Below are 72,089 nucleotides of genomic sequence, written 5' to 3' on the forward strand. Positions count from 1 at the left end.
TGTACAAAATGAATGTTCTGATTGATGTCTTACCCGTGGAGAAGGAAGCAGACACGCCGTTTGTTGAGTTCTGTAGATAGTAGATAAGATAAATGTTGTATCACAAAAACCATCGAAGATTTTCTTTGATGTTTCATGTCATTAAACTTGAGGCTACTATATGAATAAAAGTCAAGGCAAAATGTTGCATCACTTATCATCAACAAAAATACTAATAATGTCTCGTCTGATTATTCTTGTGGCTAAGAAAAGGAATGCAGGTAGCGCAATAGTGACATTTTATGAAGTACAGCCGCCGACGAGGTTGCTGTCCATATTGTACTGATCCCACAGATGAGCCATGCTGACGAATATGAAAAAATGGCAGGCTTAGGTGCAGCCAGTAAGACAACTGAATGTCGAACACTACAGCCAGTAAACCAATTGAATGTCCATCGCTGACTACACTCTGAAGATTGGCAGTAAATGTAGAATCAAATATGAGCAGTTTCAGGGAAGCAGTTTTCCACTGACAGTTCATATGTCCAGTTGATATCTTGGGGATAAACTCAGTTCTCCTCTTTCCTTTAAGTGTGTGCAAAACTTAATTAAATCTCTCACACCTTCATTGAATTTGTGATTTTCATTACGAATAGGCTATGTGAACTGCACATGCAGATCTGTTTCTCTAAGAAATGACCTCATTCCTAACAAATTTATGAAATAGTACAAAAGCATGGGATGAAAATGTAAGATGAAGTTATGCAGAACACATATCTGTAGATTACAATAATCAGTGTGATCAGAAAACATCTACATATGGAAAGGATTATGCAGTATTCTGTGCCAATACAAAGTAAAGTTAAAAGGAGGAACAAATGAAAAATGTTATTAAATTCCAATGGTGACAAATGACCATGAAAATGTACGCGAATATGTAGTGTGTAGAGGATCTTATATTACAGAATTAACAGCTAACATGTAAAAAACAGGAACAGCGACCATAAAAATGCATACATAAAAACATTCACACAATAGAAGAGAAGAAGATTTACAACAGAAATAAAGGACAAACGAACGAATGTATCATGGTTCATGTAAAGGAAAAGGAAAGGGAATTAGGTCATATTTAATCTCAGTCAGTTTGTGTGATGTCTTATCCTAGTGATACACTGTAATATTCTTATCAGTGTTCTAACTACTGTATGTACCATATGCATACTGTATGTTGTCTGAAACCTCACACTTTTTTCATAATATCCTTAACTCAATAAACCTGCCAAAATATCAGGTCGTTGCCTGCATTTCATTATCATATCATCACCATAGCCACATAATATAATTATTATTCAACGTGCCTATACTCATGCTTCCACATTACAGTCACAATTCTTTCTCATTTCTAGAGGCATCTGTTATATTTTCTACATAATCTCTTCCTATACCCATTTTTCATAATTCTGTTGTATCGTAACATTTACGTTATTTGCAGCTTCTAACAGTAAATGCTTATCCTAAGTGACCTCTCCTAAAACTACAGGCGCAGCAACATACATATATACACAAACATAGTTCATCAGAAAGGCAATGCAGACAATTTCATTATCATGCATACATAAAATTGACAATAATTTCATCAGAAGTCAGTGCAGCAGAGTATCATATCCTACGAAAATGCAGCAGAAAACGTTTTGTAGTAAGTAAAGAAAATGAACAAATTCATTGCTAAGACAAATCACGCCCGGAAGTTTCATCATAAAAGTGATGCAGCAACTAAAGCCAAGTAGGTCATCACGAAAGACAGAGATATAAGTGTCATAAAATTCTAATAACATAGCTGTGTCAGAAGTCTGTTGGTGCACCAATAATTGTGTAATGAATGAAATCACAAGAGGCAATAGTATGTTAAAAACCAGTCATATTATGCAACAATATTATGAACGTTTCACAACACTAACCTAAGCCAGGGAAAAAGATCTATTGATAAGTGCTAAAATGCAAAAGAAAGAAAACATGTATTAGTTCATTAAAACACTCATTTTACCCATAAAATACATCTATATTTTGATTAATGGTCTTTTCATTTAATTTTTTGTCTCTTCTTAGTGTCGTCATCAAAACATGTCATACAACAGTGCACCCTACGTGAAATTTTGCTCATAAATGTGTAATATATTCATAGGTGCAAAATTAGTTGGAATATATATGCATATCATCATGTCTGTCATAATCTGATCCAAACACAAAAAGGTATGTAGATAGTTACAAAAGAAAAGGGTACATACTTCAGCAAGAAATGCTCTCATATGTCACGTGCTCTCATACGTCATGCAACAAAATTAAAAGGAAAATGATCACAAAATATAGAACATAAATATGTCAGGAATGAGTGCTACACCAGTAACAATTCAAGGTAGTTTTCAACACGTTGAGATCGGGGTAAAATGCAAAAAATCACTATTCTATAAATTTTTTTATATGTGTTATGTGTCGGAAGCCCTTGCACCTTTTAGTACATTTAATTTCCACATGTACTGCGTTGTCATGTGCTATTCGACGAATTAGGTAAGGTACGTTGCGCTCCAGGAAAAATTTATGACATAGATGCTTATTTTTGTGAGACAAAGGGCAGGATTTCACAAATACTTTCTGGACAATTAACAGATTTTTGACATTTGCCTTATTAAGTTGCGACATACTTCTACGCTCTGCAGCTTTCTTGATTTTACTTATTGCTGGGTCTATTATCTCTTTGTGACGTAATTTGCGTGACTTAGGAAATGGTACAAGCTCTCTGATAGGAGTCTGGTGGCTGTTCTTTTTTCAGTTCAAGTCAGGGAGGCAATGACGTAGAATGATGTGACAATTCGTTTAAAATACTCCTGTACTTGTGTATGTGCTTATCCAGATTCCGATGTCGCTGACAGTAAAGTCTACAAGGTTTATTCATTTCTCACGTAAGGCCTTTACAAGCATTAGTTTGTGGCCTTTAGAGTGAGATAATCGTAGGTTTATTTTTGTGATTACTTGAAGTTCTAGCCCAATAGTCATGTAATCTGGGGGCCATTGTCCGACATTACCCTGTCTGCATGTCAACATGTCCTACTTTTAAAATACTTTCCAAGTTCATGAGATACAGTTCTGCTAGTGGCTTTCCATAAAGGGATGAGAGAGAAATTCAGAAGTTAGTTCTACACCAACAAAATCATAAGAAAATTCAATGTGAGGTCTTATGAGAGGGCCTAGAATATCTACCGCAGCTAATTCCTTTAACTTAGTAGGAATGATAGGAAATAGCGGAACACGATGTGTAACAGCTTTTTGACACCATTTGCATATAGATAAAACTTTTCTGTGTCTCTTTTCCATGTTACTGAAGTAACAGATTGTGTTAAGTTTGTTGAAACACATGGTTCTAAATGATCGTAACTGGCACGTGTGTATCAAGTGAGTCGTTACAGTACAGCGCTTGAAAAGAACGTTCTTGCGCACATGGTAATATTGCCTTATCTTTGTGTTAGTTTTGTCATGCCACTTACTTTTCAGGTCTTTCGAGACGATCTCCTTATCCTGTTCCTGTGCATGTCTTTTAAAGAAAACGCAATAAAATTCCTAAGGCAAGTTCCTGAATATACGGTATACTGAAGTTTTTCTTAAGATTCGTTTCTAAACTACTTTTTTCTAAGCCAGTAGGTTCACGAGATAAAGCGTCAGCAAAAACCTTTTTTGAGCTAGGAATATGAATTACATTGAAACGGAATTCTTAAAGATATAATGCCCAGCGTTTTAATCTGTCATGGTTCAGTTTTGAAGCATTAAAAACTGTAATGCATGATGAGCTGCATAGACTTTAATGTGTTTGCAGAGATGAAGAAAAGAAATATGGAAAATGTCCGAATGATTGTTAAAGCTTATAGTTAGACACTGACTGCCCAAGAATGCACGATGAGATCTTCCAAGAAATAAAAGTGGCTTACCTCTGGTTCAGGATGCTGTTTTTGTATCCGGAGCACTGCTATTCTCTAAAACAAATACACATCACCAGATGCAGCACCTAAAGATAAATAATCTACTCTAAATTCTTTTTGTCAGAGATAATCTTTTACTCCATGTGGCGTAAGCTGCAATGCACACACGATAAAAATTGAAAACTTTGCTGTGAATCATTCAGGTGGGTTTTACGTTAAAGAATATCGTGTTTGAAAAATAAAACTCTGTTTATAGGCAAAAGACTGCACAATATAAGGAGACTCTAACACTTACAAAATTCTCTCATTACAAAAATTAAAAACATACCTTTAAAACTCTTCCACAGATGTGTTCATCTCGTAATAATATATTCCAGATTATTCTCCAAGATTCACACACAATCGGCCTATTTCTTTGAAAATCGCAACTGCACGCCACCATGCGACGAAGGAAAATGTCCCAGCTCTGCATAACAGACTGACTAACAAGTCAACCGCAGATAGAACTAAACACAGAGTCAAGGATTTTATTCACTACTCCTACAGTGCGCCCATTCATCTTTGTCCCAGTACAGCAAACGTGAATTATTTACAATAGACGAAAACATATGAGAACATTACAAACGGAATATCTTTGGGATGACTTGGAGTAGAATGTCGACTTCACTGCTTACCCAGCGTCGAACATCAATACTTTCTCTCGTTTCAGCTCTATCCTTCAAAGACATTCAGGTAATTTATAGAAGGTGTCCCCAGCAGAGTGAAAGCCATCAAAAGGCAGTGGGTGGACATACCTCATGTTAACGCCCACTAGGAGGTGTCCGTATATTGTTGATCAGAACGTGTATGTCTTTAACAGGGTAAAGCAGTAAGCCTAAATGTAGAAGTAAGACAATCGAGTGAATTAAGTTACAACTTAATGAAAACATAGGTAGGCTTTGTAACACCAGTGGCCTTTGTTCAGATGACAGGGGATTTTAAATTGGTTCCAGGTTCCCATTAGTCTTTTGGCGGCATTCATGACTAGCAGCTTCTAATCAAAAAGCATGACTCTGGAGAATCGGCTCAGCTGTGTGACAGGATGTATGACTTCCTTCCCGAAAGGCCGTACTCCGTAGCTGATGGAAAGTCGTGTAGTGAATCAGAAGCTATACAGGGCAATTTTTTCCACCGTGTACAAGCTCTAGGGATTGATTGATACGAGGATACGGAACAAAAAAGGTCTAATGAGCTTATAGCCGGAAATGCATAGTTTCCATACTATACACCATTTATTCATTCATATTTTGTTACAAATACTGTAGTCTAATATGCGCTTTACCATGCTGCCACATTTATAGTATGTGATGAAAATGGTTTCCATGTGCCTCAACGCACGCGCGGCGTAGCATGTTCTGTCTCACACGCATCGAACAGTGTCAAAGCCGTCATGAATACGCTGCTCCAGTCTCTCCACGGCTGAAATGGGTTCTCCATATACAATACTTTTGAAATGGCCCTACAACCAGAACTCGCACTGATTGAGATGCCTTGGAAGAGCAGGCCATGCAACTGGAATCCCTCGTCCAAGGGAAGACACGATTGAGAGGCGTCTGGACGATAACGGCGAAGTGGGCTGGAGCACCATCATGTAGCAGCCACATAACACTTCGAATCATCAACGGCGCTTCGTCCAGCGCGGGAGGCAATGTCACCCGCAATAAACGCCGATAATTCCGGCCTGTTAGGCAACGGGGAAGGAAGACTGGTCCGAAAATGTGATCGCCTATTATCCCGGCCAAAACATTCCGGCTGCACTGATACTGATGATTCGCTGTCACCATCCCGTGGGGGTTCTACGTACTATCCCACAGATGACTTATGAAAGTTGAGTACACCGGGTAAACGTGACCTCATTTGTGTATAGGATGGATGATGATAATCCCAGGATCGTGGTTGCCTGGTGAAGAAACCACTGACAAAACTGCTCCCGATGTGGAGCTAATAAGCCTTGCACACGTTTTAAGTGGTAAGGATAGTAACAATTACCATGGAGAATGTTCCACACGGTCGTCTGGCTTAGCCCGTACTGGCGGGCTGACTGCCTGGTACTGACGCGGTGATCGCCTTCCACAGTGTTGATCACATTTTCCTCCAAGTCTGGTCTCCGAACATTTCGCGTACGTCCCTCATGATTTCCTGCTTCCTGAAACAGCCCGGTCTCAGACAAGCGGCGTAACTCTGTTGCAAACGTTGAATGCTGTGGATTTTGTCGGCTGGTATAGGTCTCCTCATTGTCCGCCGCCTACTGCCGTTTGACTTTCCAAGAGTAAACACCATGTCAGCAAGCTCTCGATTCGAATATGGAATCATTGCGTCCAACGCTGTATCATTCACTACAAGGTGAGTCATGAAGAGACATGAATCGGACACAGCATTACCAATTATTATGGAAGAAAAGGGCGCTAGGCCGGCCAGAGTGGCCGAGCGATTCTAGGCGCCTCACTCTGGAACCGCGCGACCGCTACGGTCGCAGGTTCGAGATCCTGCCTCGAGCATGGATGTGTGTGATGTCCTTAGGTTGGTTAGGTTTAAGTAATTCTAAGTTCTAGGGGACTGATGACCTCAGCTGTTAAGTTCCATAGTGCTCAGAACCATTTGACCAATTTGAAAAGGGTGCTAGGGCATGACATGGGAACAGTACCATCCTCTAGGAGGAAACCATGCATATTCTAGCTGAGTCTGCATGTATCAGACCGCAGTGTCTGTAACAAAGTATGATTGAATAAATGGTCTCTAGTACGGAAACGGTGCATTTCCGCACGTAAGTTCATTAGACCTTCCGTATCCTCTTATCGATCAATCCCTAGAGTTTGTAACGGTGGAGAAAGTCACCCTGTACGTGGCGTCTTCAAGGAAATGTTGTACACGCTCTGCTGTTCTGTTGGTGCATAGGTTCGTAACGGTTTGCCGTAATTTTAATAAACACAACAGATACGCATAACGGAGACTTTAGTCATCAGTAATTTATTCTTCTTCAATATTTAGAACAGTTCGACAGCGCTGAGGTATCTTTTAGAATCCGCTACTGTAGAAATCACAAGATTTTTTGGCGAAGATCTCTTCGAGCCATGTTCAGAGCGCATTTTCATCCGGAAAGCAGGTACCATGAAGACTGTTTGACAGAGAGTGGTAAAGATGAAAATCTGATGCACAAGATCAGGATAGGAAAGGTCAGTGTTGTTCACGAGACAATTGATGACGAGCAAAATGGTTCAAATGGCTCTGAGCACTATGGGACTTGACTGCTGAGGTCAACAGTCAGCTAAAACTTAGAACTACTTTAACCTAACTAACTTAAGGACATCACACACGTCCATAACCGAGGCAGGATTCGAACCTGTGACCGTAGCGGTAGCGCGGTTCCAGACTGTAACGCCTAAAACCGCTCGGCCACTCCGGCCGGCGATGACGAGCAAGCAGAGGGACACATGCCGCCCGCAGATTTTTGTGATTTTGGTTTTGAGCGTGCGGTACCCATACACCCGGTTTTTGAACCTTCCTCATTGAATGCAAATGTCGCTTGATGGTGGAATGATCACAGATCATCACATTTGTCAGTTCTAGCGTACACTGACGTGGCTCATTGCGGGCCAATGTGTTTAAACGACCTTCTTCTAACCCAGAAGGTCTTCTTGAACGTGGAGAGTCACTAGTGTCAAAATGATCCTCCTTGGAACGAGGAAACCATTTTCTCTCCGTGCTATGACCAGTGGCATTATCCATGTCCGCCCCGAGAGTTGAGCGTGCCGGCACGGTAGCTCGGCGTGTTCGGTCAGAGAGGCGGTGGCCCTCTGTAATACAAAAACTGAGTAAAGGAATCAACGATCAACTTGAACGGATGTCATGTGACGTCCGCCCAGACCAAACGCAATGAACAACACCTAACACATTAAAATTAAGTGCTCAGCGTGACGGATTACCGTTTTCGATTCCCGGCTGGGTCGGGGACTTCCTCCGCTCAGGGACTGGGTGTTTTGCTATCTTCATCATCATTTCATCCTCATCCAGAGCGCAGGTCGCCCAATGTGGCGTCGAATGTAATAAGACCTGCACCAAGGCGGCCGGACCTGCCCCGCAACGGGCCTCCCGGCCAATGACACCAAACGCTCATTTCCATTTCCATTATATCCATACACGACTCAAATGTTTCTAGCTGCTTTCACTGCTATTATCCCTTTACCGAACTCAAACAGGAGAATGTCAGAAGTGTTCCGATTTCTCCATCCCGCAGTCCATTTTCAACGTTCACAGATAGACCCACTATTTCCACATGACGAAATGGCAATATGTAAACTCAAATAACAACAATGAACTGCAAATAACAATGATAATCGATAAATAAACTAATACCAACCGGAATACCAACATGCAAAAGAAAACCGCCACAAAATTTGCACCATCCTTCATAAACTATTTTGGGGACGATCTTAGCAGCCTCTTAGACTGAAACTTCCTAGCAGATTAAAACTGTGTGCCGCACCGAAACTCAAACTCGGGACCTTTGCCTTTCGCGGGCAAGTTCAAAATGGTTAAAATGGCTCTGAGCACTATGCGACTTAACTTCTGAAGTCATCAGTCGCCTAGAACTTAGAACTAATTAAACCTAACTAACCTAATGACATCACACACATCCATGCCCGAGGCAGGATTCGAACCTGCTACCGTAGCGGCCGCTCGGTTCCAGACTGTAGCGCCCATAACCGCACAGCCACTCCGGCCGGCCGCGGGCAAGTACTCTAAGCTAAAGCTGTGAGGACGCAGCGTGAGTCGTGCTTGAGTAGCTCAGTCGGTAGAGCACTTGCCCGCGAAAGGCAAAAGTCCCGATTTCGAGTCTCGGTCCGGCACACTGTTTGAATCTGCCAGGAAGTTTCATATCAGCGCACACTTCGCTGTAGAGTGAAAATTTCATTCTAGCTTCTTAGACTGTTTACTGATGGTGCTGTCGTTTACCGTCTAGTAAAGTCATCCCAAGATGAATTACTTGGCTATTTAGACAAGTTACCTGCCTGGTGCGAAAAGTGACAATTGACCCTTAAAAATAAAATGTGCGGACTCCTCTACACGAATACTAAAAAAAAAATCCGATAGATAATGGGTACATCATATATCACACAAACGTCAAATACTTAGGCATTAAAATCGCGAATAAATTACACTGGAACTTTCCTGATGAAAATGCCTGTTAAACTTATTCTTTCGTTTCCTCTTATTTTGTTTATGGAGGAAAACTGATTTATGTATCCTATGGTCTGTGCGACTCTCTTATAATCCGCTATGTGCATAGTTATTGTATCATTTCTGTATTGTCAGTTTTGCTTTCGACCGATAGGATTCGTTCGCAGACCACAAGGTTCTGCTCGTCTGGAAGGTAATTTGTCATTCTAGTCTCTGGTTTCGGATGGCTAGCCGAGTCTGTGCTGTGTTCTGACGTTGAGAAGGAGACTGCCTTTGTCTGGTAGACATCTGTCTGCTGTCCTGCAGTTTCCACAGTGACTGAAGAATTGGGTAAGACTATTTCAACTTATGATGAAAGAAACAACTACTCATAACTAGCAACACTTGGTTTTATTTGCCCACACTTCAAGTACAACAAAATTATTACATTAATATGTCATTGGGTTCATCTGTTATACATTAATGTAATAATTTTGTGGCACTTGAAAATGCGATTGTAAGCCGTGAAACCAGTAGTGCGGTCAATCGTCAGCGGTGTTTTCATTCATCATGAGCTTCAGAAGCACTGGATACACTGTATATAAAATACAGTAGTTTGTATTGCATTTTATCTACCATGATGAGACTTAATGAGAGTGGCTAGGTTAGACTGGCAGCGCTAGCTCCGCTTAGAGATGAGGAAGTGTGCTTGCGCATCGTAAAATACACTCCTGGAAATTGAAATAAGAACACCGTGAATTCATTGTCCCAGGAAGGGGAAACTTTATTGACACATTCCTGGGGTCAGATACATCACATGATCACACTGACAGAACCACAGGCACGTAGACACAGGCAACAGAGCATGCACAATGTCGGCACTAGTACAGTGTATATCCACCTTTCGCAGCAATGCAGGCTGCTATTCTCCCATGGAGACGATCGTAGAGATGCTGGATGTAGTCCTGTGGAACGGCTTGCCATGCCATTTCCACCTGGCGCCTCAGTTGGACCAGCGTTCGTGCTGGACGTGCAGACCGCGTGAGACGACGCTTCATCCAGTCCCAAACATGCTCAATGGGGGACAGATCCGGAGATCTTGCTGGCCAGGGTAGTTGACTTACACCTTCTAGAGCACGTTGGGTGGCACGGGATACATGCGGACGTGCATTGTCCTGTTGGAACAGCAAGTTCCCTTGCCGGTCTAGGAATGGTAGAACGATGGGTTCGATGACGGTTTGGATGTACCGTGCACTATTCAGTGTCCCCTCGACGATCACCAGTGGTGTATGGCCAGTGTAGGAGATCGCTCCCCACACCATGATGCCGGGTGTTGGCCCTGTGTGCCTCGGTCGTATGCAGTCCTGATTGTGGCGCTCACCTGCACGGCGCCAAACACGCATACGACCATCATTGGCACCAAGGCAGAAGCGACTCTCATCGCTGAAGACGACACGTCTCCATTCGTCCCTCCATTCACGCCTGTCGCGACACCACTGGAGGCGGGCTGCACGATGTTGGGGCGTGAGCGGAAGACGGCCTAACGGTGTGCAGGACCGTAGCCCAGCTTCATGGAGACGGTTGCGAATGGTCCTCGCCGATACCCCAGGAGCAACAGTGTCCCTAATTTGCTGGGAAGTGGCGGTGCGGTCCCCTACGGCACTGCGTAGGATCCTACGGTCTTGGCGTGCATCCGTGCGTCGCTGCGGTCCGGTCCCAGGTCGACTGGCACGTGCACCTTCCGCCGACCACTGGCGACAATATCGATGTACTGTGGAGACCTCACGCCCCACGTGTTGAGCAATTCGGCGGTACGTCCACCCGGCCTCCCGCATGCCCACTATACGCCCTCGCTCAAAGTCCGTCAACTGCACATACGGTTCACGTCCACGCTGTCGCGGCATGCTACCAGTGTTAAAGACTGCGATGGAGCTCCGTATGCCACGGCAAACTGGCTGACACTGACGGCGGCGGTGCACAAATGCTGCGCAGCTAGCGCCATTCGACGGCCAACACCGCGGTTCCTGGTGTGTCCGCTGTGCCGTGCGTATGATCATTGCATGTACAGCCCTCTCGCAGTGTCCGGAGCAAGTATGGTGGGTCTGACACACCGGTGTCAATGTGTTCTTTTTTCCATTTCCAGGAGTGTATGTTGTCATAGCCTGCTCATATTTACTTGACTGGAAGCTGGTTATAGCGTCATAAATTATGTTTTTTCTTCGTCTTATAGTATGTTCAAGGTTGTTACCGTGTCATGAGGTATGAAACAGACTTTTGCTGTTAAAGATTCATGTGATGTGAACTTGATAACCGGTTTGTTGGTCGTGAATGCGAATATTACACTTGTAGGATGGAATATCCGTGCTGGTTTCTAAGATTGCTTATTTGTGTGCTACGAAAATACAAGTTCGTATTGCTCTAATTGTTTCAGATTTGTTTCAAAAACACATTTTAATTCTGTGCTATTTAATGCTGCACATTGTGCTACGTCACATGGTAGCCACCATGTTACTGATGTGAGTTTACTTCACGAATTATACACATTCATATGTATAGTCAATCACCTGCTGAGCTGCCACTAAGTTATGCTAGTAATAATCATTTCTTCTTTGCATATCGTTAGGTTTCAGGCGCTAAAAAAGGTAGGTCATTTAGACTAGTATTCATGATTGCTGGGCCGGCCGAAGTTGCCGTGCGGTTCTAGGCGCAGCAGTCTGGAACCGCGAGACCGCTACGGTCGCAGGTTCGAATCCTGCCTCGGACATGGATGTGTGTGATGTCCTTAGGTTAGTTAGGTTTAACTAGTTCTAAGTTCTAGGGGACTAATGACCTCAGACGTTGAGTCCCACAGTGCTCAGAGCCATTTGAATCATGATTGCTGTTTGTCAAACATTCTCCGACATAATCTCTTACGCTGTCAGGGTGCTACGCAGGAATGAGGAACAGATGTTCACTCAGCAGATTTAATCAGTTTTGTACATCAAATTGGTGGTCTCAAAACCGGTTAAGTACCCTTACTGCATAGCTTGTCGCTATAATCAGGAGGCTAACTCGTCTCTTGTTTAGTTCACTGTCTTTAGGAACCACTATTCACAATGCAATATACAAGTACGAGATATGCACAGCCTATTTCTTCTCGTTGCGCGGAATTTAGGGATGTATGTATGCCTGTAGTTACTTTCATTTGACTTTACGGATTAGATAAGTTACCACTTTGTTTTTTGGGCACCAAAATCAGTTTTCCTGTCTTGAAATCATTAGTGTTGAATTATCATTACTTATATGAGTACTTGCTATTGTAAACAAAGCTCAAAGACAGGAAGCTAGTTTTGCATTATCAAGAAATATGGTTCGGGTGCCACAGACGTGAAATGGAGGTGGGAATAATTAAAATAAGAGCGTTTTTCGTTGCGACATGATCTTTTTACTAAGTTATCGTAATGCCAAACAGCTTTGATGACTCCCATCTCATAGGGAGAAATACTCATGTTATAAAATAAAAAAAATCATGGGTCGCAAGATTAATTACTCATTTTCCCCACGTGCGATCCGTGTAATAGTCTGGAATGCAACGATATGGGATTGTTTGTCCGCCTTGATTCAATACACTTTTGTTATTTATTTATTACCCAAACTAGTTTCAGCGACCAATATCGCCGTCATCAGTGGGTTTTTTGATTGTGAAACACGTTTGTGGAATTAAAATAAATAAATAAGAAAAGTGAAACTTCCTGGCAGATTAAAACTGTGTGCCAGACCGAGACTCGAACTCGGGGCCTTTGCCTTTCACGGGCAAGTGCTCTACCAACTGAGCTACCCAAGTACGACTCACGCCCCGTTCTCACAGCTTTACTTCTGCCAGTACCTCGTCTCCTACCTTCCAAATTTTACAGAAGCTCTCCTGCAAACCCTGCAGAACTAGCACTCCTGAAAGAAAGGACATTGCGGATACATGGCTTAGCCACAGCCTGGGGGATGTCTCCATAATGAGATTTTCACTCTGCAGCGGAGTGTGCGCTGATATGAAACTTCCTGGCAGATTAAAACTGTGTGCCGGACCGAGACTCGAACTCGGGACCTTTGCCTTTCGCGGGCAAGTGCTTCGCCAGGAAGTTTCATATCAGGGGGCGGAATGTGGCTCATTGATCTGATCTTGGTGTAGAACTGATAATTCTCATTGAGTTATCAGATATGCGCCGAGCACTTAGGTGTGTGCGCTATTGAGCCATATAGGAACACTACATTCCGCACGAGAGTAGAATAATGTAAGTAAGGAAGTGCGCAAAATTTCGGCTGCGGAACCACAGGATGATCCGCACAGCTTATGTAGGATGTTGTTCCTAGTTCGTATATTCGCTGCTGTGTTTTAGTGGTGCTTGTTGTAGGACAATATCGGGTCCAACGTTACCGCCAGGTATTTTGATGCTGATTATGGTGAAGTAGCTTGTTATCAAAATGTACCTGGACCTCATATCCGCCGCACTATTGCACAAATCAAAGACAACTGTCAGTGTTTTTGTGAGGTTCGGTTTCAGTCTCCGTCCCCGGAAGCACGTTTTCATTATCGCCATATCAGATGTTAAGGTGGCTTCTGTTTCATGGACATTCCGTTGTCCCACTGTTGGTGCCTTGTCATCGGCATATCCAAACTTACGACATCTAGTTTCAGGCAAATTTGAGATACACAGATTCAACAGGAGTTTGGCGAAGACAGATCTTTGAGGTAGCCCATTGTTTAGCATCTTTGAAGAGCTTATCCTGTTGCCTAGTATGACCCGGAAAGATATGTCAGCAAGCATGCGATTAATAATGTTCAAATGTGTGTGAATTCCTAAGTGACTAAGTTGCTGAAGTCATCAATCCCTAGTCTTACACACAATTTAAACTAACTTTAACTTATGCAAAGAACGACACACAAACCCATGCCCGAGGGAGGACTCGAACCTCCGGCGGGCGGGGCCGCGCAGTCCGTGACACCACGCCCCGAACCACGCCGCTTGCGATTAATAAATTGGGAAACTGCAAACAAGTATCAAGTAGTACTACCTAGCTGATGCAGGTACGCAGTGAGAGAAACGAGGTTACTCCGGCGGAGCTAAATGACGTCTCTCCTACATAGTGAGACGAAGAACGGCTTCCTGTGTGAGAACATAGATAGCACATAGAATATACGTAAAGATGAGGTGTGCACGGTAGCAAGGCCGGCATCCAGCTGTTGTTAATCTTCCCTTTAATTTTCCTTGGGCATCAAATTGTGACGTGGAACGGCTGTGGCTGGAGGGCGGTGCTTGCGACTGCAAGGCGGTGGCAGCTCCTTCTGGTAGGCGTGTCCATGGAATGGGGCGTAGCCCGACGAAATTTCCATTGAGGTGGCGGTGTATCACTTACACCCACACAACAATAATTACGTCAATGTACTCACGATGCACTTTACTACAGACACGTGAACAGATCACAAAATTCACAGTTTCCGAAGAAACATGTCCCTTTCCCAAAATCTGATTTGATATATTGCTTATCTTTAGCCATTACAGCCATGATCGAAGTGTGAACTAAGCAGTGCGTATATGTGTGTAAAGTCTGACTGTGCTGCGATAGACACAACAGTGGCTGACAAAAAGTCGGTGGCTGTGTTGCTGCCATAGCATTTGAGTGAAGGGTTGTTTCAGTCTTGATAGCAGTGTGCTTTACGCAAGTAAATTATCTTTGATGGTTAACTTGTAGTTAATGGTAGAGGGCGTTTTAGTATCCATTTCCAAAGTTCGGTAGTGTCCGCATCATCAAGCATGCAGAGTCGCATACTGCTATGGGCTTGTATAGAATCGCACAGAAACCAGACTCACTTTGTTCTTTTTGTTGTTTGCAATGGGTAACACTGCAGTATAATTAGAACTGTTGCAATTTTCAAATTCGTGAATGGAAAAATCTAGGATTGCCCCTGTTGTAACTTGGGCATTGCACAGTGTACGAGATGGAGAAAACAATGTGCGTTAACGCGTTAGTGGCTTAAGGACTCTCCTATTCAAGAGCGTGGCTTTTTGATACAGTGTTTTATCTTCACGCCACTGTTGTAACTTATATTTTTGTCGCACATCAGTACCACCAGCTACAGAAAAAAAGAGGACTGGGTTGTTCTGGGGAAGGAGACCAGACAGCGAGGTCATCGGCCTTATCGGGAAAGGGAAGGAAGTCGGCCATGCCCTTTGAAAGGAACCATCCCGGCATTTCCCTGGAGCGATTCGGGGAAATCACGGAAAACCTCAATCAGGATGGCCATACGTGGGATTGAACCGTCGTCCTCCCGAATGCGAATCCAGTGTGCTAACCACTGCGCCACCTCACTCGGTCGTAAAAGAGGAAGCGGAGGGAAGGGAAGACGCCACGAATAGAGTTATGCAATGAATACTGCGCTAGCCTTTGTGGCTAGAGCCATGATGTGGATCATCCATCACACAAAGAATCGTGGATAAGTTCTTTATCTGCTGTATCTATGTGACAGGAATCCGTTCGCTGGAATCCGCTGTGTCAGTTTCCACATCACTGACATCGTCATGTGTTGTACAGTCTTCTTCACTGTCCAGACCAACATCGATCGCTAAGTTCTCTACGGATTCTACCATAACCCATCTCTGTGCCAGCGTTCACTTTCAATTCCTTTTACGCACGTGTTCGGAAGATTTGAACCAATCATGCCGGATAGTCTTGCATGGACACTCTTTGGTTATTTATTTTAGGCGGTCAGATCAGTGGAAAAAACTTTTATTTATTTAAATTTGTTATTTTCCTTTTCACTGTATTCCTGGTTAGCTCTATAGGGCTCAAAGCTCAATAGCGTGGTAGTATCCTAAGAACAGTATATCCCTTATGCTTTAAAGGTGCGTCTGCTTTAAAAACAAGCTTTATCCGGTAAAACATTTTTGTTAAGCTTAGTTCAAAACTGATTTTGTTCTGAACCAGCCACTTAATTATGACCGTTTTGCGAGTTGGAGGATTGGGGACTGTTTTTCTGACCAGTATGATACGGTGCGTTATCAAGAAAACAATACTACCAACTAGGATGTTAGGAAATAGTTTCTCTTATCATTTACAACCCACCCAGTTCATATTATCGTAATAACATTAGGATGTAAATGTAGTGGTTCAAATGGCTCTGAGCACTATGTGACTTAATATTTGAGGTCATCAGTCCCCTAGAACTTAGAACTACTTAAACCTAACTAACCTAAGGACATCACACACATCCATGCCTGAGGCAGGATTCGAACCTGCGACCGTAGCAGTAGCGCGGTTCCGGACTGAAGCGCCTAGAACCGCTCGGACACCGCGGCTGGCTATTACAGATCATATCGTACACCCCCAAAAAGGTAATATCCAACTCGTAGTCAACAGGAAGTACAATGTGTAATGCATTAGATGTGGTGGGACAGTTATAATTGATTGCCAGATAAACCATACAAAAGTTAGTTAGGTAGTTACCTGATAATTCTAAAAACGATTTCATTGTAAATATAGCTACTTTACTGCTTCTGTTGTAAGATCTGCTGCTAGATTGTCCGTAACTGATCGTGATTATTTCTCACGTAATACACTGCTTGATAAATGCTAAGGAAAAGAGACATCGTTGGACTGGAGGAATCACAGTCTATAATGGACGACTTGAAACACAGCAGATACGTAATGCCGATAGTGTGCTATATTTAGGAAACAAACCTGTACATATTGCACCAAATGGGAAAGCAAAATGACGGACATAAATAACGTTCGTTTGACACAGGTTATACTCAAACGTAAAAAAAAAAAAAAAAAAAAAAAAAAATGGCTCTGAGCACTATGGGACTTAACATCTGAGGTCATCAGGCAATTTTCAGAGGTGGTAGTATCGACCATAACAAGGAAAAATACCTAGTAAACATTGGCCCTACAATCATACGTCAAGAACTATGAGCACTGGTTCAATAGACGTGTGTTTCACACTAGCTCCTTAGATACACATACTACCTAATCCGAAAGTTGCATACCCTACATTCTTAGCAACAACAGTACCGGTACATATATTCCACAATCAGACGTTTTTGGTGTGGTTCAGTCCGAAGACTGGTTTGATGCAGCTCTCCATCGTGCTGTATCCTGTGCGAGCCTCCTCACCTCCGAAAACCTACTGCAAGCTACATCTTTCTTAACCTGCTTACTGTATTCATCTCCTGGTCTCCCCCTACGGCTTTTACCCCTCCAGTATCAAACTGCTGTTATCGCAATATCTCAGAATGTGTCCTGTCAACTGATCCCTTTTTTTGGTCAAGTCCTGCTACAAATTTCTTCTCTACCCAATTGTATTTAGTACTTCCTCATTAGTTACGTGATCGACTTCTCTAAACTTCAACATTCTTCTGTAGCAGCACATTTCGAAAATTTCTATTCTCTTTTTGTCGCAAGTATTTTTCGTCCATGTTTCACTTCCACACACGGCTACGCTCCAGGCAAATACCTTCAGAAAAAAAAAATGGTTCAAATGGCTCTGAGCACTATGGGACTCAACTGCTGAGGTCATTAGTCCCCTAGAACTTAGAACTAGTTAAACCTAAGTAACCTAAGGACATCACAAACATCCATGCCCGAGGCAGGATTCGAACCTGCGACCGGAGCGGTCTTGCGGTTCCAGACTGCAGCGCCTTTAACCACACGGCCACTTCGGCCGGCCCTTCAGAAAAAACTTCCTAACATTTAAATCTATATTCGACGTTAAATGTCTCTTCTTCAGAAATGCTTTTCATACCATTCCCAGTCAACATTTTATATCCTCTCCACTTCAGACAGCATCATCTACTACTCATCTACTACTCATCTACTCATCTACTACTTTAAGAATCTCTTTTCCTGACCATATTCCCTTAGCGTCACCAGGTTTAATTCAACTGCATTCCATTATTCTTGTTTTGCTTTTGCTGCTGTTCATCGTATTTCCTCCATTCAAGACACTGTCCATTCCGTTCCACTGCGCTTCCAGTTCCTTTGCTGTCTCTGAGGGAGCTAAAATGACATCAGAAAACCTCAATGTTTTTATTTTTTCTTCCTGAAAATTAATTCCTACTCCAATTTCTTTCTTTGGTTTCCTTTACTGACTGTTCAATGTACATATTGAATAACATCGGGGATAGGCTCCCTTGTCAACCACTGCTTCCCTTTCGTGCCGCTCGGCTATTATTACTGCCACCTGGTTTCTGTACGCGTTGTAAATAGTCTTTCATTTCCTGTATTTTACCCCTGCTACCTTCAGAATTTAAATGGGAATATTCCAGCCAACACTGCCGAAAACTAAGTCTACAAATGCAATATATGTAGGTTTGCCTTTCATTAACTTATGTTCTTAGATAAGTCGTAGGTTTAGTATTGCCTCGCATTTTCCTACATTTCTCCGGAAATTCAAACTGATCTTCTCCGAGGTCTGCTTCTTCCAGTTTCCGTTCTTCTGTAAAGAACTCGTCGTTAGTATTTTGGTAACATGAGTTGTTAAACTGACAATTTTGTAATTTCCACACCAATTTGCAACTGCTTTCTTAATTGGGATTACTCCGTTCTTCTTGAAGTCTGAGGGTATTTCGCCTGTCTCATACATCTTGCACACCAGATGGAAGAATGTTGTCATGGCTGGTTCTTCCTACGCTGTCAGTAGTCCTGACGGAGTTTCGTCTAACCCTGGGGCGTTTCGACTTAGCTATTACATAGCTCTGTTAAATTCTTCTCGCAGAATCGTATCTCCCACCCCATCTTCAGTTATGTAGATTTCGCTTTCTGTAATATTGATTTCAAAGTCATCTCTCTCGTATAGACTCTCTATATACTACTTCCACCTTCCAGCGTTCCCTTCTTTGCTTTGAACTGGTTCCCCATCTGAGCTCTTGATATTCATACAGATGCTTCTCTTTTCCCCAAATGCCTCTTTTATTTTTCTATAGGCGGTATCTATCTTTCCCTAGTGAAATATGCTTCTAAATCTTTACATTTGTCTTCTAGCCACTCTCGCTTAGCAATTTTTCACTTCCTGACAATATTTTTTTAAACGTTTGTATCCGCGTTCATCTGCTTCTTTTGCTGCAATTTTAAATTATCTCCTTTCATTAATTAAATTTAATGTCTCTTGTGTTCGCCAAGGATTTCTGCTAGGTTTCAGAGTGATCTTCGCTTGTAACTTCCGTGTCGTCACATTCAAAAAGAGGGAACCTTACTCAGACTGATACCTTTCTTTCATCTCCATCATCCTTGAAAACTTGTAACGTCATCACGGAATCACCCTGTAAATACATACAATTGAAGGCGCCGGTATCTGTACTTAGACGCTCTGTATCGTCGTTGGATGCAGATTTCGAGCATGGGTTCCTCTTCAAAATATTCTGTACCCACCCCCCTCTACGAGTCCTAGAAGTTTGTAATAGGCATTTCCGAACACCCTGTATAATAACGGAAAAACCGCAGCATACATAACACAAGATCCTTTACGGCTGGTCCCGGCGGAGGTTCGAGTCCTCCCGCGGGCATGGGTGTGTTTGTTTGTCCTTAGGATAATTTAGGTTAAGTACTGTGTAAGCTTAGAGACTAATGACCTTAGTTGTTAAGTCCCGTAAGATCTCACACACATTTGAGCATTTTTGAACAAGATCCTTTAGATAAAGTTGATAACAAAAACAAAATACATTGGCCTTAATTTTCGTTTCAGTGATTATTGCTTGAGCTGTGTGTGTTTTTCACATACTGGACTGAAACTACCTGCTGATAACGCGTAAAATGCGCCGTAATGTTTTTGAGCTCTAAAGAGATTGATTTTCTGCATAATGGATTTGGATGTTTTGGTTTTACAATTTGTTTCTTCTTTCTGTCATCAATCTTGACTGTTTTGATACGACAAGGCATGAATTCCTTTCCTGAGCCAACTTATTCACCTCGGACTAGCGCTTACGGCGTCCTCAGCTGTTTGTGGGATAAAGTCCAATCTCTGCTTTCCTCTACAATTTTCATCCTCTTCTTCCCTCTAGCGCCCAGAAAGCTATTCCTTCACACATGTGCTATAATCCTGTCACTTCTTTCAGTATTTTTCTCGTTTTTCTCTCCTCGTCGATTCTGCGAAGAACTTCATGTCTTAAATTTTTAGCTCACCTAATTTTCAACATCCTATAGCATCATGTGTCTAACGCTTCAACTTTCTTCCCTTCCGATTGTCCCATAGCCCACTATTCACTTCCAAACAACGCTATGTTCCAAACACGCATTTCGGAAATTTCTTCCTTAAATTAAGGTCGATGACTTATGTTAGTGTAACTTCTTTGTCTTTGATAGTCCATTTTTACGTCATCTCTTGTTCAGCAATCGTGCATTACTTTGCTTCCAAGGTACGGTACATCTACATTTACGTCTACGTGATTACTCTGCTATTCACAATAAAGTGCCTGGAAGAGGGTTCAATGAACCGCCTTCAAGCTGTCACTCTACCGTTCCATTCTCTAACTGAGACCGGTAAAAACTAGCACTTACATTTTTCTATGCGAGCCTTCATTTCTCTTATTTTATCGTGATGATCATTTCTCACTATGTAGGTGGGTGCCAAAAGAATGTTTCCGCAGTCGGAGGAGAAAACTGGTGACTGAAATTTCATGAGAAGATCCAAAATGGTTCAAATGGCTCTGATCACTATGGGACTTAACATCTGAGGTCATCAGTCCCCTAGACTTAGAACTACTTAAACCTAACTAACCTAAGGACATCATACACATTCATGCCCGAGGCAGGATTCGAACCTGTGACCGTAGCAGTCGCGCGGTACCAGAATGAAGCGTCTAGAACCGCTCGGCCACCGAGACCGGCTGAGAAGATCCAGTCGCAACTAGAAACGCCTTTGTTTTAATGACTGCCACTCTAATTCACCTATCATGGCTGTGGCACTATGTCCCCTACTTCGCTATAATACAAAACGGACTGCCCTTCTTTGCACTTTTTCGATGTCATCCGTCAGTCCCATTTGACGTGGATCCCACACCGCACAGCAATACTCCAGAGTAGCAGAATGTCTTCACGTATTATGATATGCGGGTGACAATTTTTATTTGTTTAGCACTGATTTTTCTTTGATTTTCAAGGTTACAGTAGTATAAATATGCGGAGCTTCCACACGTGCATGATGGAAGACTGTGAGTTGTGATGAAAGGAGAGAAGCTGAAACGGGGTCCACTGAGGTGCAAGAGGTTGACAAAACTGTCTGCTGCGTTGCTGTATATTACTAGCCCATCAGGCGTCTCGTATACCGACTTCAACAGTCCACACGTCGTGAGCTACACACTGTAAATATCGCACGTGAGAGGCTGTCGCAGCAGTGTAAATCGATAGTGTACTTCGTCCGTCACGTAATATAATGCCAAGGGATATTGGATCTCCGTGCTGCTGCCGGTGCTCGACGGCACACACCGCCCTCACTCAAGTGTCACGTCGATAGTGAGCGGGAACACTGCACGGGCCTTGCCCGCAAGAGGCCGCTGGAAATGTCCAGCCAGCGGCGGCGCGCTTTGTCACGCAGACGGCGGCAGTGGCGGCTGCGGGTGATAAAGCTAGTGTACCTGCCGGTAGCCGGCGGCGGCTGCTGAATAATGCAGGCTCGCAGCTGGCGACGCGCCGGCCGCCCACGCAGGGACAGGGACAGCAGCTCTGCCTGCAGCTGAAGGCAGCCCGGTCGGCCGCAGCTGTTGCGGAACAGTCGCGCCACCGGCGGAAATTAACAGCGCCAGTAGCCGCAGCCAGCGAGGCGTTCTTATTTTTTTGTTGCTTCCGTAACCTCTCACACCACCCCAGCACGTCCCATCAGCTGATCGTGCAGAACTGTAAACTTCGTTTGGCGTGACCTACTCTTCAGATTGGGCTTTCATACAAGTGAAACGCAGTGAATTCTTGATGACTTTTCCTTGCTTGGAGCACACACTCATATTGTTCTTGAATGAAGTCATTGGTGGCATTTGACTAAGTTTTTTTACTACACTGCTGGGAAAACGAAGTTGATTTTCATCCGATGGGATATGCTACCTGGTGGTTAGTGAATGTACTGTCAGTGGTTTCAGTTTCGTATGTCAAGAGATAGCGTAGTGACATAGCTACCAGGGCTCCTTCTGTGTTTACTCTTCAGTATGGAATGATCAGTGTGGTGTAGACGTGTGAAGCAAGGAGACAATCACGAAGAAGCATTCGTGCTTCCTACAGCCAACTCACCGAGTCTGGAGCGGGTACTAAGTGTGGCGTTCCGAGTGGCGGGGTGGTCCGTTCGGACAACTGCCACGTAAGTTGGACATTCAGTGTCAGCTGCGCAACGATGCTGGTGTCAATGTTTCCGTGAAGATTCTCAGACTTATAGACGAGGTTCTGGAAGTCCACAGCCCACCGGATCGTCGTATTGTAAGGAGAGAAGTGACAGACCGTACAGCTACCACAGGGACACGAACAATTGCAAAATGTTTATTCAAATCAAATGTTCAAATGTGTGTGAAATCTTATGGGACTTAACTGCTAATGTCATCACTCCCTAAGCTTACACACTACTTAACCTAAATCATCCTAAGGACAAACACACACACTCATGCCCGAGGGAGGACTCGAACGTCCGCCGGGACCAGCCGCACTGTCCATGACTGCAGCCCCTCAGACCGTTCGGCTAATCCCGCGCGGCAAACGTTTATTAGCAGTGGGACAGCGGACACGCACACCTCTAGCCCGTCTTCCACTCACGCCAGAGCATCGACGTACACGGCTCGACTGGTTCCATCTGAGGATCACTTGCAAAATGGAATGGCGCGCCCTGTTCTTCAGCGATGAAAGTAGATTCTGCCCTCACGCAAGTGATAGTCGTTTGCGTGTTCGATGTGAACGTAGCGAGCACTGTCTCGTAGAGTGGATTCCAACGGGAGACACTGGCTTCACCCCAGGTCTTATGTTCTGAGGTGCGATAAGCTACAACTGTCCGTTCGCCTACGGTGTTTCTGGTAGGAATGCTACCCAGCGCTCTGTACGTACAGAATATTTTTAAACCAGTTCTTTTACCGTTTTGCAATGTGAAGCTGATAAGTTGTTTCCACAGGATAATGCTGCCCCACACACTGCTCGTAAAAGTGAACGTGCTCTGCAAGACATGCGGTAACTTCGTTGGTCAGCACGTATAACGTTTCCGTTAAGTAGGAGAACGGGGAAAAGCTTTTCTTTAACTAATGTTTGAATTTGTATTTAACACATAGGACAGTAGAAACGTTATAATTAGCAGTCCCGTTACGTAAGTTCAAAGTACCTAATTTGGCAACAGTTACACACAGAACTGCTAAAATTTTTAAATGACTCCTCAACTGATTATTTTCATTGAAATTTAGAATTAAAGTTTTACTTTTTATCCAGCTGCGCGTGCCCGGGTGTGAAATACAACATTAGCAGTATGGCAATAATGGACTAAGAGCAGGAAAAATAAACTGCCGCGCTGTATGAACACTGACTTAGATCTGCATAAAAGTAACGTTACACTATTGGCCATTAGAATTCAAAATATGGTTCAAATGGCTCTGGGCACTATCGCACTTACCTTCTGAGGTCATCAGTCCCCTAGAACTTAGAACTACTTGAACCTAACTAACCTACGGACATCACACACATCCATGCCCGAGGCAGGATTCGAACCTGCGACCGTAGCGATCGTGCGGTTCCAGACTGTAGCGCCTAGAACCGCTCATCCACAAAGGCCGGCAGCCATTAAAATTGCTACACCAAGAAGAAATGCAGATTATAAACTGGTATTCACTGGGCAAATATATTATACTAGAACTGACATGTGATTACATTTTCACGCAATTAGGTTGCATAGATCCTGAGAAATCAGTACCCACAACAACCACCTCTGGCCGTAATAACGCCCTTGATACGACTGGGCATTGAGTCAAACAGAGCTTGGATGGCGTGTACAGGTACAGCTGCCATGCAGTTTCAACACGAGACCACAGTTCATCAACAGTAGTGACTGGTGTATTGTGACGAGCCAGTTGCTCGGCCACCATTGCCCAGACGTTTTCAATTGGTGAGAGATCTGGAGAATGTGCTGGCCAGGGCAACAGTCGAACATTTTCTGTATCCAGAAAGGCCTGTACAGGACCTTAAACATGCCGTCGTGCATTATCCTGCTGAAATGTAGGGTTTCGCAGGGATCTAATGAGGGGTTGAGCCACGGGACGTAACACATCTGAAATGTAACATCCACTGTTCAAAGTGCCGTCAATGCGAACAAGAGGTGACCGAGACGTATAACCAATGGCACCTTATACCATCACGTCGGGTGGTACGCCAGTATGGCGATGACGAATACACGCTTCCAATGTGCGTTCACCGCAATGTCGCCAAACACGGATGCGACCATCATGACGCTGTAAACAGAACCTGCATTCATCCAAAAAAATGACGTTTTGCCATTTGTGCACCCAGGTTCGTCGTTGAGTACACCATCACAGGGGCTCCTGTCTGTGATACTGCGTCAAGGGTAACCGCAGCCATGGTCTCCGAGCTGATAGTCCACGCTGCTGCAAACGTCGTCGAACTGTTCGTGCAGATGGTTGTTGTCTTGCAAACGTCCCCATTTGTTGACTCAGGGATCGAGACGAGGCTGCACGATCCGTTACAGCCATGCAGATAAGATGCCTGTCATCTCGACTGGTAGTGCTACGAGGCCATTGGGATCCAGCACGGCGTTCCGTATTACCCTCCTGAACCCACCGATTCCATATTCTGCTAACAGTCACTGGATCTCGACCAACGCGAACAGCAATGTCGTAATATGATAAACCACAATCGCGGTAGGCTACTCCGCAGCTCGTGGTCGTGCGGTAGCGTTCTCGCTTCCCACGCCCTCTTCCTCGTGATGACTGGGTGTTGTGTGCTGTATTTAGGTTAGTAAGGTTTAAGTAGTTCTACGTTCTAGGGGACTGATGACCATAGACGTTAAGTCCCAGAGTGCTCAGCCATTTTTTTTTTTTTTTGAACGCCTGAGGCTACAATCCGACCTTCATCAAAGTCGGAAACGAAATGGTACGCATGTCTCCTCCTTACACGAGGCATAACAACAACGTTTCACCAGGCAACGCCGGTCAACTGCTGTTTGTGTATGAGAAATCGGTTGGAAACTTTCTTCATGTCAGCTCGTTGTAGGTGTCGCCACCGGCGCCAACTTTGGAGGAATGCTCTGAAAAGCTAATCATTTGCGTCGGTTAAATTTCTCGTCTGTAGCACGTCATATTCGTGGTGTAGCAATTTTAATGGCCAGTAGTGTACTTTTTGAACAAGATTTATACTTTTAGAAGATTCGACATAGAGCTGTTGCCGTCTGGCCGAATGTTCTAGTCAACTTAGTGCTAACAAATGCTGATTATCTACAAAGGGATTTTTGTTAAATTTACCAACAGTACACAATGTCGTTCCTTGAATAATGTAAGTTATGAAAGGTGGCTACACTGAGCCACGGCGCCAGAGATTGCGCCAAAGAGTATTATTCAGCCGCCTCCTCAGTGCTTGTCGAGAGCTCGTAGTAGTCAGTGCCTGTCGAGGACTCGTGGTAGTCAGTTCTTGGGGAGAGCTCGTAGTAGAGTGTTTGTTGAGATGTGCTAGTAGGCAGTGCTTGCTGAGATGTGATATTGGAGAGTTCTGGTTGAGATGTGGTAGTAGCGAGTCGGTGTGGAGAGATTGTAATGTTTAGAGTGCTTTTCATCAATATAAATTAAGGTAACAAACTACTTTTCTTTTTTTTCTCATAATTTCAATGTCCTGAATAATGCGTCATTACAGGTTCAGTCAACAAAGCATCTGGCTTGTGTTCTTGTATTAGAGTGTAATTCTGCTTTCCTTACGCAATTATAGTATTTCTGTTTTTTAGTTACTTCAGTATAAATGGTATTTAAAATTTCTTGTCTTGTTGAAGAAGAACCGTGCCAGATGTGTACGTTGAGTCACACTCACACACACAGAACAATTACACTTGTGCTTTGGTTTAGTAGGTTTTATAGTTGCTGGGGACTTAATTAATTAACTGTGTTGACGAAAATTTTCTTTCATTGTTTGTTGTTATTCTATGCAGTCAGATTGCGTAATAATACTAGTCAGGGCCCACCGTTTACGAGACACAGCGTAATCGGACATACAGCTACTAAAAATATTTGCATTTTATAACAATTAAGCCCCCATGCACGTGGCGACCCTGCCAGGATCGTCCCTTGGAATTCTTCTGATTGTAAAAATAGTAGACAGTAGTATTGTTGTAGTAATCTGGAGTTTAGTAATTGTAGTCTATTTTGCATGTGTAGATTTGGTAATTGTCATTCTTCTAATGGTATTTTTTCTCAGAATTTGATTTGTTGTCTTGTATACGCGTTTGACAATTTAGTGCAATTATTTCAATTGTTCGATTAATCGTGTTTGAGGGAAACATTTCATGTGAATGGTATTGTTGGAGATAAAGAGTCATTGTGTGTAATTTTCGTACAGTGACGAATTTTTTTATGTTTTGTAAATGATTACGCAGTCGATGAAAAAGGCGAAAATGATGAATAGTGAGAATGACGAAATTGTTGACATGGCGAACTCGCCAACACAGGACAACAGTATGATGAATAATGGAGTTGAAAACAATTTAATAAGTCGGGAAGACAGTCCGGAACCATTTCAAAATTTTTCTCAATCAGAAAATTCACAGAATACAAGATTAACGATAGAAGATTCTGAAATAGTATCGAACACAGATAGCTTTACAGCTATGACGAAGGAAGCTGGTTTTGCGGGAAATGTTAGGGGCGAAAAGAATTTTGAAACAGTTAACATGGAGCAGTTGATGAGTGCAATATTAAATTTGGGATCACAAATGGGAACAATGGAAAAACAGTTAGACTCACTGGGATCACAAATGGGAACAATGGAAACACGGTTTGGATCTGAATTAAAAACAGAGATAGGAACAATTAAAACCGAGATGGGAACTTTGGGATCTGAATTAAAAACTGATATGGGAACAATGGAAACACGGTTGGACTCACAAATAGTAACAATCAGAACTGAGATGGGAACACCGGAAACACGGTTAGACTCACGAATAGGGACATGTTTCAAAAATATGAAAGATGAGTTAAAGAAAGAAATCAGAGAAGAAGTACAACCGATTTTGAATTCTCACAATAATAGATTAATTGCAGTAGAGATTAGACAAAGGGGACAGGATAGAGAACAGGAAGAAAGAGATCGCGTGATAGTACAAAAATTTTCAGAGTTAAATTTACAGCGTGCACACGGTAAGAAAGAAATATTTGAGAGAATCGAGGAATCCGTACCAAATGACAGAATAAATAATCTAACACAACAATATGAACAGTTAACTACCAAATGTGTCAATACTGAAACCCGAGTCGCGACACTTACGGAAGACGTAAATAAACAGAAAGAAAAAAATAGGTGATTTAGCGGAAAGAGTTGAGGAGATATCAGATAAATTGACAAATCTTAGTTTACATGGGGACAGAGATTCGGATGATACAGCTCCATTACCATTCGCAGAAACCGAAGAGTACCAGAACATAAATAAACATGTTGAAAATCAGGGAAAATTTAATGAACGCGTTAAAAGGGAAGTTGAGGCATTACGAAAGCAAGTCAAACAGATCGAAGGCGAAATTGTAGGAAAAGACAGCAAAAGAAATTTGGAATCACAGATAGCAGAGGGGTTTGAAGAAAATAATTTGTTTCATTTACGGGATGCGACAAGAGAGCGCCAGGCGCGCGAACTTGACAATAATCGTCATTGGGGCTGGGACAGACGCGGTAGGTCTTTGTCGCCACGAGGCGAAAACTTTGACTATAAACACTTTTTGACTGTTCGGAAATATAAGATCTTCCGCAACTCTAAGAATGACATACATCCATGTGCATGGTTAGATCAATTTATCTACGCACTTCCACCAAATTGGCCACTAAGTCACAAACTGGAATTTATGTGCGGATATTTAGAAAACGAACCGGCGACGCGGATGCGCGCACTCATTAGAGATTGTAATAATCTGAATGATTTTTATCATGCATTTCTATCGGCATATTGGTCCGAAAACACGCAAGACAGAGTCAAGCATAGTCTGATTATGCAGCGTAATTTTAAACAGTCTGAGTTCCGCACGCCAGCAGAATATTTTGAAGACATGATTCGAAAGAATCAGTTCCTTTCCAACCCTTATAGCCCGACTGAATTAATTCGCATTTGTTTAACTAAGCTGCCACAATCCACAAGATAAATTGCTTTAGCCGGAAGATGTAAAGACGACATCGAGACCTTTAAGACTTTGTTGCAAGAACTTGAGTATGACAACGACGACGGGACTTCTTGTAACTTTTTCAGTAACAGTATTTACAATAGATTTTCAGAGAAAAGAGATAGTGATCGGAACGGGCGTTATATGGGTAACTTTGAGAATGACAGACGTAACAGACAGGACAATAGATACCAGCCTTATGACAATAACAGACGTTCTAACAGAAATTACACAGACAATTATAATAACGGTAATTCGTACCGGAATGATCAATCATACGGAAACAGTAATCGGTATCATCAAGACAGAAATTATTCAAACAGTAATAGAAATTCTTACTACAGAAATAATCAGGGTAGTAGATACAACAATAATTTCGGAAGTGACAGTCGAAATTATACAGGAAGTAGTTATGCAGACAGACAGGAAAATAGAAATTTTAATAACAGACACAACCCAGAATTTGCATCTAACAGACAGGAGGGACCTAATTGGCATCCTCCACGTGACAGAACTTCAGAGAGACAAGTGCAAATAGTAGAAATTGATCCGCGAAATGACGCGAATAATCAAAGACGTGACGCAAACAATCGACAATGACTTTCAGCTTCGGCTTCTGGCAGCAATATAGACGGTTCAGAAAGTAATGACACTACGACTTTACTCTACGTACGCCTGGAAGACATGAGAGACATTTTGTTAGACGAAAAGGAAAATAATGTAGACGCGTTTTTACATCCTGTTATTGAAGTATGTGTGGGTAAGAATAAGTTCACTGCAGTTTTAGATTCTGGGAGCCCACTGAATGTCATTAGTGAATCAGTTTTTCGTATATGTGTAAGAACTATTGCTTGTCCTGTGTTACCTATTTCTAAAACTACAATTCGAGGAGCGATTTCTGGAAAAAGTGTGGAAGTCAAACAACAGACCAATTTAAATTTCATTTGTCAAGGATACGAATTTTCTCCTAATTTTATTATTGTTCCATTACTCAGTACACAAATCATATTAGGTATGGAATTTCTTAACACACATAAGGCAATTTTGAACTTTAAAGAAGGAAGTGTGAATTTGACTGTTGCCGGAATGCCGATATGTTTGAAATTTTTCGAGTGTTTAGCAAGATCTGAATCAGATACAAAATGTTTAAGGTTTCTTACTTCTGATGTTTTCGTTGAGCATTATGACGACAGTGTGTTTATTCATGACAATGACAATTGATACAGAGACGCGATGGATGATATAATTAATAGCGAAGAATTAATTAATGAAAAGGTTAAGAAAGCTGAAGTGCCAGATGACGTTGCAAGAGAAGAGCTGCACCACATTTTGACTTCACATGCTACAGTATTTAGTCATCACACAGGAACTATACAAGGCTTACAATATTTATTTAAAGTAAAAGAACACACACCATTTCGCGGGAAAACGTACGCTATTCCTTTGGCTTACAGAGACAAGGTTGAGAATGAACTTCAGTACATGTTAGATCAGGGCATTATTGAGCCTGCAGTCAGTCCTTATACTAGCCCATTACACGTTGTTCTTAAAAAGGATGGGTCAATTCGTTTGGTTCTGGATTCCAGACAGATAAATAATATCATCATTCCTGAAACCGACCGTCCACAAAATTTAGATGAACTTCTTCAACATTTTCATGGAATTAAAGTTTTATCCACGATTGATATGCGCGCAAGTTTTTGGCAAATAGAACTCCACCCTGATTGTAGAAAATACACGGCCTTTTTAGCCTTTGGTAACTGTTACCAGTTTCGGAAATTACCGTTTGGACTTACTGTATCTTCAGCAGCATTCATTCGTAGCTTAAATGAAATTTTACCTGTTTATCTTCGTGACAATATTACTTCATATGTTGACGACATCCTTATTGCTAAACATTCTTGGAGTGCGCACAACAAAATTTTGGATTCATTATTACGTATCTTTGCAAGAGTTGGCGTTACAGTGAACTTAGAAAAATCTGAATTTGGTCGTTCTCAGGTGCAATTCCTCGGTCACATTATTTCTACAGAAGGTATTCTTCCTGATCCAGAAAAATTAGACGCTATTCGTAATTATGCTGTTCCTACTACTAAACGAGATGTTCGTAGTTTTCTTGGTGTCTGTAATTTTCTTGGACGATTTGTTAGATTGGACGATTTGGCCACACCTCGTTTATGTGAACTATCTGGAAAGAAATCTAATTGGTGTTGGGATGAGGAAGCTCAGTCAGAATTTGAACAACTTCGTGATGCTTTAGTTGCTGCTCCACTTCTTTCACATCCGGATTTATCTAAAGATTTTTGCTTGGCGACGGACTCATCATACAAGGGCCTAGGTGCACATTTGTTTCAAGAGATAGAAGAAGACGGCGTTGTAGTACAGAAAACTATTGCATTTGGAAGTCGTGTTCTCTCTAAATCAGAAAAGAATTATTCTATAACGGAACTTGAAGCTTTGGCTGTTGTTTGAGCTTTCACAAAATTTCGCACATTTTTGTTTGGCAGACATACTAAGGTTTACACCGATCATCGAGCTCTGGAGTTTCTTATGTCAACAAAATTAACACATGTAAGATTGTCACGATGGGCGTTGTACCTACAGGAATTTGATTTTAGTATCGTTTACATACAGGGTTCTTCAAATATTGTTGCTGATGCTTTATTACGTGCACCTATGGGTTTGAAACAAAGTGCTGAAGAGGACTGCAAGGAAAACAATTATTGTTTGATGTATATTCAAGGTGTTGCGTTTGAGAACTTTATTTCGTCTTCGCTCCAGGACATTGCTAAGGAGCAAAATAAGGATCCAATCTGGAAGGACATTAAGGAGAAGTGGAGGAGAAAGGAAAGCGTGGCGATTAGACAGCATTATTTAGTTCGCAATGACATTCTTTTTAAACGAAAATCGGTCGACAACTCTGTTTGGTTGGTTTGTATTCCTGATGAGTGGGTTAATAAGCTGATTTGGTATACGCATTTCAGTTATGCACACTTTGGTCCCAGAAAATGCTTTCATAAATTACGAGAAAATTGCTACTTCAGTAATATGGAAAAACGTATTCGATCTGTTCTGGCCAAATGCAAATTATGTCAAAAGGCTAAGCTGCCAACAATTTCTCACAGAGCACCGTTGTTTCCTATCATTCCAGCGAAATTAAAGGACATGGCTGCAGTCGATTTGTTCGGTCCAATGGTTCGTTCTACTAATGGTTTTGCGTACATTTTCGTAGCAGTGGAGCTGACATCAAAATATGTGTGTCTTACACCTTTACGCAAAGCAACAGCTCGTTCAGTATCTAATGCTTTCATCAAACATTTTCTTAAAGAAGTTGGTCATGTTGATAAGGTTATATCACATAATGGATCACAGTTTCGTTCTAAAATTTGGCTTCGTACTCTACGGCGTCGTAAAATTAAACCAATTTTCATTTCACTTTTTCACCCTCAATCTAACGCTTCAGAGAGATGGATGAAGGAAATCAATAAATTGTGTTGTCTTTATTGTCATCAGAATCACAGAACGTGGGATCAGTATCTTCATATTTTTCAAAACATTCTGAATGAACTCCCTAATGATTCACCTTCTTTACCGCCTAATCTGATATTAAAAAACAAAACACCGACAAATCGCATATCTGAAATCGTTCCTTTTCCGCTGCGTCCTGGTCGTTTAAAAACATTTTCAGTTGGTCAAAAAGTGTTAATTAAGTCTCATCGTTTGTCTCACAAAGGAAAAGGCTTGTGTCGCAAATTTTTTTTGCTTTATAACGGTCCATATAGAATTCGCAAAATTATTCATGATAACGCTGTCGAAGTAGAAACTCTTAAATCACGACGCTCCAAGGGAATACATCATATATCAAACGTTAAAATTTTTGTGGAGTGACATACTTTAGAGAAACTAACAGCTAGATGTAAACATGCAGAGAATACAAGGATACCGCGCTGTGTTTTGGCGGCGGCACATACTCAAAGCAACAGTCAAGTCTGCGCGCCGCACAAGGCAGTCGTTGACCGCAAACAATTGCTTCCTACGTCACGCGCCTACAGCTGATCGAGCGCTTAGTGCGAATGCACTGACAGCCGTAAACAAATACACAGTTTAATTTCTCCGATTAAATTCAGTATAAAGCTATAGTGACTCGATGAATTCTGTTATTAACATTCAGTATTTTTCAGGATACGGTTGTATAAAATATTTAAGAACTTCAGGTAAATTCTGTGCGTGTCCGACGTTAAGACGACTTGCTATCGAGAAATTTTCAGGAAGAATGTAATTTCCAAGAAGAAACTAATAAACTAAAAAAGGTAACTATTAATTGAGTTCATTTTTCAGGTAACATATTTCCACTTAGGTACGTACTTTAGACGTAATTTGCTGCTCGCGATTACGTGATTCATACTTTGTGCTAAATTTCATGTTCTATGAAATTACTTGTGAAGCGACGTGCTTGCGTACGTTAACTGATTTTGACAATGATTATTAATGAACTGGGTTGTTATTTGTATATATTATGCATCGCTTGGCTGCTATGCTTTTTCACTGATGTCATTTTTTTTAATTATGTGCCTGCTGTGCTTATTTATTTAAATTATAATTGTAACCTGATTAATTGTGCTGACTGTGATTATGTATGTAAGCTATACTTTGTGATTTATCTGCTTGCGCCTTCATGTTTACTTATTAAGATGACATATGAACATTTATTTGCTTATGCTGATATGATGCTAATGACCTGTTTATTACGTAAGAAATATGTTTACTGCTATGCGTATGGATTGCATATTTATACATTTCTGTTTGTCGTCACAACTACTCTTTAATTTGGTATATAGCAATGCTGATGTACAATGTACGAACACAGAGTTTAGGTTACACTATGGTATAGGTTACAGATTGTTCGCTTGGCAGAGCCTCGTTGTAAGAATTGTGCTGCATCCACTTGTTGACATTCTGTTCTCTACTGGTATATTTACTCGCTATTGCATGTTTTGCTTACGCTCAGTGCCTTATATTTTTTAAGATAAGAAAATGAACTGCTATAATTCGACGAACAACATTAGTACATGAAACTTCATAGAAGTCACATGAGCTGGAGGTTTTATGGAAGCTGTATAAATGTATGCTAATAGGAAGGAAGCTAACGACATGACATACCAAAACTAGGTTTAGACCATTGACAGTTATTACACTGCATTTTTCGTGAGCAATTGAAATAGGAAGTGACACTTGACACAAGAAATACTCCACATGTTTGCTTCTGTTTGCCATATTCTTGAAGTGGTGTACACACTGTGAAATATTATGATCATTCACACTCCGTAATCGTACTTAATTATCGAGAGTTATTCGAACTAAGTCTGTTAGAGGTCATGTATGCATTTCTTTTGTTTATAATTCATAATGAGTAGAAGATTTGGGTCAGATGGATTACACAGAGGTTGTGTGTTGACAGTGTGTCTTCGGATTGTATGGGATGATGAGGTTTGCATTAGGATTTTATCTGTACTTGTTCGAGGAGACTGACTAGAGGAAAGAGTTGTTATGGAAGTGAAATGATATTGGCAATAAGGTTTATATGTATCGACGTATTGAAGAGGTGTTATTGAGGTATTATTGAGATTGTGTGAAGTTGATGATTATTGGAGTTTTTGTGGACAAGAGGTAAGGTAAATGATATTGATGATAAGATTTATATGTATCGACGTAAGAGGTATTATTAAAGTATTGAGATTATGTGATGCTGATGATTATTGGAGTTTTGGTGTATAAGAGGTAAAGTAAGTGAGGTGCATATTTTTTTTTTTTTGTTGGTCTTATGGAACAAGGAGGATGAAGATAGCAGACTAGAACACTAAAGTAGAAGGAAGATAGTCTATACACACACTTTGTTAAATCACTAAGCAGTATACACTTTTTTTTGAAGAGAGGAAGTATTTTCATATCTTGGCTCACTGACAGTTGTTCAGCAACAGTACATTTGATCTGGCTTGGCAAACATTGGTCTTGACATGATGACTGTTATACATTGCTGCCACTACTATTTGATACACATGATGAACATCAAATTTTGACAGAATTGCATTTACACAGTTAACACTATTCAATTACACAGTAGTACTTAATGTGGATGAAAGATGAGTGAGTGTGTTTTGTGTGTTTTCCTTTCCTAATCCTACCCACCTATCTCCTAAATATTATTTTATTTGTATGTTGTGGCTTGCACTGACACCCACAAATATTATAGGTTTACTGATGTTTGTGTATTTGTAATAGTTAATATGACAATTATCTGACATCATTTGTGTGTTTGTTATGATTTGTATGTTTAGTGTAAAAGCATTTGTATGTGCATTCAAACTGTTGATCATGCCTGAACTGTCTGATTAGTGATGGTGAATATTATGAACTGTTACCTGCACTTTTTTAACATAATGGGTGCCACTTAGAAATGTTTAATTTCTGCTGATGAACTGTGTGATTAGTGATAGTGAATATTATGGACTGTTACTTGTACTTTTTCTACATGATTGGTGCCACTAGGACATGTTTAATTTCTGCTTATAAACTCTGATGAGCAGTGTGATCAGTGATAGTGAATATTATGGACTGTTACTTGTACTTTTTCTACATGATTGGTGCCACTAGGACATGTTTATTTTCTGCTTATAAACTCTGATGAACAGTGTGATCAGTGATAGTGAATATTATGGACTGCTGTCTGGACCTGCTCAACATAATGGGTGCCACTGATGGACTGTTTCTACTGAATTGTTGCTGTCTGCACCTGTTCAACATTGCTGGGTGCCACTGATGGACTGCTTCTCCTGAAATGATGTCACCTGTTGGTGTCTGCACCTGTTCAACATTGCTGGGTGCCACTGATGAACTGCTTCTACTGAAATGATGTCACTTGTTGGTGTCTGCACCTGCTCAACATTGCTGGGTGCCACTGATGGACTGCTTCTACTGAAATAAAGTGACTTGTTGCTGTGTGTACCTGCTCAACATTGCTGGGTGCCACTGATGGATTGCTTCTACTGAACTAATGTCACTTGTTGCTGTGTGTACCTGTTCAACATTGCTGGGTGCCACTAATGGAATTGATTCTACTGGAATAACGTCACTTGTTGGTGTCTGCACCTGTCAACATTACTGGGTGCCACTGTTGGAACTGCTTATACTGAAATAATGTCACTTGTTGGTGTGTGTACCTGCTCAACTTTACTGGGTGCCACTGATGGACTGTTTTTTTACTGAAATAATGTGACTTTGGGCGCTGATGACCCCGCTGTTTAGCGCCCGTAAACCTCAAACACACACACACACACACACACACACACACACACACATAATGTGACTTGTTGCTGTGTGTACCTGCTCAACTTTACTGGGTGCCACTGATGGACTGCTTCTACTGAAAAGATGTCACCTGTTGGTGTCTTTTTTGTATAAACTAATCATTGAAAGCATTTTATGTGAACATTTGTATAAACTGATTTTTTGTGTATTGTGTGAACTAGTATGTAAAGTCACATGTATGAAAAGAATTTGTATTGCTTACTGTATTTTATATAGTAGGTTATTGAGAGGTCAGTGCAAAGCCAAAAATTTTATCTAATTATGTGATATTTAGGTATTAATATTATCTTTTATTTTTGTCTATATTTTTGTGGACGAATTTGGTGGTATTTTCACCACCAATGCTGGCAAAAATACCATCAAATTCTGGCCCGTGGAGGAGGGGCATATGAAAGGTGGCTACACTGTGCCACGGCGCCAGAGATTGCGCCAAAGAGTATTATTCAGCCGCCTCCTCAGTGCTTGTCGAGAGCTCGTAGTAGTCAGTGCCTGTCGAGGACTCGTGGTAGTCAGTTCTTGGGGAGAGCTCGTAGTAGAGTGTTTGTTGAGATGTGCTAGTAGGCAGTGCTTGCTGAGATGTGATATTGGAGAGTTCTGGTTGAGATGTGGTAGTAGCGAGTCGGTGTGGAGAGATTGTAATGTTTAGAGTGCTTTTCATCAATATAAATTAAGGTAACAAACTACTTTTCTTTTTTTTCTCATAATTTCAATGTCCTGAATAATGCGTCATTACAGGTTCAGTCAACAAAGCATCTGGCTTGTGTTCTTGTATTAGAGTGTAATTCTGCTTTCCTTACGCAATTATAGTATTTCTATTTTTTAGTTACTTCAGTATAAATGGTATTTAAAATTTCTTGTCTTGTTGAAGAAGAACCGTGCCAGATGTGTACGTTGAGTCACACTCACACACACAGAACAATTACACTTGTGCTTTGGTTTAGTAGGTTTTATAGTTGCTGGGGACTTAATTAATTAACTGTGTTAACGAAAATTTTCTTTCGTTGTTTGTTGTTATTCTATGCAGTCAGATTGCGTAATAATACTAGTCAGGGCCCACCGTTTACGAGACACAGCGTAATCGGACATACAGCTACTAAAAATATTTGCATTTTATAATAATTAAGCCCCCATGCAGTTATTATATGAATTAATTATTGTTCAACTAAAGAAACTAGACCAGTGGATTAAAGAAGATGAGAACATGCTTGCCTCAAGATAGCGAAGGGACGAGAGCGATAGTCGATAGTCGCTTATTATCGCCTATCAAAGATGTCATAGAGTTCACCGATACTAGATAAATCACATCCTGAGTTTGATTTTCATAGTAATACAGTTCATGTTTGGGAAAAATGATAAAACTAATAATTACCGCTGTGCAATGCAGTATACGTAAACCACGATTCTGTAGAGAAATTTCTAAGCCCATTTGGAGGCGTTACACACGATCTCCGGAGTTGTCTTCAATCGAGCATGTGTGGTATATGAAGGGACGAGATGGGACTCGTGCCACTCGTCAGCCAACAACCCTTACAGAACTACGTGAAGAGTTCGAGCAGGCGTGACGTAACGTATCCCACGACAGTTTTCGTCATCTGTACGATCGACTAGATGCCGGTCATCGCCTGCATTGGTCGCCCTTTGAGGCTACATCACGTACCTATATGGATGTTTCAGCAAGGGTCGATACCTGGTAACTCAGAACCGCTTGTACTATTGATCTGTAATTGTAATAATCTCATGTGCTTCATACGCACTATTGTAACAATAAATCTTGAGTGAAATGTTTTACAATTTTTTCCGGCAATCTGTTTACTACCTGTGCCCGCCATGCGTTGCAATGTCTGTTCTTCTAAGTAGGTGTACATGTGCACAGCATAGGATAGCTAAATAAAGTACCCTTCTATAGCGAAAGTCGTTAACTAAGCTACCTTTCTGACCACGACTTCGCTCGCTTACGCATATATTACGTATAGTTCACATACATGTATTTCACGTACACAAATCTGTACACATTTCATCCGTATCTTCAGCGGATTCAGCCCTGCAATTTAACGTGAATTATGAAGAAATTTGAATTATGGGGATGTTTGTAGTTCTACATGTAACTGATCGTCTATTCGATAAAATAGACTGTTGCAAGCAGCTGTCAGGTCCTTCGCTGTTTTGCACCAGACGACTCTAAAAGGGGTTGCAACATTTGCACGGAGTGACGTTTACACGTAGCCTGGGACTGTTGCCGGGCTAACCGGCTTTTCACAGATATAGCCACACTAAAAGGTCGAGCAGCTCTACACAGCTAAATTCAATGTAGTGAGGACTGACAAAGAAATTCATTATCTCTCAATATTTCGAAGTTGCAAGGAAGGGGGTGCAGCTAAGTAAGAGACGTGATATTTCTTACGACTGTTGCTGCCTCAAAACGACTGCCGTCTTAGGATGAAAATTAAATTGACAAATTTATGTTTCATTACTATTTAAATTGAACATTAAATACAAAAACAAATAATGTCAATGAATATTACTTACGCTTTCCAGCAAAGGATCAATATCTTGTACCACTTTTCAATTGTGCTAACTCGAAGACAAACTCTTAAGTTGAAGTTTGCCAGTGAGCTTGTGTGAGTGAATTTGGTTCTCTTCTTTGCGAAAAAAGATAGCAAGCAGCAAGTACATGTAAGTCAAAACGTCGACATAATGGTATTTGCAGACTTGTAAAGTCGTGAAAATTTACACTGATGGAACAGAAGTCTTCGAGACTAATTTTGCTATGAAACTAATCACGCAAACTTAATACAGTCGGTGAATAAGTTCTAACTATAGCCGAGTTTCTATACTATGAACCTAACATTGGAAGTAATGAAAGTGCTCAACCCTTTGCAAGCTGAAAATCAGTGTGGCAATTTGAGCTAACAGCAGATTCAGTCACTGAGTGTTCCTCTTGAAAACATAAATGGATTTTCATAGTGAAATTTTGAGTAAATTATTGAGACTTTTATTTCTCTGATCTTTTATGGTGGCATACTTTCTTCAGTCATAATGTTTAAAGGTGGTTTTTTCCTTTTTTTCTCTGCATCGACTTATCACTGCTCATCTTCCAGGTGACCATAACTTTTTGCGCGGAATCTATTGTGATGTTGTTGTGAACTGAATTTTTTCTTTATGTTCAAAGTTCTGAAGCACGTTAATAAAACACTAAGTACCACTGCATACGATAACCGTACACACTAGTAATCCTCCACCGATACTTGATGTTGATGTGTCTGACCCCTCAAGTTCCTAACCTGATCAACATCCTACAGCTGCTTTACATTTTAAGGGTAGACTCCACCCTAAAACTTATTTTTTTAAAAAAATTCATGGCCATTTCAGATCTTTGGAGTGTCTTCGCTTAGATTCCAAATCGATTTGGCTGCATTCGAATCAAAAGTACGTCTACGAAATGAATGCAATACGGACTGCGTAAAAGGCTGTGGAACACCGAAAGATGATAGACATAATTTTTGATTTCTGTCGCAATCAGACAGAACCATCTTTACGGCCAACTTGGCATAAACTCAAACTGGGAAAAAAGAACTGCAAGATTTCCAGTAAAACTATAGCAAAATAATTGGCAACCAGTCGCTGGAAATCAATTGCTTTGTCTGTTGACTGTAAATATAAATTTGTGGAATACAGTGAGATATTGTTCAGTACAATCAACGAGTTCCAAGGAAACAGGCATTGGCTTAGAAACAGATACCCGTATCACAGCCCCTCCTTAAGGAGACAGAGCAGAGTTTTATTTAGAAAATTCCAGGAAAAGACTGCCCTGATATTGAAATTACAAGAAGCAGCCTCATATAAGCAGGATGGTAAAACGTCATATTGACGGTGAATTTTAATGGGTATTTGTCTTGCAGTAACGTTCATTTTCTATAAAATGTTAAAATACATTTTGCCATAAGTTTTTCTAATCTCAGTGCCAATACTTTTATCATAAATATATACAAGTCTGAATGAAATTTGTGCAGCAATTAATTCGGATGTGTTTGCACACTTCTGTGCAGTAATATTATCGAAAATGTAATTTGTTTGTTTTATCATCACAATTATGTACCGGTAATTGCAGAAAATTTTAGGCCGAAATTTTAAATAAACCGTTGAACTATGTCTAACGTGACTCACGTGAATATTATGGTGTGTGTACCAAAAGTTGGTTTTCAAGAGTAGCATGAAAATCATATGAAGAATACGAAACTCTAAAACCAATGAAGTTATTGACTTCAAAACTTGTGTACTGCTACATCTTTACGTAATACCTTTGACCATAATATTCAGTGAATAGTCCGGTAACATTAACGTACATGAACTATGAACTAGTTACGGTCCTTCGAAACAGTCACCTCTTGTAACTGTGCACTGCTGAGCTCTGCGATACATGTCCTGGAAAGTTTTGGATGGTGTTCGAAATAAGCATTACATTTCGTTGGATGTCAGAAATATCGTCAAATCTTTTTCCTCTCAAAGCGAGTTTGAGTCAAGGGAATCAAGTTACACCAACCCCTTTTTTGCTAGTAACTGTTTGATGATATTGGCTGTGTTTGGGAAAGCGTTGTCATGAACAAAAAGCCAGGAACTTTGTTGTGCGTAATGGGGTCGTACCCTGCGTAGACGTTGCACGAAACGGCTCAAAATTTCAACATACCATGCAGTGTTCAACGTCGTTCCCTCAGGTGGAAATTCCTTGTAGATAGTCCCTTGACTATCAAAAAAGGTGGTGAGCATCTTCCTCCGACGAGGTGAAGTCGGAGAACTCGATTGCGTGCTTTTGATGTTTCATTTCAGAATCGTACCGGGGGCAGCAGGTTTCATCATCAGTGACAATACGGTTCGAGAAACTGGGTGTCGCATCCACAGTTTTGGCAGAATCCTGTGAGGCCTCTAAACGTGCCTGCTTCTGGTCGTCAGATAAATAATGTGGCACAAGACGACATGACTAACTCCCGGTAAGGATTTGTCGCACCGATTCATGGTTCATCTGCAGTTCATCGGATACCATACGCACAGATAATCGACGGTCATTCGTGAATGATGTCCTCACTTTCTCTGTTTTCGTCAGTTATGGCAGTCGCCTGTCGTTCACTACGGGGATTGTCAGGAACACTTTCCCGGCCTTCTCGAAAACGGGCGAACCACTCGTACACACATTTCATGGATAGTGCTTGATCCCTATAAACACGTACCAGCACTGTATGCATATCTTTCGGTGTTTTCCCAAGCTTAAGAAGCTTTAAATTGATCCCTTGCTCGTTCATGGTCTTGTTCTCAGTTCAGAACCATCGTACTAAACAAGCACTTCGTCCAATAGGTGTAACACGGAACTCACACGATGCTTAACTGAACTAGGATGGGGGCAGGTTGTCAACACCGGACGCTACACACGTGCAGCGTTGTAAGGCGCTAGTGTTGCCTGATCGACCATTGTGACTATTCACCAAACTTTGTCAGAGGCTGTAGAAACGATATTAAATTGGGTTGCTATCGGCAAAGTACAAGAAAATTTTTTTTGGGTGGTGTCTCCCCTTAACTACCACGCCGTGTATACTGTATGATCAGGTATGAGGCTACGCCGCACCTATTTATGGTCGTTCCTCTGAAGGCAACACGTTGTTTGCACCTCTGCACCATCACAGCCTGCCGTGCTGAGCAACGTCACAACGCCTGACCGTCCCATTGTCCCACGAGCGCTCTCAACCCAGGCGGCGAGCCACATCGTCAACAGGCCTGCTGTAGTCTCCGACATGTGTTACTGGCAAGGGATTATAAGTTGGCACAGTGGATAGGCCTCGAAAAACTGAACACCGATCAATCGAGAAAACAGGAAGAAGTTGTGTGGAACTATGAAAAAAATTAGTAAAATACACAAACTGAGTAGTCCATGCGAAGACAGGCAACATCAAGGACAATCGGAGTCTAGGAGCGCCGTGGTCCTGTGGTTAGCGAGAGCAGCTACGGAACGGGAAGTCCTAGGTTCAAGTCTTCCCTCGAATGAAAAGTTTAATTTTTTATTTTCAGTTTATGTGACAAACTCTTATGTTTTCATCACTTTTTTGCGAGTGATTATCACATCTACAAGAAAACCTAAATCGGGCAAGGTAGAAGAAACTTTTTACCCATGTACAAGTTAGGTGGGTCGACAACATATTCCTGTCATGTGACGCACATGCCGTCACCAGTGTCGTATAGAATATATCAGACGTGTTTTCCTGTGGAGGAATCGGCTGACCTATGACCTTGCGATTAAATGTTTTCGTTTGCCATTGGAGAGGCACGCGCTTTCGTCTACTAATCGCACGGTTTTGCAGTGCGGTCGCAAAACACGGACACGAAACTTATTACAGCGAACAGAGACGTCAATGAACGAACGGACAGATCATAACTTTGCGAAAATAAAGAAAGTAAAATTTTCAGCCGAGTGAAGACTTGAACCCGAGCCCTCTCGTTCCGCAGCTACTCACGCTAACCACGAGACCACGGCGATCACGTGAACACGGTTCCTAGATGTTACTTATCTTGCTCATAGACTACTCAGTTTGTATCTTTTACTAATTTCTTTCATAGTTCCACACAATTTCTTCCTGTTTTCTCGATTGATCTGTGTTCAGTTTTTCAAGGCCTATCCACTGTGCCAACTTATAACTAAATCTGAGGGGGGTGCGATGGGGAGGTTCCCTTGTGGGAATTGGTCTTAGCACTTACTGAAAGGTTGCAAAACTGTAACCAGTCACTTTTTTATTATAATTTATTTTGTCTTCGCCAGTATCGTGCTAGTTTGCTCTTCTTCTAAAGGAGCGAAAAAGTATGGATTTAATTACATGTCATTTGCTTGCCTTTCTACTGCAAAATTTGTATTTTGTGTCCGCCCATGCAGATTTTAATTGTAATAACCTCTCAAGGCGAATGCTGAATTTCGAGAGACATTTAGCCGACTTTGTGTTGTTCCCATGAACAGCCCCCAGTCCCCATTAAACTTATTTACAATATTTACAAGATAGCCAAGAGTTGCATTAAACTACTTTTCAAAATTTACAAATATAGGCTGGAACGAGTTTCAACAAGTTGATTAAAGTGATAATTGCAGCCAGTGATCTTTGTTTCAGGAAACAAACTGTTAACTGCTTGGACGACGGGCATTTCGAAGTTCATTATCAGAAATACAAGGTTCTTCCCATGTACGTTAGTTTTAATAGGATTTTCGCACTTTTTCGCAACAAAGCGTAAACAACTGGAATGGTGTTTATTCCCTCCCAAGAAATATTAGGATCGGCGTGGAGTATAAACAAATGGGCCGGCCGAAGTGGCCGTGCGGTTAAAGGCGCTGCAGTCTGGAACCGCAAGACCGCTACGGTCGCAGGTTCGAATCCTGCCTCGGGCATGGATGTTTGTGATGTCCTTAGGTTAGTTAGGTTTAACTAGTTCTAAGTTCTAGGGGACTAATGACCTCAGCAGTTGAGTCCCATAGTGCTCAGAACCTAACTAACCTAAGGACATCACAAACATCCATGCCCGAGGCAGGATTCGAACCTGCGACCGTAGCGGTCTAGCGGTTCCAGGCTGCAGCGCCTTTAACCGCACGGCCACATCGGCCGGCGCTGTTCTTGTTGTTGTTGTTGTTGTGGTGGTGGTAGTGGTGGTGGTTAGTAGTTCCAATATTGGATTGACGCATCTTTCCATTCTAGTATATCTTGTGCAAGCCTCATTGTCTCTTCGTAACTGTTGCAACTTACATCCACTTGACTACTTGTGAAACCAAAGATTGCTCTCCCTCTACGTTTTGTGCCTCTCTCATCTCCCTCCACCACCCAACTGACTATTTGTTGATGCCTTGAGTTGTGTTCTGTCACCGACCCCTTCTTTTATTAAACTTGTGCCATAAAAGTTCTTTTCTCTACCACACGATTCAGGACTCTACTAATCTCACCAACTGCTTGAATTTCCAGCAAGCTACTGTAGTACAGCGTTTCTAAACACTCAATTCTCTGCTTGTGCTCCGCGTTTCCGTTATGCCCAAATCTACCCTCCTCACAAATACTTCCTGAAGAGCCTCCTAACACAGGGTGGTCAGGAACAGTCTGAAAAGCTTGTAAGCGCGTTGCAGGGGAGGTTGTGCTGAGATTGATAGGAAAATTATAGGTCGATTTCTCCTTTCATGCCGTTTGTTGCTCGTGTGTGAATAGGCTGTCCAATGTCAAAGAGTAATGTCAAACCGTTCAGGAAATTCGTCAACCTAACCATTCTAAGTTCTTAGAAAAATGACAGGAACAGATTCCCATCTAAATCAAGAACTCATGGCCACTCTGTTTAAAGGAAGCGAATATTTATGTTCGCAGGATATCTGAAGTGCTGTTAAGGGGCTCCGGAACGCCCTATACTTGCAATGTTAAAATAACGCTTATAAATTATATCTTTCCTCACAAAGTATTTGAAGTAGGAAGTTGAACTTTTTATAGATTATTTATTGAAATATGGGCTACAACTTAACACAGGGATTTTACAAAATTTTAGTTCAGTTATTAAAGATGATTTTTTTTTCAATTGTAATGAAAATTCACAACATTTTTTTGCAATTTTTTAATTATATATTCAAAAATATACAGTTTTTTGGAAAAAGGCTGTGTTAAATTATGCAGAAGGTACTGTGTAACATTTACTGAAAGTTTGAAACAAATATGTTTGGAAGATCCTTAGAAAACATGTAATTAGTATGAGAAAATAAAAGTTTTGGGAATCGAGCGACAATGATTGGATTAACTTTTTAGTGCATTCCAGGTCCATAGGATGGATTATCTTCATCCTCTGCAAACTCCTCCTCCAGCTTCCTCTTGTTCCTCCTCCTGTTTACTCTTGCTTGTATTTCTAGACTCTTTACAGCCCTGTCTGCAGCCCGAAGGCGTTCCTTGTCTAAAGCAAGCATCGCTCGTTGTTGTGTTCGTAGATTTTGCTACCATTTTCTTCAGTTGCAGTTACTGCAACACTGTTCGAAAAGGTGGTCATGTATGAACACTTATCACATTTCAGTTGTATTCCACTAGCAAGTCCTACGTGCTTTATTATGGAGAGTTCCAGACCAACTTCACTACAATGAATACATCTTACACAGTTTGAAAAAATTCCTTTGAGAACCGACATATCAAATATTTCATTCACATCCGATTCGGCCATAAAACATTCATAGTTTTCACTCATTGAACCAAGCTTCTTCTGTGAAGTATTTTCTTTCCCACTTTGACTGCTATGGGCAGGTGTACTTGAGAGGTTAGGTTCACTCACTTGGTTATCGTCTTTATTGTTTACAGTAATAACACATACCTTTGGCTTTCCAACATTTCTCCTTTTCTGAAAAGCCTTCAGAGGATTTCTAACAACTTTACTTTTACTCATTATTATACTTGAACAAAACAGAGACTTAAGAAACAGAATTAATTACGAATATTTTCGAGATAACGACAGAGTAAACAAACATGAAACAATCGACAATCACACCAGCGATATATATTGAACCATCACAGGTTAGCCACAACACATACTTTATCTCACATCACTAAAATGTACCTGATGAACACGGACGTTAATAATAACACCATTTGACAGCAGTTTAACAGCGCCACAGTGGGTCACGCCCATGTAGAACACATTTCAAAAAAATTTTAAAAATAGTTGTAGTCTTCGGAATTGAATAAATTATATATCTATAAAAAGGTAATAGTCTGCAGATTCAGAAAACGCAAAAAAGTAAAAATTGAACTTTTCATGATTTTGAGCCTTTCCGGAGCCCCTTAAATACGTTATATTGCATTATCGTTCAAAAGATCTGAAAGCTGGCTGATATAAAAAGAAGTGACAAAATTCACGAGATACATCCTAATATCATCTCCGACCTCCTTTCGGCATCTGTAATGCAACAACTCGACGTGGCAAGGGCTCAAGTCGATGGAAAACCCCGCAGAAGTACTGAGCCATGCTGCCTTTACAGCCGTCCATAACTGCGAAAGTGTTGCAGGTGCGGGATTCTGTGCACCAACTAACGTTTCGATTATATTCCGTAAATGTTCGATGGCACTCATAACTCGCGACCTGAATAGCCAAAATATTCGCTCGAATTTTCCAGAATGTTCTTCAAACCAATAGCGACCAACTGCGGACAGGTGAAGTGTTTTGAAACATTAAGTCCATGAATCTACATCTACATCTACATCCATACTCCGCAAGCCACCTGACGGTGTGTGGCAGAGGGTACCTTGAGTACCTCTATCGGTTCTCCCTTCTGTTCCAGTCTCGTATTGTTCGTGGAAAGAAGGATTGTCGGTATGCCTCTGTGTGGGCTCTAATCTCTCTGATTTTATCCTCATGGTCTCTTCGCGAGATATATGTAGGAGGGAGCAATATACTGCTTGACTCTTCGGTGAAAGTATGTTCTCGAAACTTTGACAAAAGCCCGTACCGAGCTACTGAGCGTCTCTCCTGCAGAGTCTTCCACTGGAGTTTATCTATCATCTCCGTAACGCTTTCGCGATTACTAAATGATCCTGTAACGAAGCGCGCTGCTCTCCGTTGTATCTTCTCTATATATTCTATCAACCCTACCTGGTACGGATCCCACACTGCTGAGCAGTATTCAAGCAGTGGGCGAACAAGTGTACTGTAACCTACTTCCTTTATTTTCGGATTGCATTTCCTTAGGATTCTTCCCATGAATCTCAGTCTGGCATCTGCTTTACCGACGATCAACATTATATGATCATTCCATTTTAAATCACTCCTAATGCGTACTCCCAGATAATTTATGGCATTAACTGCTTCCAGTTGCTGACCTGCTATTTTGTAGCTAAATGATAAAGGATCTATCTTTCTGTGTATTCGCTGCACATTACACTTGTCTACATTGAGATTCAATTGCCATTCCCTGCACCATGCGTCAATTCGCTGCAGATCCTCCTGTAGGGACAGAGCATCGAGTGACATTATACTGAGTGCACTATCCGAAAATTACCTCGAGCAATTAAACAGAGAACCGACTCGTGGAGATAACATCTTGGACCTACTGATAACAAACAGACCCGAACTTTTCGACTCTGTATGTACAGAACAGGGAATCAGTGATCATAAGGCCGTTGCAGCATCCCTGAATATGGAAGTTAATAGGAATATAAAAAAGGGGATTAAGGTTTATCTGTTTAGCAAGAGTAATAGAAGGCAGATTTCAGACTACCTAACAGATCAAAACGAAAATTTCTGTTCCGACACTGACAATGTTGAGTGTTCATGGAAAAAGTTCAAGGCAATCGTAAAATGCGTTTTAGACAGGTACGTGCCGAGTAAAACTGTGAGGGACGGGAAAAACCCACCGTGGTACAACAACAATGTTAGGAAACTACTGCGAAAGCAAAGAGAGCTCCACTCCAAGTTTAAACGCAGCCAAAACCTCTCAGACAAACAGAAGCTAAACGATGTCAAAGTTAGCATAAGGAGGGCTATGCGTGAAGCGTTCAGTGAATTCGAAAGTAAAATTCTATGTACCAACTTGACAGTAAATCCTAGAGAGTTCAGGTCTTACGTTAAATCATATCCAGAGACTCCGGGATGATGATGGCATTGAAACAGAGGATGACACGCGTAAAGCTGAAATACTAAACACCTTTTTCCAAAGCTGTTTCACAGAGGAAGACCGCACTGCAGTTCCTTCTCTAAATCCTCGCACAAACGAAAAAATGGCTGACATCGAAATAAGTGTCCAAGGAATAGAAAAGCAACTGGAATCACTCAATAGAGGAAAGTCCACTGGACCTGACGGGATACCAATTCGATTCTACACAGAGTACGCGAAAGAACTTGCCCCCCTTCTAACAGCCGTGTACCGCAAGTCTCTAGAGGAACGGAGAGTTCCAAATGATTGGAAAAGAGCACAGATAGTCCCAGTCTTCAAGAAGGGTCGTCGAGCAGATGCGCAAAACTATAGACCTACATCTCTTACGTCGATCTCTTGTAGAATTTTAGAACATGTTTTTTGCTCGCGTATCATGTCATTTCTGGAAACCCAGAATCTACTATGTAGGAATCAACATGGATTCCGGAAACAGCGATCGTGTGAGACCCAACTCGCTTTATTTGTTCATGAGACCCAGAAAATATTAGATACAGGCTCCCAGGTACATGCTATTTTTCTTGACTTCCGGAAGGCGTTCGATACAGTTCCGCACTGTCGCCTGATAAACAAAGTAAGAGCCTACGGAATATCAGACCAGCTGTGTGGCTGGATTGAAGAGTTTTTAGCAAACAGAACACAGCATGTTGTTATCAATGGAGAGACGTCTACAGACGTTAAAGTAACCTCTGGCGTGCCACAGGGGAGTGTTATGGGACCATTGCTTTTCACAATATATATAAATGACTTAGTATATAGTGTCGGAAGTTCCATGCGGCTTTTCGCGGATGATGCTGTAGTATACAGAGAAGTTGCAGCATTAGAAAATTGTAGCGAAATGCAGGAAGATCTGCAGCGGATAGGCACTTGGTGCAGGGAGTGGCAACTGACCCTTAACATAGACAAATGTAATGTATTGCGAATACATAGAAAGAAGGATCCTTTATTGTATGATTATATGATAGCGGAACAAACACTGGTAGCAGTTACTTCTGTAAAATATCTGGGAGTATGCGTGCGGAACGATTTGAAGTGGAATGATCATATAAAATTAATTGTTGGTAAGGCGGGTACCAGGTTGAGATTCATTGGGAGAGTCCTTAGAAAATGTAGTCCATCAACAAAGGAGGTGGCTTACAAAACACTCGTTCGACCTATACTTGAGTATTGCTCATCAGTGTGGGATCCGTACCAGATCGGTCTGACGGAGGAGATAGAGAAGATCCAAAGAAGAGCGGCGCGTTTCGTCACAGGGTTATTTGGTTACCGTGAAAGCGTTACGGAGATGTTTAATAAACTCAAGTGGCAGACTCTGCAAGAGAGGCGCTCTGCATCGCGGTGTAGATTGCTCGCCAGGTTTCGAGAGGGTGCGTTTCTGGATGAGGTATCGAATATATTGCTTCCCCCTACTTATACCTCCCGAGGAGATCACGAATGTAAAATTAGAGAGATTAGAGCGCGCACGGAGGCTTTCAGACAGTCGTTCTTCCCGCGAGCCATACGCGACTGGAACAGGAAAGGGATGTAATGACAGTGGCACGTAAAGTGCCCTCCGCCACACACCGTTGGGTGGCTTGCGGAGTATCAATGTAGATGTAGATGTAGATTTCAGTACAATTTTCCATTGTTACAACCTCTCATCTGCAAAAAGCCTCAGTGAACTTCCGATGTCATCCACAAGGTCATTTATGTATATTGTGAATAGCAACGGTCCTATGACACTCCCTGCGGCACACCTGAAATCAGCCTTACTTCGGAATTGAGAATGACATGCTGCGTCCTGTCATCTAGGAACTCCTCAATCCAATCACACAATTGGTCTGATAGTCCATATGCTCTTACTTTGTTCATTAAACGACTGTGGGGAACTGTATCGAACGCCTTGCGGAAGTTAAGAAACACGGCATCTACCTGTGAACCCGTGTCTATGGCCCTCTGAGTCTCGTGGACGAATAGCGCGAGCTGGGTTTCACATGACCGTCTTTTTCGAAACCCATGCTGATTCCTACAGAGTAGATTTCTAGTCTCTAGAAAAGTCATTATACTCGAACACAATACGTGTTCCAAAATTCTACAACTGATCGACGTTAGAGATATAGGTCTATAGTTCTGCACATCTGCTCGACGTCCCTTCTTGAAAACGGGGATGACCTGTGCCCTTTTCCAATCCTTTGGAATGCTACGCTCTTCTAGAGACCTACGGTACACCGCTGCAAGAAGGGGGCAAGTTCCTTCGCGTACTCTGTGTAAAATTGAACTGGTATCCTATCAGGTCCAGAATGGCTGAAAGTGGTCTCCAGCTAGGCAGACATAACGATTTCCACACAATGATCGGTTCATTGGACCAGCGGACACAGTTCATTGCACGTAAACACAGGCCACACAATTATGAAGCCATCAGCAGCTTGCAGAACGCCTTGTTGACAACTTGGCTCCATGGTTTGATGTTGGTGTGCACCAAATTCGATCTCTGCAGTTACCTCTTACCAACTAAAATCGGGACTCATCCAACCAGACCAAGGCTTTCTAGGCGTCTAGGGTCCTACGAATACAGTCACGAGCCCAGGAGAGTCGCTGCAGGCGATGTCGTGCTGCTAGCAAAGATACTGGGCTGCCATTAACGTCCTAATGGGTACGTTCGGCATAAGTCCAACATTGATTTCTGCGGGTATTTCACGCAGTGTTGCTTGTCTGTTAGCATTGACAACGCTACACAAACGCTGCTGCACTATGTCGTTAAGTGAAGGCCATCAGTCTCTGTGTTGACCATGGTGGGAGGTAATGCCTGAAATCTGGTAATCTCGGCACATTCTTGACACTTTGGAACTCAGAATACTAATGTCCCTAACGATTTCCGAAATGAAATGTCCCAGACGTCTAGCTCCAACTACCATTCTGCGTTCAAAGTCTGTTAATTCCCGTCGTACAAATGACAGCTCCTTCTTAGGCGATACTACCGCCATCTGTATCTGTGTACATCGCTATCCCTTGACTTCCGTTACCTCAGTGTACAACATAGCGAAAATTCTACTTTGGTTGCAACACTGTAACTACCAGTCTTATTAAATATTTTAATCTGGAACATTGGTTTTCACAATCTGCTATGTCACGGAAGAGGCACTTTCCGACGGCCTCCGCTGTTTCAGGAAAGCACCGTTGCATCGTAGAGGTCTCAAAGTTGAGCCACAGTTCGCGACATGAGCGCGCGTATACAACACACTGTTGCTAAGAGTAAATGCGCTAGTCGCTGAACCAATGTCATACACCACTTTGAACATTTTGTGAATAGAGCGCCTTTGTCACAATCTAAATAATTGACTCAATCGATTTCCAAATGCGCTTCTCTCTCCAAGCGCATACGCGCCATTTTGTCAACCATTCCTCAAATTTAAAATTATCTAGATTTTTCGGGTAGTGGTCAAACCGAACGTATGCTTACACCAGAAGAACTAGAACACTAAATTCTAATCTGGTTACATTGAGGAAAACAATTTCCGCAGAGGTATATTTATCGATTTTGTAAGGATATCAAGAAACTGAGAATTGACAAAGGAATGAGGCAAGGAGATTCGTATCATTCTGTTCTGAACAGTGCTAACTTTCACGTCATTAATGTGGGGAAAAAGAGGAACGCATATTTGTGAAACGTACTTGGACTATCTTCGTTGTACCGATGACATTGCATGTTCGCCACTAGTGCATATAAACTTTAATATTTAACGGTAGAACTTAGTTGTTAAATTCTACTATTTTCTTTTCACTGGTTTATTACTATTTTACCCTTATTGTAATTTCAGGTCTACTTAACTAGTAATATTAAGTCCATTACATAATATAGTTGAAAACAGTGACAGAATAGAAAGCAGAAGTAAAAAGGTTAGAGATGACTGGTGGCCTTTTGAGAAACGAAGGGAGTTTTAAAACTAAACTTCGGCCAAGTGAAAACACTTGTAGACCGGTAGAACCAGCTATGTTTCATAGAGAAAAGTAAGAACACACTTGCTCTAAGGCCATGAAAACAGTTTTGCTCCGGGTCCTGGCAGAGAACTGCAGAGCTGAAGGTCTCTGGCTCAGAGCAAAGTACCCGGAGGCTGAGCTGGACTCCGAATTTTCAGTCGCTACTGCATCCGTTACTCGCACCGTTTAAAAGTAATCTGCCATCGATGCAGCCAACGAGGCGAGAGGGATGTGAAGCTAGTTAATTTTCCTCGGGGTTTCCTTGTACAGATTCACAATTCACCGCCAGCTAATTGGACTCTTCAATAGCCTTGACGGAAGTATTATTGTTGGTTTTTGCTTCTTTCTTCAAATTACCATTTTCATAGTCATTGGCCGTATTCGAGATATAGTTTCATATGATGGTTACTTGTATCAATTATTTTCTAAGAATAAACCAAATGGTTACAGCGACCACTACTTTGCTTTTATAGTTTGACAGATCCCTGCATTATAGCATCTGTGTCGGGTGTTGTACCCGTACCTCGATGCTTAATTTGACTGTCCTTAATAATTCTTTTAACAAGAAATTGTCCACTGCATCACATTATTTCTTGTTTTAAATTTGCGTGATCGTATGGGGAACTTCCCTTCCCTGCAAAACGGTTCAGTTCACACCTCACAATGCTGTTATACAAAATGGCGGCAACTTGGCATTGACAATAGCAAGTGAAAGCGGCTTGCCTACATCCCAGAGATAATGTCTTCATGAAGGTGTCGGTTAGTGGTAAATATAGAGAACCAAGACTGTTGTTGGGAAATTTAAAATTGGCAAGATGGCACTGATGGGAATTTTTTGGATTCCATTAAAAATGAAACAGCCTATCAGAGCGCTTGAAAATATGATGATAGTGATGAGAAAATAAAAGAAACTCTTTGCTTCACTAACACGAAACAGCCAATGACAGTAATTTTAATTGAAACGAAGTATCCTGTAATATTCAGAAGAATCTGAATTTTTTGTGCATTATTCAAAAAGATACGATTATAAAAAGAATTTCCTCATTAAAAATATACATAAGCTTCTTCATACAGATATGAAATGGGGGTTTGGATGTTTTCGATATTTTTCGTAGTTACCCAACCACTCACCTTTGGCTATTTACCAATGTCACCGTCAGGAACGCATGTATATCATTTTAAACAGAAATTATTTGGGACTTTTTGCCATATAGCAAAAAAGAAATCAAATGCTCTTGTGTAAAATTTTATTAAATTTGGCTTTTGCATTAGACACCCACCAGTTGAGAGCGTTAATGCGCTGCTTCCTGGACTCAGGTGGGCGCACCAGTCCCGGATCGAATCCACCCAGCGAATTAACGACGAGGGCCAATGTGCCAGGCAACCTGGATGTGGTTTTTAGCTGGTATTCCACGTGCCCTAGGTGAATACCAGGCAGGGCCCCTGTCCCGTCTCACACGATTCAGACATTTGAAATACCTTCAAACTATTTCACGGCTTACACTAGATGCAAACAGTTGGGGTCCTCTATTTCTGTCCCTGGGGTACAGGGTGGCGACAGGAAAAGCATCTGGCCACCTTCTGACACTAACATCGTCATATTCTTAGTAACAAGACAGACCCTGCGTTGCAAGTGGGACAAAGGCCCATCAAATGATCATTTGCATTACACACAGAAAACAGCTCTACTTTTGCTGGGCTTTGTTTCAGTAAGCTTTTAGCTTAATTCTACATTAGAGTCAACTAATTCTTTTTCCAGCCAGTAATTTGGCATATACAAAGAAGATATCTCTCGAATTCTAATGGTATCAAAGATTCTTTCTGTAACTTTCTCTTTTGTGGCCTTAATTAGCTATAATCCATCTTGCAGTTCTTCTAGCCAAGAACACTTGGTGATTATAAATTTGCCTTTAATTTTCAGTATTTAACTATTGCTACATTATCTCACATCGTGTTGTGTATACTTTCTCAGCTCTTCTAGTCCACAGTCTTCCGAAATTTCCGTATAAACGTTTAAGTTCACACCTTTTGCCAATACACTCTTGGTAATTGTACCTACTCTGTCGATTTTGGACTCTGCAAATGGCTTTTCTGCTGCTAGATGCACAATGTTCATTCCATCATATTTACATACAATACATCTGCCCCATGTAAGAGGATCCAAATGGAATGGAAGTTAATAAAAAACTATTTTGCGTATCATTTACCATAGAACATGTGCTTGGTTTCATTTTCTGCTAGTACTTCAATATATGACGACTTTTCATTGGTAGTTACGCTAAGTGCTGACGTTTTGTATTCTCCAGTCTTATCCAGATCTTTCCATACACTTTTTTGAATTCCCGCCATTTTGTATGTAAGGCAATTGGCCTGTGTCAGCCTGTGGTCGGGGGGGGGGGGGGGGTGGTGAGGCTGGTGGAAGGGTAGTAGTGGACGTGGTTAGGCGGGGAAGGACGATGACCTATTTTGCGCTCGTTCTCCCATTACATACCTACTGCTGACAACGTGTACTTTCACCCATTCACTTCTGAAAAGCTTTCATAATCTGCTACATCGAGTGTAAACTGGAGGATGAAAGTGTATATGGCATCCAGTCGGGTAATTGTAGAGTTGCTGCCAGAGATCGCGTTACGCGTGGAAACGTGAATGCTGATAGCGGCAGGTGGTTGTCATTGCGACGCGAAGTGACAGCGCGCCCAGCAGAGTGGACAGCAAAGCACCCCCGCGGGTCACGGCCGGTGACAAAGGGCGGCAGAGTCCGGCTCCACCTGCGCCGCGGTGCCGAGCGTCCGCCTGCTGCTGGTGACGTCACAGCCCGCCGCTGGCAGCGCTCGCCGTCGGCAACAGCTGCCGCGACAAGGCCCGCCGTCGCCGCAACTGCGACACGCCGTGTTCCACCGCAGCTCTCTGCTCGAGTTTCTGCAGTTGCCATCCCGCTGCCGGTTTCACGCCGAGCGCACAGTCTGCCAGCTCCGGGGGATTAGTCGCCAAAGTTTTCCATGTATTTCACCGTCACTTCAGACTAACAAAGAGTCAAAAACACTCGTAAACGATTGCCGACACCTGGTACACCAAGTGCCCGATTTATCTTGACACCCCAAGTAACTTTTGTCTAGAAGGGAAACAAAACAAATGAGCAAAGCATATGTATTCTACACCTGCATGACTGTCTTATACTGGGTTTCTCAGATACAGCTAAAGAGTTTTTGTGTGATGATAGGACATAGGCAGTCATTTTAAATACACGAACATTGGGCCGTTGATATATGTTCACGACGGCACGCAACCTCAGAAAGTCATCTGTACCCCTGGTGGTGCGATGGCCGGTGGTACGTAACCGTAAGGTTCAGTGACGTTTGTTTTCATTGGTACCCGCGCTCTGACAAGTAAACTCTCATCCAATTCTCTCTGTCCTGGCAGAAAATTAAAAAAAAAAAATGTTCAGATGTGTGTGATATCTTATGGGACTCAACTGCTAAGGTCATCAGTCCCTAAACTCACAGCCGGCCGGAGTGGCCGAGCGGCTAAAGGCGCTACAGTCTGGAACCGCACTGTTGCTACGGTCGCAGGTTCGAATCCTGCCTCGGGCATGGATGTGTGTGATGTCCTTAGGTTAGTTAGGTTTAAGTAGTTCTAAGTTCTAGGGGACTGATGACCATAGCAGTTAAGTCCCATAGTGCTCAGAGCCATTTGAACCCTAAACTTACACACTACTTGACCTAAATTATCCTAAGCACAAACACACACACCCCTGCCCGAGGGAGGACTCGAACCTCCGCCGGGACCAGCCGCACAGTCTATGACTGCAGCGCCCAAGACCGCTCGGCTAATCCCGCGCGGTGGCAGAAAATCCAAAGAGATTCTGGTCGTATGTAAAGTATACTGGCGGCAAGACGCAATGGCTTCTCTGCGCAATAGCAACGGAAATAGTATCGACGAAAGTGCTGAGAAAGCAGAGTTACTAAACGCAGGCTTCCGAAATTCCTTCACAAAGGAGATTAAGTAATGATTCTAGAATTCGAATCAAAAACAGCTGCTAACATGAGTAACGTAGAAGTAGATATCCTCGGAGTAGTGGAGCAACTTAAATCTGAAGGTCTTCCGGTCCTTTCAGACTATGCTGATACAATTTCTCCATACTGAACAATCATACACAACTGATCGCTCTATTAAAGATCCATGTCCAAAGACTGGAAAGTTGCAGAAGTCACACCAATATTCAAGAAAGGTAGTAGGAGTAATCTACTGAATGACACACTTTTATCATTAACATCGATACGTAGCAGGATTTTGGAACATATATTGTGTTGGAACACTATGAATTTCCTCTAAGAAAACGTTCTATTGACACACCGTCAACACGAATTTGAACGTCGTTCTTGTGGAACACAACTACTTCTTTACTCACACGAACTGTTGAGTGCTATTGACATCGGATTTCAAATTGATCCCATATTTCTACATTTCGTTAAAGCTTTTGACACTGTTTACTGAGAAGGAGAGACAGCATTGGTCGTATTTTTTTGTTTTATTAACCGCAATATCGATTAACGGTCACTTAGTGACAAGCTCTAAGCTTGTTGACACCAGTGCCTACCAATTTAAATTGTATATTACACCACTGAGGATGGCCACTAAGTGACCGAAAATCGATTTTGCGGTTAATAAAACAAAAAAATAGGACCAATGCTATCTCTCCTTCTAAGTATATCCATTATCTGGTAGTGGTGCACAGGACACTCCATGGGGTCGCCAATCAATAAATTTTGACACTGTACTACACAAGGAGCTTGTATCGAAATTGCGTGCTTATGGAATATCGTCTCAGTTAAGTGAGTGAATTCGTGATTTTCTGTCAGAGAGGTCATATTTCTGGCTTTCCCCAAGTTGGTGTTATAAGCCCCTTGTTATTTCTTATCAATATAAACCATTTTGGAGATGATCTGAGCAGCCGTCTTAGGTTGTTTGCAGATGACGCTGTCGTCTATGGAGTAGTAAAGAAATTATAAGATCAAAACAAATTGCAGAACGATTTAGAAAACATACCTGTATGGTGCAAAAATTGGCTATTGACACTAAATAACGAAAAATGTGAGGTCATCCAAATCAGTCCTAAAAGGAACCCGTTAATCTTCGGTTATACAATAAATGAGTCGAATATAAAGGCCGAAAATTCAACTAAATACCTAGGAATTACGATTACGAGCAACTTAAATCGGAAATAACACATCGAAAATGTTGTGGGGAAGGCTAACCAAGAATGCCTTTTATTGGCAGGGCACCTAGACATGTAGCCGTTCTACTAAAGAGACTGCCTATGTTACGTCTGTCCGTCATATTTTAGAATACTGCTACGGGGTGTGGGATCGTTACCAGATAGGACTGACGGAGTACTTCGAGAAAGTTCAAAGAAGGGCGGCACGTTTTGTACCATCGCGAAATAGGTGAGAGCGTCACTGAATGATACAGGTTTTGAGGTGGACATCATTAAAGGAAAGGCGTTTTTCATTGCGGCGGAAGATTATCGCGAAATTTCTATAACCAGCTTTCTCCTCCGAATGCAAAATATTTTGTTGACACCGACCTACATAGGGAGAAACCATCACCACAATAAAATAAGGGAAATCAGTTCTCGCACGGAAAAATATAAGTTTTAATTTTTCCGCGCTCTGTACGAGATTGGAGTAAGAATTTTTTTGAAGGTTGTTTGTGAACCCACTGCCAAGCACTTACGTGTGATTTCCAGAGTATCCACGTAGATGCATGGTAGTATGTTATGGAACAGTGGAATGAACTTGAAGATATACACTTGGCCTTTTGTGTTGCAGGAAATATGGAAAGAGAACGGAGTTTGTAGGCAGAATGTTATCCAAACGGAGGAATACCAAATCAGAGAACATTTGCTGCTGTGGATCGTCGTCTCCGTGAAAGGGGCCCATTATAGGGAGATTTCGATGCTCGAGGTCGACCACTAAGTGTACGCAATCCTGCTTTCGAGGAACGAGTACTACAAATGTTTGACATCAATATTTTAAAAGACACACACTCCGTTGCCCATGATTTAAATGCTAGTTTTATCAGTGTTCAGAGAACTCTGATGATCATCGTCATCGCTACAACTTATGTAAGGTTCGGACCTTCTAGCCACTGATTTTCCAGTTCGGAACGTCTCTACCGTACTGTTGTCGCAGAATAGAATGCTAACTCCCAACTTCGCAAACATTTTTCCCTGCGCTGACGAATCTGCTTTCGACCGTGAAGAATGTTCGAAAGCCACAACGTGTATGGTATCTTGAAAATTCGAGATACGTCTGTCCACCATTTTCAAGAATGTTTTTCAGTATGAGATTTAATTATTTACAATCAAGTAGTGGAGCCTTACGTTCTTCCACACCTTCTAACAGGTCGTTTTGACCGCATATTTCTCGAACACGTTGTTCCCGGTCTTCCCGAAGAAGTGCCGCTTCGAACCATAAAACGATGTTTCCCCAGCATGATGGGGCCACTCCATTTCAGATTCTTGAACACCAATACCCTAGACGCTGAATTGGACGTAATGGACCTGTGCCCCAGATCTCATACCACTTGATTTTTATCTTTGGAGCCACTTAAAGGCTCTTGCGTATCAAATTCCTGTACACATTGCGGAAGAACTCGTAGCTGGAATTGCTGTTGTTGCAGGAGACGGCCGAGATCAAGCCAATGAAACATTACCCAGTGTCCATCGTCCCGTGGTTCGGCGGCTTAAGTTATGCCACCAAGTCAATGGCACACACTTAGAGTATTTACTGCAGCAATAACCATGTACAGTGATGTTTCCTCCAGACCGAGTGAACGGGCTTTGGCGTTGTCTAGCGCAATAACCACGGGTCAGAGACCCGATGTACGTAAACTTAAAATGGTTGCCTACATCCAACTTATCATTCCACAAAGAGTCTGTAGTTATAACTGAAACATCCGATATACTTGATCGTTACGAAGATGTGAGCATCAGCTTTCTTTAACTAGCACCCAATACTTTTTTATTAGATAATCCTCTTCTCTTGAAGATCTGTTCAAAACCTTATCACACCGTGATGTTCACGTGAATATGACGTTATTAAAAGCTTAACACAAAATTTGTCTCGTCTGGTGGTCAACCTTTTTATGGAGGATTTTGTGCAAAGAGCACTTGAATCAGCGGTTCTTAAATTGTGTTTTGCAGGCATGTGGCTGATATTTTCACAGTGTGGCCCCAGGAAGAGGGTACGTTCATGGAATTTTTACCTTAACTCCATTTATGAGAAAATTCGCTTTACTATGGAATCAGGGAACGATGATTGTTTCCCATTGCTGGATGTTTTGGTTAGGTGGAAGAGTGACGGCTCTCTGGGATACCCTCTTTATCGTCAACCCACCCACATTGATTTGTACTACTCTCTTCCAGTTGCCATCATCCCTCCCAAACAATGAGTGTGCTTAAAACTCTTGTACATAGAGCCCATACAGTGTAGGGAGCATATAGCTTGCCTAAAGAAATGACACATTTAAAGACAGTGTCCAGAGGCGTTAAATTAACAGGGTATTCTCAGCGAACACCAAAAACCGACAAGTGGATAGAGAGGAGAACGAGTCAGCGAAGTCCCTAGCTTTTCTTCCCTTCGTTGGAAATATTTCCTTCAAAATGGTAAGAATCCTTAGTAATTTTCAGGTGAAAGTCATTTTCCGCCCACCATCTAAGACTTCGGATCTGTTGGGGTCAGTGTAGGATAATTTGATAATTTACAAAATACCTCACCAGTGTGGTACAGCCTATAGAAACCAACTCGCACAGTGGAAGAACCCTGTATAGAAGGTACACATGCACTCATCCTCTGCAACCCAGCAAATCTGCAATTTAATAACATTTCGTCACCAACGTACATTCAATGGGTATGACAAAACATTAATTCTGGCCACAACAACGTCTTTTTGAGACTCCATTATAAAATAATCCGTTGAAATGCTCAGCTCGGGAAAACTAATGAAACGTGACAGTGTCTTTATAAAAAGAATACAACGGGCCTCGCTCGCAACCTCCTCCCTCCTCCCTCCCGAACCCTCCCTCCCCCACCCCTCTCCCTCTCCACCTACCCTATTCGGAGGAATTCCGAATTTTGGGAGAAATTTCGAATTTTGGCAGAAATTTAGAATGTAGGTGGGAATTTCTTTGCCCCAAGGCTGTGCCAACGTCACCCCCCCCCCCCCCCCACCCTCCTAGGGAACTGACAGGAAATAAAAAAAGATGTTGCCCTATCTGGGATTCAAATCCTGGTCCTTCTGGACAGAAAGCCCAATTACAAATGCCCCTCTCCCCCATCACATGGAAACTGCAGAGATGCAGGGAGGGGGGAAGGTTATGTTAGTGTAGTTTATTTATTTCGGTTGGGAAGCTGAAGTAAACATCAGTCCTAATTATGTAATTAACCATAAATATTGGACCTAATTGCACAGCTATATGCTTAGTACTACACTTGGTCCGCCTTAATTCGCAATACAGCTCAAGAATTGACGATGCCATACAACTGGTGTATTCCTGCAGCGAAAAAATTTCACAATACCATTTGAAACTTGAGGCAGATACACTCAACCTCTAGCCTTCACACAGGTAAGAAACGAGGGTGGCCGTGACTTCAGTTACGTAGTTTCAACTACTTTTTCAGGTCATCCAACTACCCACAACCCTTACAAAAAAAATTCATCATCAATAGTAGTCTTTTCCTTTATATTTTTTGGTGGGGTAGAGAGAATTTATAAGGAAATATTTTTGTTCAAAATGGCTCTGAGCACTATGGGACTTAACATCGGAGGTTATCAGTCCCCTACAACTTAGAACCACTTAAACCTAACTAACCTAAGGACATCACACACATCCATGCCCGAGGCAGGATTCGAACCTGCGACCGTAGCGGTCGCGCGGTTCCAGACTGAAGCGCCTAGAACCGCTCGGCCACTGCGGCCGGCTAAATATTTTTGTACAAAATCTTTACTAGCTTCTACATATGCATTTATACGCAGAAAACAATTCTCTCTTTTTTTATCTTACAATTTTAACATATGTTGGTCTCTTCTAATCATTCTCCAATCATTAATTTGACAGGGACAAAGAAGGAATGTTCTCGCATTCCAAGACCTATCTCTTTTTTCTGTAAACTATGTCTTTTATGGCTTTAACAGTTAGTTTTGTTCCCTCCATCAGTTCTTATAGGCGACAACATTCGGCGATTTTAATCTTACCTATTATTTCTGGCATAATTCTGTTGTCATAACGTTTGACATCATCCGGGGTGTATACTACCAGCTCTTTTGTCACACACTTATGTGGAAATGCCGTTTGGAACTTTACGTTTACAACTTTTTCAAATGCGTGGTCATAAAAGGCCGTAATGCCGTTGGTTTTAAGCTCTGCAAATGCTTGTTCTGTTGCTGAATGCACAACATATAATCCAGGACATATAAACACAATGTACTCATACATTTTAAGTAGATTCAGGTGCGAATGGAGCTTTATAAACAAGTTTTTGTGTGTGTTTTAATGTAGTACATGTGCTCCAATCCATCCTTTTCGACCAGCACTCCTACATAAGGTCACTTACCGCTGCTATTAACAGTAAATGCAGATATTTTATATTCGCCAGTGGTGGCCATATTTCACCACACACTGTGTTTAAGGCAGTATGTAAGACTTGACTGTACATTTCCAATATCTTCTCCCTATTGCAGCTGCTGTTTATATTCTTTCTTTGTGGCAGTTGTCTTCGCCATATACTCCAGTTTTCGTTTTTTGACTTCGATTTCTTCCATTTCCAGTTTTATTTTCGGTACAGACACCAAATTAATTTCGCTTAAAGGCGTAATTTCCTTACTGGGGAATGGCTTAAGTATATTTGACACACTGGCTCTTTTCCTTAAGACTTGTGGAATAATGTTGTTTGTGGGTACCAGTCATAATTCGGTGCTATCTGATGGTATTGTGAAGAACAGCCTTCTAGACTCAGAAGAATAATTTTCTCCTCCTTTAACATAGCACTTCTGTGTAGTGCTTTTATTGTCTTTGTTGAAGTTAGGGTTAGGAATCTCTACATAGTTTTCAGGTAGATAATTAATGCAGACAGAACATAACTTATAAGCTTTTGTCGGTCTTGAAAGTGTGGCAGACTTACTTGCACAGCAGTCAGTTTTCGGGTATTCTTACTACCCCAGTAGACAAATTGCTGATCGATGTTAAACACCACACAGCAAATGGTATGTGAATTACTTGTTAGCCGACACCACATAGACACAGCTGGCTCTGGGTAAAGTGGAGCACATTGTACATACTGATTGTTGGTTTCTGCTACACTTAAACAACCTTGCAATAGGTCGAACACACGATCCATTCCGTATATGTATACTGTACCCCCAGCCCGCTAATGCCACGCTCCTTAGCCAAAGAAGATATGGAAATTTCTCGTAGTCGCTATAAAATCTGTAAAGTGGTTACGAATAAATTTGTTTACTCTGTAGAAAAAAGAACTACAACACACACACACACACACACACACACACACACACACACGTGTGTGTGTTTGTGTGTGTGTGTGTGTGTGTGTGTGTGTGTGTGTGTGTTTGTAGTAGGTCTTTAGTCTACATTTGGATCTAATCCACGTTAAACAGTCTATTCCAGCTGTCTTGTCGTTGTCCACAATCACACTGCTGCTTTCCTGGCGGTCTCCTTCCATGCATATGTCGTGGGTTAATATTAGGAAGGCGCACATCTCGATTTTATTAAAAATTCCGACAAATTCTGGCGTTATGTCTAAATCCAAAACGTAATAATCGTCTATAAGCAGCTGCTGCAATATTCCAGGCTACTCTTCCATTAAAAAATTCAATTTAATGTCGGCTAATTCCACTTTGTATAATGCTGCCATATTTCACATTTCTTCAGAATAGTTTCCAGTACTTCCTTGCCAATGGTATCCAATACATCTCTTGTTTGTCACACTTTCGCTTCCATGTAGGAGACCTGGTGGCTTGGCACCATGTCTCACAGTGACGAACTTGGAGAATTTACTATGTAGATAATAATTAATGAACCACACATCTTCTTTAACATTACAGATGAGCCCTTCTCTAGCTCCTCCTGACAGTCCACTTGATCACACATTTTAAGTACCATAATGTTATCGCAAAACGGTTCTATAATAGGAGTGACCACATTTATGGAACATTCTTGCTAAGGATCGTATCACTTTCGGCGTAATTTCTGTTACCAGTGTCAGGAGCAAGAGTGTCCAGATTCTTCAGTAGCAACCATAAACCAAAACGTTCGTCAGTTGGTCTCGTCCTCCTCCCTAATATCTGACGCATGTTAAACAGTTTGGAGGAATCCATGTCGACACTTTCAACAACCGCAGAAGGCTTCTCTGTTGCAGCTATGGAGCCTCCTTGTATACTCTAAAGATAGAAGATGGATGCACTTCCCGTCACGTGATCTACCGGCCATACATTCTAAATTTGATTGTACTTCCAATCCAACTGTAAACGCATAGCCGAATTGCGCTAGCATGTGTGCAGGATATCCATGGGAGGGAGGGCGACTGCTTTGATAAGCCCCCATAACCACGTTAGGACATCCAAAAACTGTAGTTTCCGGGTATATTTTTTATCCTAGTAATAAGTTTTTCTTTTGGCGACAGTGTGACGACTGCACTTAGTATCTCGGAACATGAGAGTTTCCCCTCCCCATAGAGTGTGCATCTCCGACAACATAATTAATAGACGAACACTTAGCAAGTTATGCATGTAAACTGCAGCCGTCCGCCGCTGACAGCTCTACACTAACACATACAGACACTATGGATGCATATTAACAATCTGAAAGTCTCTATTTCAGCCTCTTGTACATTACTTTCTATAGTTCTACAGGCGCACAAATAGCAAAAAACTCTTCGCAAATGTTTCTGTAGGAGTTGTAAGCATACTTAAATTCATTCTGATAAAGAGCATAATATCTTGGATGTAAGTTACGTTACCGACATTCTGTAACAATACTGTCTAGATTCTCCGGTAATGACAACAAACTATGTCATCCTGCTATGCCTATCACATCTCCTTTTGTACTTCTTAAAGATCCACAATGATGACACATCATGATATCAGTTCCGCTATTTCCTGTGCTAGATGCCTGTCGGAAGGTTGGAGACAATCCTTCGTGTGTATTATTCTTAAGTATACATTAGTCATATGGTATAATTCGGTACTCGAATGCACCCAATCAGTCACAACCATATATTCTACAGATGAAGTGCGTTTGCTTAGTATTTTGTGTGTCTCTGTCTGTGTGAGTGCCATGGATTGTTGCCATACACCTCACCCAGTCCTCTCGCGGGTGGATGCACCTTAGAACCTAATTCCGGACATACTGCATTGCGGATCGTCCTGTAGAGACTGTTCGGGATATAATGCGTGATGAATCCACCAGCAGGAGGACTGGGTTGGGTTTATTGGAGCCACCCAAGTTACACATGGACATAAACATACAAAAAATAGAGTAATAGGATAGAATATTTGCTTCTGAGTGCATTCAAATACAGTATGTGGCGACATTGTGGTTCTTTAAGAATATAAAAAGAGGTGCGATAGGCGCAGTATGACATTGTTTGTTGTTATTACTGCAGACTCTAGACAATATTGTTACATAATATCGGTAACATAACTTGCATACAAGATGTTTTGCTCTTTAGCAGGATGAACTTAAATGTGTTTACATCCCCTAAAGAATCGTTTTGCAGAGAGTTTTTCGCTACTTCCAGTGCTGTAGCAATATCGAAAATAACGTACAAGTGGTTCAAATGGAGACCTCTCATTCTGTAATGCACATGCACAGTGTCTATATGTATGTGTGTAGAAATGTCAGCGGCGCGGCGAACGGTTGCGTTTTACATGCATAACTTGCTATCTGTTCGTCTGAAAGTTTCATTGCCGGAGGTGTGCATTCTGAAGGTCTGGGAAGGCGAAATTCTCATGTTCTAGGATGCCAAGCGCAGTCGACACACTGTCAACGAACGAACAACTTATTGCCAGGCTAAAACAATCCCCGATATCTACAGTTTGTAGATGTCCTGACATGGTTGTGGGGGCTTATCCGTGTTGGAAAATGTAAACGAAAAGCAGCGAAACTAATCTGGTAAGCATACGAGTATGTACTTACGGGCAAAAAATCTACCAGAGCATCAGCAGAAATCAACTCTGTACATACTTCAACTCCCTGCTGCAGATCCCTACACAGTAGAGTGGACGTCTGATGATGAAAGTGTAGAACTGTGCCAGACTTCGAATGTCAGTCAAGTGCGTCACTACAAGAGTCTGCAGACAAGCTCTCTGACGTGTCGTAGCGGTGCACGGATTTGTTTCAAGACTGCGAGTTTCCAATCTGCGCCACTCGTCGAGCCTCGTCTGGGTATGCGGAGAGTGTTACTGTGCCTTACATGATCTTCCAACCCAAAATGCAAGCGTCTGGACCACCGGGAAGAAGGGAGTTCTTAGGGTTTTTTAGTACTGTTGTATACAGTACACGCAAATATCCTCGTCTAAAATCGCATGGGTATGCCGCCAATATGACCATGTAACATACGGAATAATTTAAAAACTGGAACAATGACATTAACTCTGTAAAAATGGTGGAAAACCTTGTATAATTACGACAAATTGATGAGAAATGCGTAAAATTGTGGGAAATACCACGAAACATGTAAAATCGCGAAAAAATTTAAAAATTACTTAAATTTACTGAGAATCCATAAAATCAGAGGAAAAGGTACCAAGAAACGTGGGGGACTGAGGTGGGTTGGTGGGTATCCAGACACTCAAGACCGAGAAAAGCTTAAAAATTATGCCCTGGCTGCATTGGCCTTAACTATCCCCCTATCCCTATAAACTACATGGGTATTCATAACACATACTTTAACAAAGGCGAGGTAAATGTTACACAGAGGCGCCATATTAAATCATGTAAGACATATGTATCCCAATCCACAACTGTTGAAAGGTAACTTGCTTGGACTATTTAATTGATTGAGAATGCTGGCAAAATGAAACTTACTAACAATATTTATTTTACCAAACAAGACATAAACTATACTAAACAAGTTGTAAATTTAATTACCTAAAGAGCTAACAGATGATTAAACGCTCCACTGGGTGGTGTCTAGTTGACAAAGAGAGCTTAACTAGGTGATCAGTGAGTCAAGTACTCTGTCCCTAAAAATGTGAATAATGCAAGCTGAATTGATCTGACGCTGAGCAGACTTTGATCGATCAAATCTACTGAAGTTTCTCTACATTGGTGCAGCCCTGACAATGCCGGATTGGCAGTGCATTACCCTCTTTACTTCGTGCGGCGACGTGACTTGCAGCTGGCAGGATGTGTGTGGCAGAGGAGGTGAGACCTGGAGGTGGCAACTGTGAATCGATCGCGGCCACGAAAGAAATGCAAAAATCTCACGGTCTAGCGATCAGGCAGATTTACTCTCAACAGAGCCCTGAACTCAAGGTAGATTTCAGTGTGTGACACACCCATTCGCTGGTCGTACCAAGGACCAACTTGGCTCACTTATACGACAGAGTGCACAAGGATACCAAACGACAAGACTGATAAACAAAAAATGAATAAGTGTGCCCTAGTAAACGAGTAGTCTGAGATGTTTGAAGTGACATTGTCAGTACAGTAAGAACGTCACCACAGCATCTCTAGTCTAAACTACTTGCAAGTCAAGTCAGTCTCAGGACACGTCCCAAGTACCAACCACACATGCCAGAGCTTCTATCAGAAGATCTTACCTGATCAAAGTCCTACATCCAAGTGTTTCGCACCTATCCAGAGAAACTTCCGTTTCCCCACAAAGTGCATGAACGGCACCACCTTCACACTGTCTTGAGCCAATCACAAGGCTCTAGAGGTGCTACATCTCCCCTCCCATATGACAGCACAATCTCATGTCGAACCAAGGCAAGAGTTAAGAAACCTGCATCTCTGAAAAAAAGAAATTGCCAATTACTGAATTTTTTAAGTTTTCTAAGGGGGGGAAAAGATGATTTTCTCCAAAGTCATGTCTCTTCCCATAGCAACAAGTGAACAGATACAATCTCAAAGATCTTTATCTAAATGGCCTGTGCCTTGGAGCTTGTTAGTACTTGCTATGAGGTGTAATAAAGATACCACCTCTAAACGTTTCTCAGATGCCGGAGTTTTCTTATACAACAGTGGCAACCGAGGGAAGTGGCTCACTGGCTCTCTGGCAGTATCAGCAAACACAAAACATGTGAATCTTTACTATGCGTGGCTCTGCACACAATGTCTGGTTCATGACTCCGTTGTGTAGATGCGTTACTTTAGACTGTCGCCCCTGCCCAGGCTTCTGCTAGCGCCGTGGCAGGTATTGTGGCATTGTTCTGCTGGAGCCCTGTGCAAACAGGATGCCGCCCTATATGCCCTGTATGGCTGTGAATCTGTCCAGCAAGATTTACTAAGAGATGGACTCGCTGATAAATGCTTTCAACTCCCAACAAGCCATTCCTATGAGCTAAGAATCATAAAAATTCATCATGCTTTTAGCACCCTTCCAGGCTCCATCAATGTCTGTTCAGGTCATTAACTTTCTGGAGTCTCGCTCAAGGTGTGTCAAGTTCTAAAAAGATCTAAGATCTTAATGATTTTCTGTATGAAAAAAATTGGTGAGAGAATAACTTGTCCTCTCTCACTGCCTTCTCATTCATGCAGTCAAATATAGATATTACCAAGCTATGGTTGATTCTCATGAACAGTGTTATTCCTTAAATATTAAGGAGAAGACTCAATGCGTTTATCAGATGTATGCCATATTCTAGGGTGTTCTGTGATAGAGTGGTCTGATGTCACACAATATCACACTTAATAGTGTGAGAGGGGTGTACTTGAGAGATGCAGTGTCAGGACGAAATTGCTGTATTACCCTACACACGAGCAAAGCTACCTAACATCAGAACAGGACTTCTTTGTGCAAGAGGAGTGCTACCAGAACTGTGGTGATGCTACTGTAAACAGAAATTAGACTGTTACATGTCCTTTTGCTACTGATTGTGGTGCTTACTCCCTCATTAGCAATTGCTGCTTCATTGTGTGCATTTTCAGGCAGCAGGGCGGTGGATATACAATGACAATGCGTTCCTAGGGCACCAGAATATTGTAGAAGGAAGCAGTTTTATCGTTTTTGTCACTGTAGTGACTGGGGTAGGAAATTTGAGAGTTGGATGAATGTCTAATTTGGACAAATATATTCTGCATTAGAGTATCAAGAGCGTTGCATTCTGCATGACTAATACTTCAAAAACAGTACAGATTTAACAATATAGCATTTTAGGTGCAGAATCTTATAACCATCGGAGTGTGTGTTTATGCTCTATCATCATTTTTCTTATGCCAGTACCTTCCTGGTAGTGACGCCAGACTGTGGAATAATGCTTCAGAATTGATAGTACGGTTGAGTTACGTGGAATGTTACAAACTCCATCTTTCTGTAGGCCCATCATGTATAAACCACACGTCTCCTCTTAGTCATATGTTACATTACCACAAAAATCTCATGTATACTATATACCGATAAGAGGTACTACACTCCTCAACACACACACATCTGGAGAGATTCTGTGCGTTTATATTGGTGCTGTGGGTAAGATTGGTATTGCAGGGAGGATTGGTCAAGGACAACAGGGAGGGGCCTGTAAATCCCCGACTTTATTCTACGAATGCAAGAATTCTCTGAGACACGCAAGAAAGATGGCATGTTGTAATTGTAACACATGTAACACATTGTAACACATGGAAGGTGCTGGAAACACGTAGATAACCTAATTGAATCGGTGTGTCTGTTATACTTTGGTATATATGGACGAATGGATATACTGCATAATCGTCTAGCTGCATTCGCAGTCTTATATATTGTATCTACATAGTAGTGGAGGATCGATTTAGCGATGATACAGGAATTGGGAAGCATTCTGCTGTGTCATTGGATGGCATTAGAATTAGTGGACATCTGGTATACTTTGATATATATTGCCAAGTGGACATACTGCACAGTCATCTATCTGCATTCACAGTCTCGTATATGGCTCTTGCAAAATAGTGGAGGAGTGATTTAGCGATGATACAGAAACTGGGAAGCATTCTGCCTTGTCGTTGGCTGGTATTGAAATTACATAACAACTGATAATACTGCTAAAATTGATCATCAATCAACTGGAATGCATATTACAGTACATTGTCCCATATCAACAGTGTTTTTCCGTTTTCCCGTCATATACTCTGTTGATTACCATAAAATGATTGACTGAAACCACTTGGTTGAGATGTAAAGAGCTTTCACGGGACACTAGATATCTGCTTCTTGTCGCAGTGGAGCACGGTATTAAATTTAGAAGTCGTCACTTTCAGACAGTTGTTTGGAAACATTCCTCAAAGCTGCAGACTCACCCCACTACCATATGTTGTTGTACTCTCAACATCTTTTTTATGTTCATCAATAAGATAACAGTATCTCTTTTTATCTCTGCTACCTCATGCATGTTGTGAACAGCACCTTCTGGAGATCATCAACACAGGAACAATAACCATGTACATGACTGCAACATGAGGAAATAATGCTCTTCGAAATGGACCACCAAGACATCTGCTACCCTGTCACTATGGATGATGAAATTAACTGCATAACTTCAGATAGCTGTTGCTCTACAATGCAATAAACTCTTCCACTTTCCATATGTTGCGATGTTTTCCACATTTTTGTCACTGAGAAACATCGCCTCTGCGTTTTATTTCTACCAACCTGAGTGTTGTGGGAACTGCATTCTTTACACCATGCAACGTTCAGCTTTCTGTGAGAGCCAATGGATCGAAACATGTTGACGTCAGTGTAACACCTGACACAGACTTTGAAGACATGGTAGAAGAACGAAGTGTATGGGGTTGTACAGGGCTGTAGTCATATACTGCTTGGATGTGTTAGAGATGAAAACGCTACATATTAAACTGCTTATGAAGGATCAATACAGGAACCCTCTCTTGTGATTGATAGGCTGTTGGATATGGTCTTCCTCCATTACAGTCGATAAAACTTTATGCAGGTCAGTGCAAGCGATTTCGACCTGTGGCAACCAGCTCCAATGAAGCCATACGTGTATATGTAAGATGGTATTTGTTTCTCGATATATTAGAAGATAGAGATGTGGTAAAATGTCATAGGAGGCTCTAATACAAGGGGTGGTGTAACATATTAAAGTTTGGATGCAGATAATTAACTCAAAACTACATCAATTTTGCTCATAAAACTAATAGAAATCGACTGTATTTGTTCTCATTGGATCACAACTGTTTATATTATTGATGTCATGATTGCATGTTTCAAAATAGGAATTACTGCAAGTCCTATATTATTTCACGGTTCATAACCTCTAATCATAAAGTAGACACCACTTGAATTATAGCTCATTATGGAACCTAGAAATGAAATTTTTTTTTTTTACATTTGAGCAGATTGCATGAAACAGGCTGTGATGATAAACAAGCTTGCAAAACTAGAATGCAAGAATCTTCTGTATGATTTAAACTTTACAGTCATGTCAGTAGAGGTGAGTTGCGGATCAATAATATCAAATGTAAGTAGGCAGACAGTATTTAATTTCACTGTATCAGACGAGTAAGACAGGGTAAAATCTTATAGGAAATTCTATCACAAGGTAGGCTCTCACAATTTGTTTCGTAGTCGCCAGTGAGATATCGCATTGCGTAGGTAAAACAGAACCTGCCATAGTGTACAAAACAGCAACGTCCTCTTGAATTATAGTTCGTTGTTGTCAAATGTAAAATGATTCTGTTTTTTCCGACATGTGACCAAATTGTTCAAAAGATTGGATTCTGTATTCTCTACTTCTTGTCTCCCATAAGTCCAACCCCTCGTCCAAGTCGTGGGAGATGGGCAACGGCACAAAGTAGGGGACTGCCTATAGGGGCGATGTACAGCGGGGACTTCGTGTGCCCCAGGACCGCTACGGTAGCTGGGAAGGCCCTATGGGAACCCTGAAACGTGACGGCTAACGGGGCTCTGGTGAAGCTGCGATAGGCCTAGCAAGCCAGTAGTGGATAAATCAACTGCTTTCAAAAAGGGAACATGCCTCGGATCACGGAACGGATTTAAAGGAAACCGACCAAGCAATGGAAAAGGATTACGAGATGGTTTACGACTGGACACCTTAAACGTAAGGACTCTAACTGGGAAGTTAGAAGAAATTGTAGAAATGATGGAAAGGAGGAAATTGGACATCTTGGGACTTGCTGAGACTAGGTGGAGAGGAGTTGGTGAAAAACCACTAAGTAAAGGATGTAAACTGTACTGGATAGGGAATGAGAGGGGAAGAAATGGAGTGGCAATAGTGGTCAGAGAGGGTCTGCAGGAGGAGGTGGAAGGCATCAATGATCGAATGATAAAAGCCAGAGTACGAGTGAAAGGGAAAAGCATTGAAATCATCCAAGCATATGCCCCACAGGTGGGGTGTACAAAAAAGGAGAAGCAGGAATTTGAAGATGACATGCAAAAGCAGCTAAATGGAGGTAATCAGATTATAATAGGGGACCTCAATGCACATGTTGGCACAGACAGGAAAGGATTCGAGGAGATAATGGGACCAGAGGGCTGGGGGAACCGAAATAGAGAAGGAAAATTGTTGCTGGAATTCTGCAAGAGGAATGGGCTGGCGATCGCAAATTCCTGGTACAAGCAGAGAAGTAGCCACAAAATAACTTGGTACAGTGGAGACTGGTCCCAAACTTCAGTAGTAGACTATGTACTAGTGGATAGCCAGATGATGAGCAGCCTCACAGCCTTAGACAGTAACCATCGGCTGTTGGTAGCCACCCTGAGAGAGAAAAAAGATAGGAGGGCAACAGACATAGAGGAGAAAAGGTTGAAGACATGGATGCTGAAAAAGGATGAACGGAGGACCCAGTACCAGACACTGATCAGGAAGAAGCTGCTAAAGGAAGATCAGAGAACAGTGGAATAAGAATGGGGAGATTTTAAGAGGGCTCTAGTTGAGGCAGCTGAGACTGTGTGCGGAAGAACTAGCACAAAGAGGAGAAGTAAGGAAACCCCGTGGTGGAACAACATATGTAAAGAGGCAGTACTTCGAAAGAACAAAGCCTTCAGAGAATGGTTCCAGACCCGAACAGAGGAAGCTAGGGTAAAATATAAGGGAAGCAAGAAAGCGGCACAGACCATAGTAAGGGCGGAGAAGAAGAAGTGGATGGAAAAATGGACAAGAAAGTTAGAAGAGGACAGTGAAGGGAACAAAAAAGTACTTTACACCATGGTAAGAAATAAGAGGAACGACAGAAGCGAGTGCCTGAGGATCATGGATAATAATGTAAGAGTTGTGGAGGAAATGCATGAGCTCAAAAAGATTTGGAAGGAGTACTTTGAAGATCTGTTGAATGCCGTCAAGCGGGTAACTAACAGCGATGGAGAGCCTAAGGCAGCAGACGATTATAATAGTGGGGAAATTGATGATCTAACT

This window comes from Schistocerca serialis, chromosome 1 (assembly GCF_023864345.2).
Source record: "Schistocerca serialis cubense isolate TAMUIC-IGC-003099 chromosome 1, iqSchSeri2.2, whole genome shotgun sequence".
Taxonomy (NCBI): Eukaryota; Metazoa; Arthropoda; class Insecta; order Orthoptera; family Acrididae; genus Schistocerca; species Schistocerca serialis.